The following is a 71,265-nucleotide window of genomic DNA, read 5'->3' as shown; positions in this document are numbered from 1 at the left end:
CAGAGGACCATGTCAGAGGAACCATATCTTTAAAGAGACAGATGCTCTCACCCTTCAAATATAGCATTTTCGATTGTACAGGAACACATGGATCCTTCAGTGTGACAGTGGTTGCATTAATATTTGTGTTTTAAGTATTTCACTGGTGCATGACGGTAGTAAGTGGAGAGGGTGATGTTATACAGCGTTGACAGTGAAAGAATAGCTGAATCGAGGTCACTCAAATGAGGGTGCTTCCTGTAAGGAGACCACATGTATAGGCGCTGGGTGCCTGTGCATAATGATGTGCTGTGCTGAGTAACATGGACATCCTAATGTCTGTCTGCACATAAGGGTGCTGTGTGTTGTTGTTCTTTGACATTTTAATTTAGTTTGCGCTGTATGTGTGTGTACTGATAGTGAGGAAGGTAATGGTTGTGTTTGTCTGCTTCTGTGCACTATCGATACATCTGTGTATAGATGATTTCTGAGGGCAGTTGGCCATCTGTTTGTTGCGTATAATATACTGTATGTGTATTCCACAGTGGTCTGCAACTGTGTATTTATAGATTGGATCAATTCCATTTGAACTCAGTCGATATGAGAAGCAAATCAACGGTCGAAAAAAGTCAGCCAAGAAAAACAAAAGTCAATTTTCAGTAACAGTACGCTGTCTGGATTGAAATGGAATTGACCCAAACCTTGATAGTGGGACACTTGCTAGGACTCCTGTCTGCCGTGATGAATGACTGTGCCACTGACCCCATCCCTCTGCCCTGCTGCGCAGTGCGTAGAGCCGCCGCCGTGTCACTCAGGATGTACAGCTTCATGGGAGGGGGCCTGTTCTGCGCCATCGTGGGGAACATCCTCCTGGTGGTCTCCACAGCGACAGACTACTGGATGCAATACCGTCTTTCAGGCAGCTTCGCCCACCAGGGCCTGTGGAGGTACTGCATGTCGGGCAAATGTTACATGCAGACGGACAGCATCGGTGAGTGGGGACCTGTGGGGACCGCCAAGGGCACTGTCTGCTCTAGGCTTGGTCGTGGAGAATTGAATGAACATATACATCTGGAATGGAATAGGACTAATGCACTTATGACCATGGAACATTCGTACTCATATTTAATCTTTAATTGAAATGCTTTTGGGTCAATTTTGAGCTCCATGATAAGTTAGTCAAAATATCGGTGGGTGATAACTATTTGGAATGGTGTCTTTACTCTCCCTTCCCCTCTCTCTCTCCATCTCATCTCTCTCTCCCTCCTCAGCCTACTGGAATGCCACCCGGGCCTTCATGATCCTCTCGGCCATGTCATGCTTTGCCGGCATCATAGCAGGGATTCTCTCCTTCGCCCACTTCTCCGCCTTTGAGAGGTTCAACCGCTCCTTCGCTGCAGGGATCATGTTCTTCGTCTCCAGTGAGTCGCACGAGCAAAGACCTAGACACAATACACAAATACACACAGCACACAAATACACACACAATACACAAATACACACAGCACACAAATACACACACAATACACAAATACACACAGCCTCGAATCGACACAAACATGTAAACTCAAAACAAAGTCCCGCAGGATGGAAAAAACTAAGGGCACAGCCCTTATGTTACCCTCTGCTAAATGTATTCTGACTCGTCCTAAATTTGACGTGTGCTCCGTCTTTTCCTGCCAGCGCTCTTTGTTCTGCTTGCGATGGCCATTTACACTGGGGTGACGGTGAACTTCCTGGGGAAGCGCTTCGGTGACTGGCGCTTCTCCTGGTCCTATATACTGGGCTGGGTGGCACTGCTCATGACCTTCTTTGCAGGTAAGTCAGAGGGACAGAACCAGGGCCTGATTGGTCACAGACGGCGGCCATATTTTTCTTATGTCCCCAGTCCCAAGAGATTATTTTGAAGTCCCAAATGCTTGTGGTACAAAGGAAGATCAAATACTTGCTGCAAATCCCGACTAGGTACACTGATATTTACTGTGTGCAGAGAACATTCAATATTGATTCTAGAATCTCACCAGATTCTGTCCAGCCAGGCATGAGGACAACAGAACCACTCAAACGGTTCCATTTGGCTCTCCCTTGTTTCTATGGAAAGGCAATCCAAAGACAACACACATCTTCAGTTGATCTCCATTTTGTTTTGCAGGTATATTTTACATGTGTGCCTACAGAATGCATGAGTGCAGGAGAGTTGCTGGCCCACGCTAAAAGACTGAGGGGAGCCAAAAGGTCGCAAGACTGGGGCATTTTCATCCCCAAGACTGGGGCATTTTCATCCCCAAGACTGGGGCATTTTCATCCCCAGCAAGTCCATCATGATGGGAGAATCAAGCTCATAATGGGATACCTGTTAACTAAATGAAAGATTGAGAACCAAACATTAATAAAGAATGATATGTTCTGCATTAGCAGTGTACTTTTCATTCGACATTGACATGCTTTAGTCACCTGAACACTGTATGTGCAGTTGTGGAGGAATACTCCTTTCTCCCTAATAAATTCGGTTGGGTATCAAACTCCAAAATTCAGGGAATGAAGACATGTACAAATCTAATAACAATGATCAATAATACATTTTAATACAAGCTTGCAGGAGTACTATAGTGGCTCTCTCTAAGAGATAACCAGAGTAAGTCAGGGGATACAGAGAAAAGGGTGCAGTTCTTATAGGAGAGAAAGCTTCCTGTACATTCCATAGTACAGCCAGGCCATATAAGTCTCTTTCTTGGTTCATCTTCCAGTTTCCCAACATTCTGATCCCATGACTTAACTGGAAGGTAGGTACCTGTCCCTTCATCTCTCCCCCCAGCCCCCAACCACACGTGAATGTCTCACAGACTAACCTTGATTTACATACATATTACTTTGCATTGTGTTCTTTAATATATGCAACTATAGTAATGCAAAATGATTCATAAATGCAACTATAGTTATGCAAAATGATTCATAAATGCAATTATAGTTATACAAAATGATTTGCCTTCCACACAGTAATGTCTTTGCACACACAGTGGAGTGGTAGGAAGGGAGGGAAAAGAATGAGCTGATATACAATACTTGACATGTTAGGCAGTGCTCTTTATTGAAGTCCCAAAGAAATGGATGTAATTCAGGGGTAATGTTTCTTAGCTGGAATAACACATTTTTGGCAAACAATTCTGGCAGAGGTTTTTGGTAAGCATAACAGCATTTCTCATTTATTAAATTCATTATACAATTAATTATACAATGCTGTAAGATTCACAGTTTCATAGGCCAGTGGATTTCCCTGATTGACATTTGGGTATTCATATCATAGTCTGCACAACAACGGTTTCCATGATGTCTTTATTCAAATTGTTGCACAGAACATCAAATATATGACGTGTTTACTGTTGTGAATGGAATGTCATCAAGTGTATTCATGATTTGCATCTGAGTCACTGTTTTGTTGTGGCCTTATTGACTCCCGAATTGCCCACTCACAACCCGGTTCTAAAGTGGCGAGTGGACATACTTCTGGAGAGCCAACTTAAAGTCTTAATGCAACCAGATCTACAGCCTTTCTAAGTAAACTCAACTTTTGGGACAAGGAAGTTCATCTAACCTTAATTTCTGAGTCAACTGAGTTAATGTTTTCAAAGCATTTTCAGTTTATTACATTTTTGTTCCGTCAACATTCCTTCAGGGCTAGGTAAATGTGTTGTTGAAGTTGATTGAACTATGTAGGGAACTATTTAAGGTAATTTATTTTCTTGACATTGAAGTGAATTGTCCATGGACTTTGAGTCTAAACTGATTCTTTGATTTGTGTCAGTCATGGTCCTATTTCAGCGATAATTAAATTTTGCCACAAATCAAATAAACCAACAATCTCATGAATGCTTTTTTAGCTTTCTGATACAAGGCTTCAGATTTTAGCCTCTGAAGATTATATTTGAACTGTACACAGTCCCTGACAATTAAGTGTCATAAAATTAAATAAAACAAACCAAAGGACACTCAGAAATATGTTGGAGACACCAACACAATATTTTAAGTTGCCACAATGTTAAGGTTCTTAAATAGTTCTATCAACTCAGGTATATACGTATATTGCAAAGGAAAAATTCAATATCCAAGTGCATCCAATATAATTTTTTAAAATTCTGCCCACAGCAAACAAAGGACATTGAGTTTTCAATGGCGGCTCATATTACCAGTCCAGCCAACTTGGACATTTAAGATGTATTTTTTTACAGTATTGTATATTGTCCTGCCTACTGTTTATACCACTGAAAGGTCAATCAACTGAACTATTGTTTTGTTGCTTCACACCACTACATGTAATATAGCTAATTACAAAATGCCTCAAAGTAGTCAGTTAGCACACGTGAGCATGAGGAAGATGACATTACCTCCACCATGTTGTAAGGTATTGCGTTGGACAAGCGGACCCAGGTGCGGTGCGTATAATGAGGCAGACGAAAGGCAGTGATTCGAAAATAAAAGTTTCTTTAATTTAAAGGTAGGTTCTGGTTAACACAGGACACAAAACACAAACTTTACACGAAAATCAAATGGGAGAAAGCAAAACAGAAATCTCCGAAACAGAAATAGTAGGTAACGAAAGGCAGTGGACTAAACGCGAAAACAAATAAAGAAAAGGGAACAACATCTCATCACTCAAACTCGAAATATCACAGGCTTACTTCTCTTGGGTGAACGTACAAATGGTGCACACACTGAAGACCGAGCGGGGAGTGAAGGGGAGTGAGGGCATTAAGAGGCACAGGTCACCATCAAACACAGGTGCAAGTAATAAGTCCATAGTGAGTAAATGAGTGAATGAGCGAGTGAGAGGGTGAGAGGGTGAGGCGGCACAGTGAGTGGCCGAGGGGGACACCTAGGGCTCGCAATGGGAATAGCGACCCCATCCGTAACACCATGTAGGCCAGGGCTAAACTACTAGCTAGCTAATGTGATGTTTTTTGTTAATATGTTTTTAAGGCATTTCTGCTTTATTGGGATAGAGATGGTAGAGATTGGCAGGAAGGAGGGATGACATGCAGGATATGTCGATGGCCGGAATCGAACCAGGGACCTTGCGATGATGTTTTGGAAAATTCTGTAATGTGTAGAATTTTATCCCGACAATTGTGACTCTTGGACCATGTTTATGCCACCGCTTTGTAGTGCAGACCGCCATCCAATTAACTTTAAAAATGTATTCTTAGTAGTCACACGGATGGCGGAGGAGGAGAAGAAGAAGATGATGGGGTCCAGGCATGTGTTGAAGGTGCTGAGCAGCAGGGTGTAGTGTCTCCACAGGGGGCTGGACTCCTGGATGTAGCCCACCACATGGGAGACATTATAGGGTAATACACACACCAGGAACACCACCATTGTGCCCACCGCCATCCCGATGGCCTTCCGCGTCTTCTCCCGGTTGATCCTGGGTTGTGTGTAGAGGATCCAGATGCAATTCACATAGCAGAAAATGCAAACCAGCAGAGGCAAAACGCAGAGGACAATGAAAAACTCCAACCGTACTGGGAGGAGGATGGCCAGTTGTGCTGTGGTGAAGTTCTCGTAACAGAAAGGGGAGTCACTGTTGGAGAGAGTGGGATAGTCCGAGATGACAATGGTGATAGTGCAGTGCCCTAAGGAGATGACCCATATGACGGCACTAACCACTACGGCATGGATAGGCTTTTGCAGCCTACGGTAGGTGATAGGGAAGGCCACGCAAATGTAGCGGACCACGCTGACCGCCATCAGAAGGAGAGAGCTGGTGTAGATGGTAGAGAAGAAGATGAAGGAGGTGATGGAGCAGAAAATGCTGGGCAGGTTCCACAGCATGCCGGACGCAGCCTCGTGCATCTTGAGGGGTAGGAAGAAAAGGAAGAGGAGGTCCGATATGGTGAGGTTGAGCAGGAGGATATCTGTGAGAGTGGGCTTGTTGTGGATCTTGATGCTGAAGACACAGAGGGCCAGGATGTTGTTAGGCAGGCCAATCAGGAAGCTGACGATGTTGATAGACAGAATCGCCTCACTACTCACTCCCACGTCCGGCATGGCTCTGTGGAGAGGAAGCAGATACAGCCAAAACTAAATTAGCACAAAAGGGTTCATAGGGTTTCAAATGAACAGACATTTTTGTTGTTTTGAACAAAACCTTTATAAAGATCGATCTTGAGATCTTTACAATATCTCAAATATCTCTATAACAATATCTATCCCTATAATGAATGCAAGGGAACAGCCCCTCCCTGTTTGCAAGCAATGGTTAGCCCCCAAACCCCTGCAAGATCACTCCGCTCGTCCACCTCGGCTGCCCGCCTGGCACCGCCACTTCTATGTGGATGCAGTGGCCACGCTACTCGGTCACGGTTTTCATTGTCCTGGCGCTCCGCTGGTGGAATGAGCTTCCCACTACTGTCAGGACTGCAGAGTCACTTCCGATCTTCTGCCGTAGATTGAAAACCCATCTCTTCAGGCTACATCTTAACAGTCCCTCCTAAAGACCGCTTCACCCTCACTACCCCCCCTATACTAATCCTAACCCCAACCCTAGAGACCTCTTCATCCCCGCTACCCCCCCTGTACAAATTCTCTCCTGCTAATAAAAATAAATAAAATAGCCTACTGGCATTACGACTGCCTATGGCCCCTGTTGTGAGCATTGATTACTTTGTCTTATGATGACAGTTGGATAGATGATTCACTTGTAATGTAACTTTGTATTTGCATGCCTTCCCCATACTTTTCGAGGAGAAGATATAAAACATAGAGATTAGGATAATAAAAACGGTACCGCACATCATACCTGGTTACAGATGAGTATCCTTTAAGAGCCCAACCAAGCCTCTAAAGGAAGTTATGGATTGGTATTCAGTCAGTGTAAAGATGTCTAGTCCAGCTGACCTGCTTGAGGACTGATGTCTGAGGACACAATGATCTCCCCACACACCTCTGGCATGAGAGCATTAGGTAATGGTTAACAAAAATGCAAAATCATGGTGCCATGCTATAGCTTCCATCTGATACATAGATCACTGTCTGTAATCTTCAGCACTATTATATCACCTGCATCTGCTTGTGATTAAAAGGTGCCATCCTCATTCTAATGGGTACAGTAGTCTATTGGTATTAGCGAACATGAACAATACAGATCTGTAGGGTCATTTGTGCCTCATACTGAGCCCCTGCACATGAGTGATGTTGGAGATCACAAGGAATGTAAGGGTCCCTCCTTTTCTCTGGACAATAGTGGGAGGCCCTACTGAGGACGAGGGTTAACTTCAGGTGACAGAACGCACAGACCATCAATGACACAATGTACAGAACCACACACAGAGTTCCAAGGGTATAACACCTCAAATTGCCCTGGATAAAGCTGTCATTCTCAGCATCAGACATACGTCAGATGGATTCAGGCACATACAGTGGGGGAAATAATTATTTGATCCCCTGCTGATTTTGTTAGTTTGCCCGATTACAAAGAAATGAGTGGTCTATAATTTTTATGGTACTTTTATTTTAACAAATAGAGACAGAATATCAACAAAGAAGTCCAGAAAAAACACATTATATAAAGTTATAAATTAATTTGCATTTGATCGAAGGAAATAAGTATTTGATCCCCAAGCAAAACAAATGCAAATTAATTTATGTATGTATGTACTGTATGTCACTTACTGAACCAATGGGATTTCAGTTTTGCATATTCAAACTAGAGCCATGGGGTACACCCTTTGTCGTAATCTAGGGATCAAAGTGCTACTGTTGCTATCGTTGCTGTTGCTAGGGATGCCAGTTATGGATGTTCTGTGAAGCTACAAAGGCTGTTTATTCAATTCACAATTCACACAATCAATCAATATACACAATTTACAATTATACATCATACACAATTACAACAATATTAGGTCTAGCCAACCTTTTGATAAACGATGCAATGATAAGTATTAAAACTCTAATTAAATCACCTGTGATAAAGTGAAGGGAGCTTTGGTACTGTAGATCCATCCAAAGGTTTAAGCGTAGTGGCTTCTGCATTCTGGTATCACCATAATCAAGCACTGGCATGAACGTTGATTGCCCAATCCTACCTTAAATCTTAGCTTTTGGCACCTCTGTATGTTTTCTAAATGTAAACCAAATGCCCGGGTATACACTCACTTAACACTTCATTAGGAACACCTGTACACCTTCTCATGGTGGAGGTGGTGTAATGGTGTGGGGAATGTTTTCTTGGCACACTTCAATCATCGCAAGCCTGTTTTGAGAGCAAAGGGAGGCCCTACCCAGTGTTAGTGTAGTGTTCCTACTAAAGTGTTCGGGGAGTGTATATAAGTGGGGACATGCTCAATGGGGGCACCACCAAGTATCAATTTCAGTTCAACAAATGCTTTCTGCAGGACAATAAATGCAGACTGCTGCTCAGAAAGAACTTGGTCAATCGTGGGGGCAATAGCACACAACAGTGTTGTCTGTAATACTGTACTTCGAATAGACGGGAGGGACATATTCCATTAGGAGACTCAAATACTGCAGTGAGCCATTTGGAGTGCAATATATTCTCACATTGTTTACTTAAACTCTGTTTATTGTGAATAATCACTTGTTTCTCAAAAACATAAAAATCATGCTTTAGATTATCATGAGCTTTTAGGTATAACCTAAAAATAACAGTAAGTGTAATTAATATGCAATGATCAAGGAATTTAAGCAAGTACTTTTTTAAGCAAGTAGCTGCTTAATACAGGGCTGTAAAATAAAGGGTTACCAATATTTGGGGGCCTATTTGAACAAGCACATTCATTACTTGACTTCCATATCCCTTCAGCGAGTGTACAAGCAAAAAATACTGCTGTAGGTTATAATACACTTTTAACAGAACATTATTCAATTGACAGACAAAACCAACTGGTAAACAGTCTCATCATTGTTGCGGTGCTATTTAGTTTTCATAAAGGTCACCCATGTCTGCACACATAGCCTAAAAAAAACAGAAAGAGTATATTAAGGTCTATTTCTACATGCTTGAGAAACAAACAGCAAAGCACCACATTTAGGTCATCCCACCAAATAAGTGGTTGTGGTTGTCACTACATCTGGGGTGCCCTACTTACAAACATTTTAAGTGTCATTTGTAATATGTACTGTACTGTGCCGTACTGTGAATCAGCCATATTGTGCTTTCAGTGACTTATTATGCAATAAGTTCTCTCATATGTTTACCATTGTGTGGTGTGCTTTGACCCTTCTTTTGGGGGGCACTGGAGCAGTCTCGTTTGGTTTTGGGGTATTTTGAGTTTGCTTCTTTGGCACAAAGGAATTTTCATAGACTACGGACTTGTAGTCTGCTGCCAGGGGCCTGGTGTCACGCCTGTTCCTCTTTTCCCTCTGCTGTGGTCTGAGAAAGAAAGGACAGTGAAGAAACTGATCATGGCCCATGGCCATTTAATATAATATAATATAATATATGCCATTTAGCTGATGCTTTTATCCAAAGCGACTTACATTGCACTGAGTGCATACATTTTTCAGTATATATGGTGTGAATGAAACCCACAACCTAAGTGTTGTTAGCACCATGCTCTACTGACTAAGCCACAGAGGACTATGCTGAATCTCTCTAACCAATCGAAAGCCATTGCCCCAGATGACTGTCACTGCCTGGATTGGTCTCATGATAAGGGAATACAGTCAGTAAATTATAGTTGTTTTTCTTATTGCTGTACCTTAGGTTCTCTGATATGTTAAGTTGTCTTGAAATAAATAGAAACAGGAGAAACACACATCTTGAACACTGACTATCCTAATATCAATAGTGTAAATACAGTAATGTGATCATGATCATGCAGGTATAATTCAAAATGTAAAGTACCTCAATGGGATATCAGAGGTGGATGGATTGGGGCAGGGCTTGGGTTCAAGGCTAATGGAAAGTAGAGATGAAACACTCAAAATAACACACCAAAATGTGATTTATTCATGTGATGTCATGGGCAGGCAGTCTACAAACCTCTTTCTGTGAGATCTCCTGCAAATGAATATTGCAAATCCACACAGAAAGGCACTTCCAAATGCTATTGAAGTCAACACCCATGGAAGAACTAGATGCACTGGGTCAGGAGGAGAAAAACAGCTGTCACTGTGTGCAGGTCAGGCTAGAATGATTTAGAATGATTTAGAATGATTTAGAATGATTTATAACAAAATCAGGTTTAAGCTTACCCTCTCCAGACAAGGTGTAGGGCAGCCACTGGGTGTTATTGCCCAGTGAGTTACTAGCTATGCAGGACACATTGGGCTGTTTCTCCACTGGCCCACTGAGCTCTGTTGACACAATATTTTCCAAATGTGTGGTGATGGAAGTCAGAGTTGATGGGAGGGTATACGTCCCGTTGATCATCCAGAGCAAGGTGGCCTTAGGGCGGGCCTCTGCCCAACACACACACCTCAGAGCCCCGTCCCTCAGGGAGCAGGCAGAGTCAGAGAGGATAACTGGGGGGACTGAAGTGAGTGTAGGACACAGAAATACAGGGACCACAATGACATAATAACAAGATATGGTGGATAGAGAAATGCTTTTCAGTTCTACATACAGTATTTAATGTACTAGTTACATGTATATTGGTGAACTCCATAAGGGCTGCACAGGTATAAGGAGAAATACAATGTTTAAAGATACACTATAGACGGTCAATTGCTAAGTAACCCTAACCCTAACCCTAACCCTAACCCTAACCCTATTAAACCTCACAATCCTTATTTTTAGGTTTACAGACTTTGGCAAAATAAGCTTATACTTATTGCATTGGGAGGTGTATCACCTTTTGACCAATGAGATCATTTTTGGGCAAAATCCTCCATAATGTAACTGAAAGGTAACACATTAGTTCCCACTTTGTGAATCTGTGAAGTGGAGCTGTTGTAAATAAAGTAGGAAATGGACATGGAACGTGATACTTACAGATGACATCCACATACAGCCAATCAGATCTCCCGACTCCAATGATATTGTGGACACTGCAGAAGAAGGAGGTGTTTCGTACAATGTTGGAAAAGGACATATTATCTTGGCTTGAATTCATCTGGATGCTTTGGCCTCCCTGTTGTCTGATCCACATATAACTGTTTGACTTGGGGTTGCTGTCAGCAAGACACTTCAAGTTGACACTGTGGCCTTCAGTGACTGGGTGTTCCTCCATTGTCAAGTTCACACCTACAGGGCCATCTGTATAAAAGAGGGTTAACATAACATTGTTTATGAGCGGGTTAACATAACATGTACGTATATATTAACGTAACATGGGTGAGTTCTACTTCTGTGGCATCACTACAGGACAAGACCAAACTAGGCACTTACACAAGACGTTCAAGGTGATCGGTTGACTTTCGGTCGAGACCGTGCCAAACTGAGCGGTGCATTTCATCTTTTTGTTGTGCAGTTGACGTGTTGCCCTGCCTTGCATTCTCTCCGTGAGCACCCACAGTTCTCCCATTTTCTCCATGAACGTCTCAAACACGGGGTTGTCAGGCACATGGTTCCAGCGAAGGGAGGGCGGGGAGGATGGGCAGGAATGCCATACAGTACATTTGGCCTGGAAAGTGGTCCCTTCCGATAATGCCCCATGCATTGTTATAACAGGATCTCTTCCACCTGAGTTTTAAGGCGGTAAACATACAATGAATATGCTGTGATCTCTCTTTTCATGCCAATCTAAAGCCATCGGAATTAGCTACCGACCGCTTTCACTCATAAATGCAGACACAACACTCAAAACTGCAGTTGGAATCTGACATATTCTTACTTATATGTAGGATGTAAGATGAAACTTGATTTATCAAGGGCAAACTGTACATTCTTCAGAAAACAATTGATTACTTTTCACTGTATTATAGAAACATAGTACTATTCCAAAGCATCAATTGTAATAGGTAAACATGACGATGTTGAATTTACCATTAGCATATCAGGACGCATGCACATTTTACTCACCAATCACCTTAATAGTCACAATCTGATGATGAAATTTCTGGGACTGGGACTGATCTGGGTTGATCCACACATAAATCTGGAGATTGTTGTTGGACCGCCTCACATTCTGAATCCTCAGGGTGCAGTTTCCCTCTGTGGCATTGCCCAGCACTGATGTACGCCCTCTGAACTGGGACTCCACACTGGCGGGCTCCTTGCCATCATAGACCTTAGGATAATGGATACCATGGTACTGGTACCAGATGACCCGCTGGTGGGGCTCGGTATAACAGGGCACCACCACACAGTTTCCCTCCATCGCAAGCACAGACTTGGGCACACTCACCGTCCAGCAATGGCCAGAAGTGATGAGAATGATTCCTGAAGGAGAAAGTGAAACCAGTCAAATTATGCTCTATGGGTTCTCTTTTATTCACTTTGCGAAAGTCAGGTTGAGATGAAACATTTCTGAATATAGGAACTGACTATTTAGAATTATTTTCATTGCCGGCTGAATATAATTATGACACTGTCAATGCATCAGACCCAGATTAGCAGCCTGCAAGCCTGCAAGTACGTAGCTCACTTGCTGTGACCACAAAACATATAGATAGGTACTGTATATTTGGCAAGCACCTTTGTGTTAAAAAGCAACATTTTACAACTAACAATATAGCTAGAGTGGTCAGAGTGATTATCATATCATTGCGCTACCCATAGATTCAGCTCAAAATTGAATTTATAAAATAAAATGTTATAAATTCAATTTAATTTTAATTGAATTTATATTTGAGCAAATGGAGCTGTAGTTATAATCAACCGATGTAATCACCTGAAGCAAATACTAGATGATGATGAAATGTGTTAATGAAATTCAATGCAATATGATAAAAGTTGCATGTTGTACCAGTGAGGAAGCTGAAGAGTCCAAAAAGCCTCGGGGGTTCCATCAGGAGAGTTTCTGGTACTGGCATGGGGGACCAGAGTCCAGTAATGGACACCGATGTTGAAATTCTGTCTCTGCAACAAACAGACACTAATTAAGTACTGCATTGCTTTTCTGTTGTATAATTCACATTCCCAACCACAATGCATTTTCACAATCACAATAGATTCAAGTCAAACCTTATTTGTATAGCACATTTCATACACCATTTTCAATGACTATATCAAGACCCAGCCTATTTTAAAGGGATATTTTACTATGTTACACCTTGTAGTCAGAAGGTACCTCGACTCAACATTCAACATTTGTGTCTAAATTACCTCAAAGTAAGTTAAGGTTATATGGCTGCATATGTTGAATATTAGTTTTGTTCCCCTATCATCCCCATAGGTTTTTTTTGTTAGTGTGGCTAAAGTTAGCTGGAGTTAGTAGTGGCTATTTCAACAACTCTGAACCATGGATTACAGTTTCTCCTGGCCCATAAACTACTACTACTAAGGAACTCTCTGACTGTACAGTACATCATAGAATAGTGAGCTATCCATTTAAGAGGTTGACTTCTGATGCAAAGAGAACTGAAATTGTCATGCTCAGAAAGACTTCCTAGCCTGATGACGTCACTTCTGCTTATTTAATTTGGGTCTTAGACATTTGAATATTATGCAGAAATACATTATAGATTGATACGATAGCAGATCATATGATAGGACAATGGAGGAGTTCACTTGAAATGCATTATTAGTGAACCTGATGTCTATGTGATATTATGAATAGTCACCAGGCAGAACCATGCCTGAGTCAAGGAAAACTGTGAAACACATTGGTAACATTGCAATGTAGCTCTAGTTAAATTGCACACAGTACATGCGTCATGCGAGAATGGCAGTCCCGTAATCATCAAGAAGAACAGTCAGCAATGCTGCTAATATTTAACTTGAGTATAAAAAACAAATCAGATGCCACTTGTCTTATACTGTAAACTGTCAAAACAATATAAGCAAAAGTCTATATTTGTCGAAGGAGCAACTGGATGTTAAGGGCATTTTGTGCAACCATTTGTCAGTGTGTCAGTCGATTACAGTGCTACTATATATCCAATCAAAACCTTTCAGCAGTGTTTAACTTAGAGGAGCAGCAAGACTTACCTTCGTCTGAGGTGGTGATGTGTGTGTCTGTGTTTGCCTTCTGTTTTCTCTCACAAGGAAGCCCACCATGTGGTCCTCCCTCTGTTCTTGAGAGTCTCAAACAGGAAACTCAATGAGTCTAAAATTAAAGCATGTCAGTACATGCGATTTAAAAAAAGGCAGAAAAGTTTTCAGCATATGAATCTACTATGTGAACCATATATCTATTTTGAGATGAGGACATTTTAACATGTAGATCTACTCAATTGGATTTCATGGAATAAGACCTTGAATTTGTGTGTATTCACTGTGATCTATAACATAAAAAGTAACATTTTACTTACAAAAATACTTTTTTTCTTTTCATTTCTGCTTTATTGGGAAAGAGACAGTAGAGATTGACAGGAAGCGCCCCCACAACTTTAGCTTTTAAAGGGATAGTTCACAGTCAGATGGAGCCTTACCTTGACAGTACTCAATGGGCCAGGATAAACAGTACGGTTTAGAGTTGCTTAAATAGCCATGTACAGTATGCCCCTGTCCCTACCAAATCTGTATCCTTTTGATTTAATAATTTCCTAGACCTAGAGCTATTCATAGATAATCAAGAGAGGTTGACAGAGTATAAACAGTAAGAATAGCTGATACAATGATATTGCACATGTTGACACAAACCACGACCTGACCTCCCAGTTTCACAATGCTGGATGAACGAATGGTGAAATACCTAAAGAGGAGTCTGAGACATCATAATGGCAACAATTGCAAGATGCACTGGGGGGCAGCACTGTATATCAATGTTGAGCACAACTAACAACATAGAAATTCTCTCTCTCTCTCTCTCTCTCTCTCTTTCTCTCTCTCTCTCTCTCTCCCTCTCTCTCTCTCTCTCTCTCGCTTGTTCTCTCTATCTTGCTTGCTCTTTCTCTCCCTCTCTCTCTGCTTGCTCTCTCTGCTTGCTCTCTCTCTCTCTCTGCTTGCTCTCTCTCTCTCTCTCTGCTTGCTCTCTCTCTCTCTATCTTGCTCTCTCTCTCTCTATCTTGCTCTCTCTCTCTCTATCTTGCTCTCTCTCTCTCTCTATCTTGCTTGCTCTTTCTCTCCCTCTCTCTCTGCTTGCTCTCTCTGCTTGCTCTCTCTCTCTCTCTGCTTGCTCTCTCTGCTTGCTCTCTCTCTCTCTCTCTGCTTGCTCTCTCTCTCTCTCTGCTTGCTCTCTCTCTCTCTCTCTCTCTCTCTATCTTGCTCTCTCTCTATCTTGCTTGCTCTCTCTCTCTCTTCTCTCTCTCTCATCTCTCTCTCTTTACAGCATCAACCACAGAGTAGGTGTTAATAACTGCATGTGTAAAAAGAATTCTCTATCGTGCGTCAACACTCTAGCAACATTTTTATTTTGATGAGTAACGGAAGAATATTGAAGCCAGTCAAGTTGGTAAACTCAGCATGGAAGGGCTTCTAAACAACTGGCAAAAAGACAGATATAGACAGACAGTTGTTCATACCACTTGATGATTATACTGTAGCAATAGTGGACACTTTGAGGCCTCTTGTGTATCTATATAATTGTATGCCATTCTTAGACCAACTGGCGTTGGTTACACTTTTAGTAAATATGGAAATAGCTGAAAAACCTTCCACACCATGTGTATGTGACATGCTGTAGGCTTCTATAATTAAGACTTATTATACACACAAGAAATTGCCAATTGTAGACAAAACCTAATGAGTTACGTAATCTAACCCTATCATAACAGGTGGAATATGGCACAATAAATCAATGTATCCAATACAATTGTTCTGACTTATCCATTTGTAAATATCTTCACACACAACAATATCCTAGGTAAGTGTAAAAACAGAAATGTAGCTGGTTGGATTCCAAGCTCTGATGAGGGATGAGAGCTGGAAATAGGAGGGGTTGCTGGCATCACATCTAAAATGCTCCCAATAATTTCCATCTTCTTCACTCTACAGCCTGGGCATTATTTTGTATCACTGTTTTTTTTAAATATTTTTTTTATTGTAGCATAGATGTTATTCAAATTCAATATTTTTCTCTAACTCAATGCAAGGAAGCAAGAAAAAAGACCTAATAGATTTGAACAACATTTTCTGATTAATTTACTGTAGGGCTTGTCCTAGAGCTCTACCCAACAGGAGAAAGAAAATCAGGGTAATTCACAGGAAATATGATAATCAAAACATGAATAGTCAATATCATTACACAGTATACAATCCAAAGTTATGACTCTTCACATCTCAACTCCATCTCACATGAGAGCTAAGCAGTCATCTCCCTCCAGCCAGCGCTTTGGGGGAGTTCAGCAGCCCCAGAATCTTGGTCTCCAGCTCCTGGGCTTTGACTGCATTCTTTTCTACCCCACCCTCCCCCCCTTCGTTTCCCACCCTGAGTCCCTTCAGGACAGACTGCAAGGCGTCTGCGTTCTTCACAGAGTCCATTTGGTCCGGGTCAGCCTGGATCTCATCCACCCAGTCCAGGTAGGCCTGCAACAGCTCCAGGTCGTCCACAAAGTTCCCAATGATCCGGAGTCCTGGCCGATTGCACTCCAGCTCCCTCAGTCTCCTCTTCCCCACCTCCCCAATGTCATTCCCCACAATGCTGGGATGGAGAAATAACCAAGAAGATATTGTCAGATATTTTCATTGCAACAAATGTATATCACACTAGAGGGCAGTGTGACCATATGTAGAGCAAAATTGTCAACGTTAAAATAAGTTGTTCTCTCTCTTACGTTAATGTCTTCAGGGAGGTGTTCTTGCTAAGGCAGTTGACAATGTTCTCCGTTCCTCTCTCTGTGATACCAGTGATGTCCAGGTAGAGTTCTTCCACTGTGGTGTTCTGTTCCAAAGCATTCCACAGCTCCAAAACCCCTTCAGGTCCCAAATTGTTACCACACATACTGAGATAGGGCACAAGAGAGTAAATCAAGAGTATGGGATGAGAGGGATATAGAACCTAAAACATACAGTTTCAACATGTTAACATTTTCCTATGATAACTTAAAAAGCAATTCAAAATGCACTCCTTTTTGTAATTGTTTTAGGGCAGAGGCAGATCATTGAACTGATAATTAACAAAGTTAAAACTTAGCTTAACTTAGTTAGATATTCAAACATATTGGGATACTATTATTAGAGTCACTTACAACAGCTTCTTCACCTGACACTCATTCGATTTCAAAACAGCAGATTCCAAGATGGCTGCCTCCCAGTCCAGGCAGTTGTATCGCAAACTGAAAGTGGAAAAGCATTTATTTTCAGTGTATGGATCAATGAGTTGTGCAATCTCTGTCATATATATCTTGTGAGTAGTCTATTTATTAGTTTAACAATGAATGTACAGTGTACACAAGTCTTTTGTAGAAATCTCTTCCTACAATCGTTATTGCTTTACCCTCATTTTACATACTTGTCAAAGTAAAATCTCATCTTATACTACCACAGTGGTCTGAATTCGCTAAAGCAAATAGATTATGTGTCAGTTAATTTCAAGTTGGTAAAGAGTTGAGCATTATGCATGAAATATAAGTAAGATGAGAAATGCTCACAAGAGAGATTCACAACGGTGCAGTATTGGGCCCAGCCTGCGCAGTCCTCGGTTCCCAATGTTCGAATAGCCTAGGTTGAGCTCCTCTAGTTTGTGAGGGGAAAACTGCAGCACATAGTGCAGGGCTTCACAGTCCACCACACTCAGCTTCATCTTAAACAGATTCAGTCTCTTGATCTCCGGCGCTGCCCTTCTGGTGGCCTCCTCCATGTGCAGCTCCATCAGACAGTGGAGCAGGTTCAGTGCTCTCTGGTTGGCTAGCTCCCTGCCCTTGAGCTGGGCCTGGAACCAGATACCCAGCCTGGTGGGGATGTCCTCCCGTTCCTCACCGACCTCCAGAGGGGCCAGGACCAGTCCATCCAACTGGCCGCCTAGTCTGGCCCGGAGAAGCCCCATGAAGAACCGGGTGAACATTTGCAGTTCCTCCACTCTGGTCTGGTCCAGGTGGAGGTCTTGGCTCAGTAGCGGTGTGGAGGTGGAGAGAGGTGGCAGTTCCCCAAAGCACCAGAAGTCCAGAGCCTGGATGATGTCTCCTTGTTTGTAGAGGTTGATCACACAATACAGGGCGGCCAGATGCTCCTGGACGGTCAAATGGAAGAAGGAAAACATCTCCACCGTCTCCTCTTTTACAGGCACCAGTATCTGACTGAGGAAGGTGCTCTGGATATCCACCGGTGTGAGACCATAGCTCTCCAGGTCCTGTCTGTCGAACATGATCTTGCTTTTAAGGAGGTTTTCGTAAGCTAACCTCCCCAGATTTGTCAGCTGCTCCCTAACTAGAGAAAGTATCTCCGATCTGGGGGTGCTCCTCTCAGCCTTCCCTTTCAGTGCATGGTGCTTGACAGCTGTAAACAGATAGCAGAAGTAAACCTCACTGACTGTCTTGGGTGGGGTTAACTCTAGAGACTGTGAGTTGCCACCATCCTGATTCCCTTTGGAGAAGAACTCAGCCAAGGCAGTGCAGATGATGTAGCAATAGAGAGGGATAAAGGACAGCACAAAGAGGCTGTCATTGCGCTGGATGTAGTTGTACACATTTTCAGCCACTTTGGCATCCTTATAGAACTTGGAGGTGTACTCTTTCACCTGGTCCTCTTCGAATCCCAGCACCACACAGCATCGCTGGAAGAACCGCTTCGGGGCTTCGGTGGATGGCCTGGAAGTCAGAATGACCGAAGACTCTGGAAGTAGACTCCCCTTGATCAACGCCACCATCAGCTCTGATACCGGCACCTTAGACTGCACATTAATGTCTTTGTCTGGAGCGTTCCAGTCCAAGTGGTACTTAAACTCATCCAGCCCATCCAGGATGAAGAGCAAAGAGCCCGGCGAGGCCAAGAGGTCTGGTAGAACAGGCTCTAGGTAGAGGAATCGGTTTCCAAGCAGGTCTAGTAGGCTCAGCGGGGCTTCGATCAGATTGAGCTCACGGAAGCGGAGGTCGAACAGACAGTTGAACTTTCGCATATTCTTCCCCAGTGCCCACTCGTAGACTAACCTCTGCACTGCCACGCTCTTCCCTATGCCAGCAATGCCCTTCACTTTCACCCGTTTTGGGGGGCGGCCTGTTACGCCCTGGGGACTCAGTAGGTGGCTAGGGCGAATGTGCTGGCAGGCCTGGTGGGCATAGATGCGCGCCCGTCGACTGGCCAGGGTGAAGTACTCATGTTGGCTGCTGTCAAACGATTCGTTGTCCTCTGTCATGAAGAGGTCGGTATAGCGGATCTCAATGTGAGAAGCAGAGTTGGAAGCCTCACCGCCCCCCTCTGCATAACATTTAAGTTGCTCTGTGCGTTTCAGAAGGGTTGTTTTGTGGGCTGAAAGAGGAACTGCAAAAGAAGATAGGCAGGCATATTACCTGTAGCATGAGCATATGCACAAACACACTCGATGAAATAATGATAATTAACAATTGACTAAATGTCAGCAGTACACAGTTTTGCTCAACTGTTGAATCGATCTACCTACCTCTGAGATTAGCCGACTTGACACTCTTTCGAGGCTTCAACTCTTCCTCAACTGAATTATAAAGGTAGAGATGTGAATGTGTTATAACTGTTACGTGTCAGTTAAGTGCACTAAATCAGGTTAGGGAGCAGTAGTGATGAAAATGCATTTGTACCTTTGAACTCAGGGGTCACAGTGAATCCTTTGCTCTTGCTCTTGAACAGTTTTGCAATGGGGCTTTTTGGCTTCTTCTTCTCTGTGGATATTAGAGGATTAGACATGCACCATTGTAAACAAGAAAAAAGCAACCCAGAGTCAGACAGACGTTACCCTAGACTGTGTTGATACAATGACTACAAGTATTGGTCTTTGACACTGCATGTCTTGTCAACAGATTGAAAGAGTATTTTATAGACTACTGTATACAATGAATGAATTCACTTTTGCTGACCCAGAGCAAGGAGAGGCACGCACACATATCTGCTTGTAGAGGAGAGCTTGGCAGGACATGAAGGCTTTTGCCGCACAATTGCTTACATCAATTGGACTCTGTTAATAATTTTCCCATAACTTTCTAGTCAGGTTCCATGTATCATTTTCGTCAGCGCCACCCGTCTGCATTTGGTCACTCTACAACCATGAATTAACCAGTTTTCCTCTAACAGTGTGACGAAATGCCAAGTTTGTGCTGTTGAGTCAAACCTCACCAGACACTGCTACTTTTTGCTGAACCAGAACATCTACATAACAACCAATAATCAGTGCAACCAGCCTTGCAGCCTTACCCTCCACTCTGACAGGTGTGGGCTCCTGTCTCCGGGCTGTTCCGTCCCTGCAGTGTCTCTCCGCCCAGGCCTGCAGCTCATCGCAGTAGTAGTCCTGCACGTCGCTCAACACCTGCAGGAACCCGCGGCTGCTCTCCTCGCTGGCGCACACTGTCTCCAGGGCCTGGGCCACGGCGTTGGAGGGCGAGCGCTCCAGCAGGGAGAGGTAGAGGGCATGGGTGAGCACCCCGGCATCGCACAGCCAGCGCAGAAGGGGTGCCGGGTGGACACGGGTCCACTCCAGGAGCACGTCCCGCTGGGACCGGAGGAGCTGCTGGGCCGAGCTCATTGGCTATAGCAGTGTGGTAACTCTGCTGCTGAATGACATGTTATAATGATGAAGTAATGATGGTATGGTACGGCATAAAAAGAACACTAGAAGGCCTAATGGTATGTTTGATTTGCCGATTTACAGTATAGCATTCACTAGATATTATAACACTTCACACTGTACAGATACATCGACTAATAAGCAGGTATCGTACATACTGTAGATAATTACTTACTACAGTATGCACAACGAGAGAACCGAAAGCTGATGTAGATCTGCATTACACACTGTACAAGCACATTCATTATCAAACCCATATGTGGTACAATAGGCTGTCTCATAAAAGTATTCACTCTACCTGAGCAAAACACTCACACCCAATGTGCAAACCCAAAACCCATATGAATAAAGCAGGAAGCTTGGTACAAATACCCTTGTCAAGTATGCCATAAGAACACTTACCTTAATAGATGATATCTCACATTCCCTTATGCCTGTTTGTGATCTTGCAGTCTGTTTGGTCGATATACTCTCACCTGTGTGGAGGTTGACTCTGTTTCACCTGTATGAGGCAGGTGTGGGAGGGACGTGACACTCAACAAAGGAGCTCACGGAGACCATAGTCCAATGAGTTCAATCTTATGTCTGCGAACTTGTTTTTATCACTGTTTTACTGGGTCAGAGACATATGGCTTTGATAACAGAAAGCAAAGACGGTGGTGTAAGCAATACAACAATAAACTCTGGTGTGAAAATTTACAATCATGACAGACGTTTAGCAATTGAAAGTACACAGCTATGGGAGATATCCATGAGTAAGTAAAATTCAGTAAAAATTAGTAAAATTCAGTAAAATTCAGTGTATATTCCACCACCCACAAGCACAGTGTTGTCAGTGATCACGTGTTCCAGTGTACTGCACTGTATTTCTCACACACACTCTGCCTCATAATCTTCAAGAGTCACTCCTCTACTGAAAAACAAAACACATTTAATCAGTCTTCTTTGATTTGTCTACGTATGGCACCTTTTCAAGTCAATGTTAAAATGTTTTCTCATGTGTTTTCCTAAAAAGCTGCTTTGTCTGCCTATCTCTTTGTCTTAACCGATGAATAACACTTGGTCCTCAGACACTATTCAGTCTGCAGTCAGGACGAGCACTGGCCACGTTATTGGATTGAATTTAAAAAATCCTTTAATTAACTTCTAAAAAAATCAGTGGATAGAAGTCAAATCGTTTTTTATTTTTTTTATCATTTAATAACTTGTTATTGAACCTTGTAATCAAGATTATGAATAAGTGTTTTGTCTTATCTAAGATTGGCTCCCTTGCATGAGTACCATCCATACAGCTCATAACGGTTGGGAGTCCATGAGGGGGAATTTAGTGGTTAAAGCCTTGCAGGAAATGGCTAACAGCATGAGAGTGAATCACCCGTATCATCGTCATGCTTCTAACACAGATATCTGCTGATGTGTCTCTTTCCTTTGTCTGTCAGTTAGGCAATGGAATCTACAGTCTTAGAGATGATTTGCCGTTTTTAATATAGTTAACTGAATCCAAGTTATTATAGCCTTGTGACTGTATCATCACACATTAGTTTACCTCGGTCTGTGCAAAGACACAATGTCCCATAATCCAGTAGTGTGTGTGCCAAGGTCTGCACTATTGGCCTATGTAGCATATGTCACAATGATGCATGAACAATTTGGATAATCCAGTGGATGTGTTTAAAAAGTGTCAAATTAGTAAGTCTAAGCCTTTAATGAACGGTCTAAAAAAAGAAATACATGGTACCAGGGCGTTATGAAACCAATCCAACTTCCCCCTACTCCTCCATCACCCCTTCATTCCCTCTACTGTCTGTTGAGCATGGTTGAAGTCATGCGTCTGGACAAGATGTTTCTCGTGTGCAGCGTGATCTTCGGTGAGTAGCCTACCCATTATTAGATGTTTACATGCTAATAACCTTAATATTAATTTCAAGATGCATAGCCTTATCACTGACACAGGTCTACAGTAGAAGATAACAATAGTTAAAATCTTAAATTTGTACTATTATTAGCCTTCAACTTTTGTAAACCCTAACCCTAACCCAATTACTCAATAATATTCAATGCAACATAGACTTTCCACCAAATAAAAATCTTAGAATGTAGGATTTATACTGATCCGTAAATTAGGTTTAAAACAATACAACAATGACCATGAGTTGCAGGACAGTGTGCCCTGCGTCAGGCAACACAAACTGACATACTGCATGGGGAAAATGGAATGCAAATATTTTCTATCATCCATTAGTTTAAAGCAAACAAATAAGTCGTGACGAAGTACAATATAACATGGGGGTTAAGGAAAAATGTGCAGGAAAATCACAGAGACCATGTTGGTACAGTATGATGAACAAACACAGCATCCTCATTCTCTTTTTTCTAAATTTAACTCTATTGTGAAATCTTGTCTCTTTGACACATTGCATCACGCCAAGCACAAACAGTTAGACGGGCAAAAAATATTTGCAGAGATATTTGCACTTGCAGAGATATTTGAACAGTTCAACATCTGTCGGTTGGAAACATTTAATTTCTTGGTAATTTCCTGCATTGTGAGAATGTGCGTTATGAAGGAAGGTTATATCTTCTCTACAACAACGTTTTAAGAGTGGGCCGACGTGGGTTGTGTGTTTACTACAGTAAAGCTGTTCTTTGTTTGTTGTTACTTAATGTGTCTTTACCTTGACCCGAACAGAAACACTCAGTTATACTGTATACTGTTGTATGCTCAGGAGCTTCAGCGTTTGATACAAGCTCTGTTTGCTCCACTACAGCAGCAGGCTTGTGGAGGGACGCCCACGCTCTCACCCCTGTTCCCTCCATCCCTGCCCGCGTCCCAGTCCTACTGGGCTCCTGTGTGGTCATCCCCTGTTCCTTCACTCCTCCAGCCTATCCCATCCACAGGGGGAAGCGAGTGAGGATGGAGGTCAGGCTGCGCTACAGGGATGGGCCCTTCTTTCTCCGGACCACAGCCTTCAACAGTGAAGACAAGAGTGGAGAGTTTCGCGGGCGCACAGTCCTATGGGGCAATATGGCAAATGGAGACTGCTCGGTGAAGATTGACAGGGTCCACCAAGGAGACTCACGTATCTATGAGCTGGCCCTGAAGGACGTTGGAGACAAGGATAGGTGGAATGACAGGGAGTGGGGGAAGGCAAAGAGCATCCATCTTATTGTATCAGGTGAGAGGGATTTCTTTTCAATGCTCATTTGTCCCTATTCCACTTGTGGAGGCAAACAAAAACATTAAACGACATTATTATGTAATTACAAAGCAGTGAATTAATTACTGTGGAACAACATGTTGTTGTTGTTGTTGTTTTGTTTTTTTATATTTAAATATACTTTTTTTATACTTATTTTCATTTTATAACTTCAAAATGATATACCACCAAGCAGAAACAACAGCACAAACTTAGAAAACCCCCCACAACAAACAGAGAAAAGAAAACTGTAGAAAAAAAAAAAAACACCTACTGTACAGACCTTCAGTCGTGCACTCTTGCATCAACACATATTACTCTCTAGTCTTTCTCTGGAGCACTACTCCTACTAATGTTGTTAGTAGTACACAGGTACTTCATGTAAGGTGTGACGGTCTCCCTCATTGACAGACTCCCCCGAGCCCCCAGTGATCAGCAGTGTGGGCTCAGTGACAGAGGGACAGGTGGTGACACTGAACTGCACCATCAGCTACTCCTGCCCCTACATGCCCCCCACGCTCACGTGGCACTGGGAGAGAGGAGCCCAGGAGAACAGCAGTGAGTACGGGGAGGTGAAGGTACTACAGCCCCAGGCTCAGAGGCCTACCCTACAGGCCTCTCTCACCTTTACTGCGTCATACCGCATTAAACCCAGGGTGAGGTGCGAGGCTGTGTATCCAGGAGACAGACAAGCATCAGATGTGAAAGAGCTCCATGTGATATGTAAGTCCTTTTTTTTTTTCGGGTATTCTCCTTGTTCTGTGATGCCTGAAAAAACGTTTTACGTTCTGTGGTTGGTGTTTGTTCACAATAGTGAACTGTGTTGATTGTGTACAACACTGAGACATCATCACCAAGACACAACACTGAACCCTCATTGCTGCTATTTCTTATCTCTAGTTCCTCCAAAAGATGTAACAGTCCAGATCCATACCTCGAATGTCCAGGAAGGGGCGAATGCCTTGTTGGCTTGCTCCTGTAAAGCTGACCCGCCTGTGTCAGTGTACCGCTGGTCCTACACCAAAAATGGACGCACTGTCAACCTCCACCAGCGCACACACACGGTCCGGGTGTACAACGTCACCCGAGACATGAGGGTTCGCTGCTCGGTGCAAAACCTGATTGGTCAAGCAGAGTCCAAGCCTACCTCCTTGAACATTCAATGTGAGCCTTTTCTGCACCCTCCATGTTTGGACAAATCATGGGTTTAAATGCCTGCTATTTGTGCAGCTCTACATACTGCTTTGCAACAGTAGTTCATGTTGAATTAGGATATTACATTGTTGTAATTGTTGTGACGAATCACATCCTGGGAATGACTGTTGAACTGGTACACTGGTACACTATATCTTTGCACCTTCTGGGCAGGTGCTATAATGCTATCAACTAAGTACAGTATTGCTGCTCAACCCACTTCTCATGCTCTCCCTCTCATCCTCCCTTTTTCTCTCCTCCAGATAAACCGCTCATCCTCCATCTCTCCTCCTCCTGTGTTGTGGAGGGGGTTGAGGTGCTGTGTCGCTGTGCGGTGGACTCCAACCCCAGGCCTGCGGTCACCTGGAGCGTCAATGGGAGCACTCCCCCTAGTGGTTACAACACGTCGGTGATCTCAAAAAACAGTACCCTCACAGCCATACTGAGGGGGCACATGGCCACACCACTGACGGTGGTCTGCCTCGCCATCAATGCGTTGGGCAATGACTCACATACACTACTGCGTAGAGGAGAAAGTAAGTAGTGGGACTTTCAATCATGAAAAACACACCAGGGAAGTGTACCATTGACAGGTCTTCTGGTGTGACAGTAGTATGAAGATTAAATACGACTGAGTCTGCCTGCTTTCGTGTTGTAAAATGTCTAGAAGACTTCAGTCTGGTGGATCACTTTGTTAATGTCTGTGTTATCTTCCTGGACCAACAGCTTCTCTGCTGTGGACAGTGATACCTGCAGCGTCCATCTCACTGACTGTCTTCCTCCTCTCACTCCTACTCCTGTGCTGCTGTCGGAAGAGGACCGGAAGGTAAGAAACTGATGCAACAGCCAACTTAAACACCTCAAACGTCTATTGTTGAATGGAAATTTGGACAGAAATTTGGAAGAGAATGCACCCACATTAAACTGCTCGGAAAGAAATTTCCCAGAATCACAAACAGTCATTTCAATATTAATCAGTTAATCTGATTAATCGGATTAATAGTCATTTCAAATTAACACTTGGCCCTTGTTCTTCATAGACATGCCCTGAACTGTAGGCCTGCCTTGTATCCTGATGATATGGGGATCTACCAAGACCAGATGCCCCTCTATATCAACTGCACAGAAGTAACCCATATCTACACCAATGGCAGCTACCAGCTTGTATACCAGAACTGTACTCCTCTCTTTGTCCGCACCAAACAGGTACAGTACTCTACCATAGACAGAAAGTTACTCGAGAAATACTCGAACATGGTGTCTAAGTGAATTGCTAATAACCCACAACTCTCTCTGTACCAGACAGGTCAAATGGGGAGGAGAAGAGGGGAGAGGCGAGTGGGGGAGAGAAGAGGGGGAGAAAGGGGAGGAGGAGAGAGGCGAGGGGGAGAGAGAAGAGGAGGACAGAGACAAGGAGGCTTGGAGAACAGAGCTGCAAGAGAAAGACAGAGCCCTGCCTCCACTGACACTGAGACTGCCATCTACCTGGAGATCATTTGAGTTCACTCAACTGATCCATGAAGTGCAAGAGCATTAAAAGACATGATGTAACTTAATCAGCACACACATACTTCATGTCTGATGATGAGGATAATGATGGCACAATGATGATATGCTATAGTACACAGTATATGTTACCCATTTAATGCAATTTTGCTTCATTATACATGGTTTACCATACATGTGTAATGGTGTAAAAATTACACCAAATGGGATGAGTGATGACATGACGTGATTATGTGGATGATGACAATGTACATGTGTTGCATGTAATACAACTGTACATTTTAATTATCCTGTTACTTACAAGGGCTACATCTCACTTTTAGGTCGACCACGTGGATATTACATTTTAACTAACAACTATATGCTGGACATGGATCACATTCTGGGATTCGTCGTTGAGGAAATAACGTCTGCCCCGCCACTTGTACAGTTGTGTTATGGGGCTGCACTTCACACCCTGTATATGGCTTTGTAAACAATAACCACCCTGAAGGGGTGATATACAGTGCCTTCGTGAAGTATTCAGACCCCTTCACTTTTTCCATTTTCCATTTTGTTGTGTTATAGACTCAATTTAAAATCGATTAAATTAAAAAGAATTTGAGAATCAATCCACAGATACCCCAGAATGACAAAGCGAAAATACGTTTTTTGAAATTTCAGTAAATTTATTAAAATTGAAATACAGAACATTTTGTAGCTTTACATTTTTTGTATTGATAAGCAATGGAGTAGTAATACAACCTTATAATTTGAGTTATGATAGGATGAAGTTGTTCACGCTCAAGATTCATTTAGTATGTTATTCAATACTATGAATTGAAATGACCATTGCAATTTTCCCAGATCCCCAAAAGAACGTAATCTGTATGCTGTCGTTATGTTGTAGAACATTTATGATTCTATTATTTTGGTAAAATAAATCGTTTTCATGAGCTTTTACTCCCGCTGAGTTCATTTTTGTTTCACAACCAGGACCCACTAGGTGACCGATGCGCCACCGGGCTAGTTGCTACACGCAACATCCACCACCAAAGAAGAAGCCTTGCCAGTAGTAGCGATTTTGATTGGCTAGAAATATTGACAGTCGGGTCTGATGTCAGAGGTTGTGAAATGAGAGGGATTTTGGTGCGAAATTGAGTTTGGATACATATCTAGACGGTTGTTTTTGTGCTGGTGTCAGTCTTTGTATTAGCAACTTTATAGGGAAGTAAAATACAAAGCAGCAAACACAAAACATTACAAAAAAGTGCACTCATATGGACGATGTAGACGCAGGTCCCACTGCCATCTGCAGACAGTAGCGAGGCTAGCTAGCTAGCTAGCGTGCTCCATTGTTTGACAGCAACTAACTAGCATTAGCTTGCTCGCTAAGTAGCTAGCTAATCATATATTTACTTTTAGTTACTTAATCAATGACGATTACGTGTCCTTTGTATTTTTTTTAATTAATGTTTTTGTTACATGGAATAGCTGACAAGCCATAATTCATCTGTAAGAAATTGGTGTTACTTTGCTGCACTTTTTCAAAACAAGTCAAGTGTGGCCAACTCGACATGCCTGAGATACAACTCAAGCACGTCGTGTCTTGCAGCAGCGAAGACAATGTAAGTTCACTTCTTAACTCCCAATGATTTAAGATCGATCAATGTGCTATATGGCTGAGGATTTTCATAGCCGCTAAGAACACGCAGTCATTATTTGAACACTTTGCATGATAGTGTATTTATTTAGCCAGCACCCCTGATCCCCAAGAGCCCCTGGTTATACATAACAGCAGTAACCGTTGTACGTTACTTATGATACAGTCCTAACTGTTTTGCTGCAGACGCACAAAGCTGACAACCTGCTGAGCTCTGACACCTACAGAAAATGGAAAGCAGCGAGGGCTGGGGAGAAACAAACGTCAGTCATTCTCCAGGTAACTATTCAACCTACACATGAACTGTCATTGTTGGACGTTTTGGAGAGAAAAAAGTGTGTGTGTGTGTATATATATATATATATATATATATCCTCTATTCCTCAGTTCTTTCCAAGTCTGCAACTCATGTCATTTTCTGGTTGTTTCAGTTTGAGAAAGAAGAGCAGGTGCACAGCATAGACATAGGAAATGAAGGATCTGCCTTCATAGAGGTGCTGGTGGGGCACTCAACGTCTGTCAAAGACCAGGACTATGAGGTAGGCTATGCTATGCCATCCGCTAGTGACTCACCGTGTGTCCATCACTTCGATGATGTCTACTTTGCAGACTGAATGAGAAATATGCTCTCTCTCTCTCTCTCTCTCTCTCTCTCTCTCTCTCTCTCTCTCTCTCTCTCTCTTGAATAGCTATGCAGAGTAGCAACTTCCCTGTCTTCCCCATCTTCCCTACCTTAACCCGCTAATTTTGTCTCATACAGGTTCTGCTAGTTACATCTTCCTTTATGTCCCCTACGGAGAGCCGTAATGGCACCAACACCAACCGGGTGCGTTTCTTTGGGCCCAACCAGCTGGTGAAGGCTGCAGCCCAGGAGAAGTGGGACCGGGTGAAGATTGTCTGCAGCCAGCCGTACAGCAAGGTGAGTGGCACTCTGGGAGAGTCGGCTTTTGTGTAGGCCAATGTGATGCTACATAAATCAAAGCAAAATGGGTGATTTGTTAGAAAGTTATGTGAAAAGTAGTACATCTATTTATCTTCACAAAACAGTATTTTTTGGTAAGCAAAATAGGGTCCCTAACTTTCCAACCAGCAGGGGGAACACAAACACAAGATCTAGTTGAGTTTTTCAGTTTCGCAGTTATTCACCCGTATGAGAACTGAACAACCCTCTTGTATATTGTGCTCTACACAAATCAATCAATACCGATGATGGAAAGAAATGACAATCAGTTAAATATTCTCCTTGTTCTCCCACCTCAAGAGCATAGCATATGGAGTGGCCTTTGTGAAGTTCCATTCAACGCCAGACAAAAACGATCCTCCAACCACAACACCGCCGGTAAGAAGAGCTCAGCCTTGGCCTTCGGCCTCTTTCTCTTCTCACATGTTATGTTACTCTTAAGACCAGAAAGCCGGGTAACTAATAGAATGGGAAATAAAGGCACAGTCTGATTTAGTTATTTTTAAAGATTTATTTCATACTGAGGCTTGCAGCTGATAGCAGATGGTGTGGGATGGAGACTCGTCTCAAGATAAGGCAACGTTAGTTTAAAGTCTGGAAACAATTGCCAAAAATACAGTACTTTGATTTTGGAGTAATATGCTTATGGACACTGTCCTGTACTTTTCTAACATCCCTCTCTCTCGACTCAAATTCTCTCTTACCCCCCCCCGACAGAAGTTGACTAAACTGGGCCAGTTTCGTGTAAAGGATGAGCCCCCCTCGACCAGCCCCAATCTACAGCCTGGCAGCCTCTTCTTCAGCAGGGAGAGCACATCTAAAATTAGTCCTGGTCTCAAGGGTAGGTCTGCTTAACCATAGTCCTACTCTGAGATTCAGCAACAGCTCAAGTCAGATTGCTGGCCTCTCATTTGCATTGGTGTGTTGAATGAATGAATTAAATGGAATGTCCTTTGGAATAACAACAGGTATTCTTTGAAACGCTATTTCCATATTCTGTGCGAGTGTATTTTGTTATGTTTCTGTAACCTCCATCCTCTCTCCTCCTCCCCCAGTCTCTCCACAGAGTGAGAAGCTGAGCTATGCAGCTGCTGCCCTGCAGTCTGGGTCAGGGTCTGGGTCTGGGTCCAGCCAACCCTCCTCCTCCAGCTCTAACTCACCACAGGTAAGGGCAACGGCTTCACCTTGACCAGCCAAGATGGATACTACCTTACGCTATTAGATGATGTACTCCCAAGGGAATGCAGCCAACTTGGCCATAATACAGTACAGACTACAGACTACAGACTACATAATACAGTACAGACTACAGACTACATAATACAGTACAGACTACAGACTACATAATACAGTACAGACTACAGACTACATATGGTTGTTGTTTTTGTCGTCTGCCACCCTTGGCAGACCCTCATATCTAATGCTGTGTAGATCTTTGCACAATGATGACCCTCATCTTACTCTGCACAATGACAATAAAGTTGAATCTAATCTAATCTAATCTAATCTTTGTAAAAACATTGTAAATCGTAGATCGTTATGAGAGGAGACGACGACAGGGCAATATTTCCCGAAACAGTGTCTTATCTTGTGCTACCATACGCATCGTTCCAGTGGCTCGGAGATGGATAACTTGTTTATGCCAGAGGAATGGCGGGATCACAGGATGGATTTATGTGTTATTGTATTTCTTTACCGACCAAAGACCTGCGTTGCCTGTGTTGGTTGAAGCGGGCGGCCTTTATGTCTTCCAGGATGTTTTGGACTAGTCCTTTATTTTGGAATTTATTTTTGGGTAAACTTTGAAAAAAAAAGTTTCTAAAATAACAACATTTCAATAAAAAAATATATTAGTCAGATATGATTTGATCTACAGGACAGAAAATAAGTTGTTTACCTCCCATCCCTCCCTCTTCCTCTGTCTCAGGCAGCAGTTAAGAGGAAGTTTGAGTTCAGCAAAGAGCGCCAGTCCGCCCCCGCTCCTCCCCTCTCTAAGAAACCCAGTCCCATGGGCTCCCCTGAGGGAAACGCAGCCACCCCCAAACCTAAAGCCAAACCCAGCGCAGCCAGCACCCCCAGCCCCAGCACTGCCAAAGGTGAGGAAGACCCTGCTGACACACACACTCACCCTCACACTCACATACACACACACATACTCACCCTCACACTCACCCTCACACTCACATACACACACACTCACACTCACATACACACACACTCACCCTCACACTCACATACACACACCTGCCCATTCATTAGCACACTCTCTCACCTTTGTCCATCTATGCGTGTCTGAATAAAGTCCAAGATATTAAAAATAACTTTGTAGTAAATGCATCATTTCCCACACCACCTTTCAGCCCCCCCAGCCCAGAAGACCCATGATAAGAAGAAGGAAAGCCAGACCAAACCAGAGCCCAAACCCAGACCCACACCCAAAGCCCAGAAAGCCCAGAGCTCTGAGTCGCTCCCTCTCAACAAGATCATGGAGGGCGTGGTGTTTGTACTGAGCGGCTTCCAGAACCCCTTCAGAGGGGACCTGAGGGACAAGGCTTTGGCCATGGGGGGCAAGTACCGCCCAGACTGGACCCCTGACGCTACACATCTCATGTGAGTGACATGTGAGACAGAGATCGGGCCGTGTCATCATCATAATCTGAATAGTCAGTAGCGCTGAAATAAACATGGAATGGAAATGGAGCCTAATGGTGATGTTGAATAGGGAAACCGGTTAATATACGCCATTTAGCTGACGCTTTTATCCAACGCGACTTACATTGCAGTGAGTGCATACATTTCAGTATATATGGTCCCAGCAGGAATCAAACTCACAACCCAAGCGTTGTTAGCACTATGCTCTACCAACTGAGCCACAGAGGTTAACTAGAAACTGCACAGCATGTAGCTTTGCCGACTTTGAGAGCCAACATATGCTCAGCGCCGTCTGTTGTAAAAGCAACACTAGTGTAACTAGCTATAAGAGTTCCCTAAAGTCCCTAATCCACGTCTTTTCATCGTGCCAAGTGATCTGCCTTCCCTTTAGTATGGTCACTGACTGTGTGTGTGTGTTTTGTAATTCTTCCTTCTTCTAGCATTGTGACTGTCAATAGCCCCTGGTCCAAGCATAGATTACTTTTTCTTACGATGACCTGATGGATAGGTGATTCACCTACTTAAGACAAATGTATTTGTTGTAAGTTGCTTTGGATAAAGGCGTCTGCTAAAAATGCCATGAATGTAAATGTGTGTCTTTTCCTCCTACAGTTGTGCCTTTTCCAACACACCAAAGTACAGCCAAGTGAAGGCAGCAGGTGGCATCATTGTCCGGAAGGAGTGGGTACTGGACTGTCATAAGAGGAGGCAGAAGATCCCCTTCAAACGGTGAGAGAGGGAGAGAGAGAGGGAGAAGGAGAGAGTATAAGAGGGAGAAAAGAGGGAGAAAAGAGACTCGTGTCCCAATTCTCTCTCCTCTTCTTCCTGGAGTGTACCCTTATGCACTCTCCCAATTACAAGGATTACAAAAACATGGGATTGGTGTAAGCACAGGCTTGAAGGAGTTTCACCCGAGGCTCTTACACTAGTCTGTTCCTTTTGATGTGGGGGAGTGACAAGTCCACACTTCAGGGAAAAGGCATAGAGAATTAGGATGCAGCAGGAGAGAATCGGAGGGCCTTTCAATGACTACTGTATATGAAAGGCGATACAGACTATATATTTATACACACACATGCATATGTAATTTTATTTTTAGTCTTTTATATGCACACATACATACTGTATATCATTTTATTTTGTAGTCTTTTCTTTCCATTGTAGTTCAATTCAAGTAATTGTTCTTACAACAGACGTCTTCGACAGACCAGGCAATACAACTTGACTGAGGGTAATGTTAATACATGGAATTGATATAGTGCTTCTCTAAGACCCAGACGTTTTGAGGTGCTTGAGTGCGTTGTTGAAAGGGAATCTGCTTTAGATTAATGGGTTATCTGTGTGCAGGGCAGGCTTACACACTGTCAGAAACCTGCCATCACAACTAGCTTTTATTCCAAGCTTTAAAGCCAAGCTGCAACTCTACTATTTTATCCATTGATCCTGATACTGTCTGACAGGCGCTTCTAAACCTCGTCTTGCCATGACTCTGCCGGTGCTTTACACTGAGGACTGTAACCTTGGATGAGTTGATGCCTCCCTGCTGTGATCACGTATTCAGCCTGATCCACCTCCACCACTCTAATCATTCCTGCTCATTACAGCCTGCTTTTCAATGACGACAGCAAACGAAGGCCCCTCTCTTCAGTCCAAATGACTCTATGTGTGTATTGAATAATGGATGGTTGAAGAACAAGTTCGTAAAAGCAAGGCCTGAAATAATTGGAGGGTTACTTGGTGTTTTTCCACATTGAGTGAACATCTTTCAGTTATTATTTTTATTGCGTTATTCACTGTCGCACTTTGACACTACTGCACTGTTCCATACTCCCGTTCAGGGTGATAATGAGTGGTTTTGTAGTGTTGCTTCAGCTAAATGTGTCTCACGGACAAATGTATATATTCACCCATCAAATATCGACATATGAGATCATCAAGTAGGTGTGCTGTATTGTTATGGAAGCTCTGCTGAAAGCTATCGATTGTGCTTTGCTCGAAGGTTATACAGCTATTCACACACCGATATTAATGGGATATTTAGCGTTATATCACATATCTGGTCTATCACAATTTAGCTGTAGTTTGTGGTAGATTGTGTGCACTGACCCCCCTCTCTACTGGAGACTATTATGTCGTCATTCTCTCTCTCCATCTCCCCTCACAATCACTGCTTTTGTACTGACCTCCTCTCTCTCCCTCCTCTCTCCCTCAGTCCTCTTTCGCTTGTTCCTGGTTCCCGGCCTAACTACGGCCCCCCCGCGGCCCCCTCTCTATTGTGCAGCTCTGTTGAGTGCATGGCTCTGATTATGTATTCCTTATTTAAAAGCTGCATCTGCTATGGGTAATTAAAAGGTCCACTTCCTTTGAAGATGACAAGTGCCCAAACAAACACACACACACTCGTGCACACACAGGAACAAGGTCATCGGCGCACTCGTACGCTAATGCCCAGGGCTGCACAAAGACTATTATGCATCCATATGTTCGCTCATATACCTTTAAAGGGGCAATCTGTAATTGGTACATTCATTTTTTGTACTTTCAAATGAATGATATGTATCCATTGATTCTTTATAAATGCCTCCATGAGCTTCAATTTTCTTACCCCATCAGAAACCAAAATATAAGCTTGTTTTACTCCATTGTTTGTAAACAATTAAATTGTAAACAAACATTGTATAGCTTGTTAACTTATAAATAAGCCAGACTAGTTATGGTCGAACATGGGAATGGAGACGTGTTTGTCTGTGCTGTGTTATAGGAAGCGTGTTTTATTATAATATTCTTTATTATATAATATTATAATAATATAATATTATATAATAATATAATATTATATAATAAATATAATAATATATAATAAATTATTATAATATTTATTTATTCATGATGTGTTCATTGTGGAAGACCATCCATCTGCCACCTCAAATACCCCCACATCCTTGGTGAAGAAAGCTTCTTTTGCTTATACTTTGCGTTCTTAATGCAGAGGGAAGTAGACTCCTCCCGCACTTCCCTGTGGAGGTTAGACGAGGCATCCATTAGCTACCCTTAATTAAATGTCTTGGACAATTCCATCTGAACTCAATCCACGATATTGGATTGATTTCCATAAGAACTGTGGAAGCGACAAATGAGGGTATAAGTCCTGTACCCTCTCCTCTGTAGCTGTGTGTGTGTGTGTGTGTGTGTGTGTGTGTGTGTGTGTGTGTGTGTACATGAGCTCCCCTACTCCTTTTTCATATTCCAATTTCACCAGTGCTGTGGGATACATGAGAAATGGAGCTAAGCACTGGATCTCAGTTACAGTGTGAGGAGTGATGATGATTACCCTTAACGGTGGTATTTCACCGCAGCTGCCCTCAGCTCTCCCATGCTGATAATCTCAAAGTAACTTAAGGGGGCTGGAGGGCGTCTGGAGGGCGTCTGGAGGGCGTCTATGTGGAAAAAAGGTCTTACGTCTGTGTGTGTTTATGGCTTTTCATTTCTACATGTGTCGGTGTAGGTTGGTAGCCTGTATCTGTCTGGATTTGAGATCTACCTTTTTGTTCACTCTTCACTTCTCATTGAAGTTTTTCCCTTTCAACGATTACATAACCTAAGAATTGCTGGCAGTGTCATCATCTGCTTTTTAACTAGATGCCTGCCTCTGCCCATGTTGTTTACCACAATTCATTTCTTTTCAGATTTGTTGCTTCATTTTTAAACTTTTTCAAAAAAAAATTTCACTCTTTGTTTGTGTTTGTGTTCAACTGCCTCCCTCCCTGTTGTCTTTCCCTAAACTCTCTCCATCGGATCTGCCAGGTACCTGATGGATGGAGCAGACTCCAGCTCGGAGAGCGAGGTAGAGGAGGATGACGAGAGCGAGGAAGAAAAGGAGAGAAGGGTAAGGGCCCTCTTAAGCCTCTGTTTGACCCTATCACATCCCACCAAAGTAATGTGACACACAATGACATGGCTAACTTAGACAATTATTGACATCAAATGATTTTTTTTTACCCTATCTCTTATTTTATTTCTGTTTACTCTCCTTCTGTCCTCCATCCACTCCTCAATCTCTATCCTTGAAAGACCCCACAGAAGGCTGAGAGGCAAGTCACCCCTAAAAAGCTGGCCATAAAGAAAGAGGAAGAAGAGGATGAGTATGGTGGCTCAACAGAAGCAGATGGACCAGGTTTGGACACACGCCACACACACACACGCCACACACACACACACACACACACACACACACACACACACACACCTTAGTTCCGCCAGAAATAGAACGTACACATCACTACTACATCTCAAATAATCACTCCAGACCGTTTTCTCCCTGTACTTCCTGGGCTTGATATGGCCCTTAATTTGAGGTCAATTGTACTTGTCACAGGAAATGAGGTGGAGGTGTATATTATCCACAGCAAGGGCAATCCGTCTGAAGTGCAGTTACAGGGCAACAGCCGATGGGCCTCAAGTCTCATTTCTCAATTAAAAGAAGGCCCGGGTCCACCTGAGACAGAGAGTTGAGAGGAGGGATGAGAAGATTGGCGAGAGGGTGAAGTGGACAGCCTGCCCCTAGAAGAGTGGGATGGAGAAAATAGACAGATGAGGGAGAGAGGAGAATTGAGAGGAAATTGCGGGGTTCATACTGAGAGACATACATAACAAGAGTGGAGACAGATATAACACAACACTTTTGTCAAAGACTCGGGGCAGCCGAAGAGGTAAAACGAACAACAGACACTCGTTCGCATGGCATGCGTTGTGCATCGCCATTGTAATGACTTTTAAACCAAATGAGCCAACAATGCGTTTTCTGTTCATAACAGTTGACTAAACTAAAGCATGTGTTTCAAAATTGAAGGGCCATGGGACAGTGTGTTCATAAAGGAGGACAAAGGGACCTGCTTGTAGTCCTCTCTCTTCCCGGAACTCCCTCAGAAATGTTCCACTCAGAAGCATTGTTGTTCACAGAAGTTGTTTTGGTAAACATGTCGGTGTGCTATTGGTGTTTTTTCTATAGCAGTGGAAGTGAGCCTTATATATATATAAATTGCGCGATAGCTCAAATCACAGAAAGGGAGGGAAAGCACAGCACTAAAACCGAAGAGGATGCAGTGAATTGAGAGAAGTGAAGGAACAGTCGAGCCGAGGGAAGAGAGGAGGAGAGAAGAAAAGCTTACTAAAAGCTTAAGATACTGCTGTTTAATGGCGTGTGCGGAGGTAGAAGGATTGACGACGACGACGCCACAGAAAGGAAAGGAAGAGAGGGGACGCACGCGGCTCTAGGATCAAGGAAAAGGGAAGAAGTACTTCCACGGAAGGAATCTCTGTAAAAGGACTTGTGCATGATTCTCATTTCTATGTTAATGCAAGGCCAGGAGTAGAGTGCTGGGGTGCGTTGGTGAGGGAGCACGACTGAGGCACACACAGGACGGGTTCACCTCCACATCCCGTCGAGGAGGAATGGTGAAGGAGAAACGAATTACAGATGTTAATCTCAATAGTCTGAAGTAGCTTCCTCTTCCAGTCTCCTCTCCTCCATCTATATACCAATCAGAAAATACACACAAGGTGCTTAGCTACAGCAGGGAAAAGCAATTGGGCTGAAGCATACCCATTAATTTAGCTTTGGCCCGTCCAGTTCATTCAGATCAATGCATACTGAGACAAGGAGAAGAATAATTTAAACTATGGAGATGCACCTAGATATCAGCCCTGAAGTGGTTTGTTCACCAGCCTGTTTGCTGTAGTTTAATTAACTGTTTAATTAGAACCGAAGTTCCCTGCCGTGAGTTATTCTCCCGTAGGCCATCTGTGGAAAACTGATATTCCAAAACTAGTTAGGCATGGAGACTTCTGGTCTACTGTAGTCCATAAGTGAGCTGAAATATTATGCCTAGATTGGCTAAAATCCTAGGAAGTGTCCAGTGCGAGCCCAAGTTGCTGCTGACAAATAACTCTTCGCTCCCTTCTCCCCCCACAGAGGACGACGAGTCAGGCATGGACACAGAGGACGAGCTGAAAAGGTAACGATCTTTAATTATCGTTAATGCCGTGTCACTCATATCAGGTTGCGGTGCGTTTGAACCCCATGTCCCGGAGTGCCTCTGGGTCGACGGGCCCTCCTGTGTCTGCTGCCCTCTCACAGCTCAGACGGTATAATCACACAGATTTGTTATTTCACCATCGTAGTGTTGCTCTCTATCATTTCCCCATCACTGCGTACCGAAGCAGCAGGAAGCTGGCGCTAGACAGAGGGAGAGAGATTGCTCTCATTGACTTTAATTAGCGGTGGCGACGGCGGCGGCGGTCGGATTTGCGTGTTGCGTTGCATGTCAATGAACGGCGTCGCTCGTCAGCGGACGGGGCGGTCTGTTCGTAATCGCTCCCGTGCAGCAGCGCCTTTTATAGAAGTCTGAAATTACATTAAACGAAACCAAACAAAACGAAAGACCACTCTGAAATGGGCTTCCGCCGTTTCCGTCTATTTCTTCCATCTAAAGCCTTGGGTGGATGTGTGATTGTGGGCACTTAACGGACATTTCTGGGTCTGTAAGTTGCCTTTTTGTTGTGGTGTTGTATGCTTGGCTTTTTAGGCCGGATGGATAGATTCGTTCAAAACACTCCAGCCAGAGGGTTGATTTAAAATTCTTGATTTTTTTCGTCCTTTCACCTACAGGGTTGAGAGCACGAGTTTGCAGAAGAAGGGAGAGAAGGAGAGGAAAGGAGCGGTAAAGGGAGAGAAGGAGAGGAAAGGAGCGGTAAAGGATGAGGACCTGTACGGCGGCTCAACGGATGAGAATACAGACGCAGAGGCCGAAGAGGACAAGCCCATCCCTGAGCTACCAGGTCTGTCTGTCCTTCTACCTGTCTGTCTCTGTCTGTCTGTCTGTCCATCAGCTTGCCTGTCTATCCTTACTTCTAGGGATGAACTATTTATTTATTTATTTATTTGCTTTCGACAATCCGACCCACATTAACTGGTTAATAACCGAATAAAAAGTTCCAAAATGTAAAAGACGTGACCCACAAAATAGAAATGCGTGGTCTGGTAGGCGGGTGAGTAATCAGCTGGCTTTAGGACCATGCAGAGGCACCACTATACTGTCCGTTTACCTCATTGCTCAAGCTGAGTTGAAATCTTGCCCCATGCAGTACATCTTTCTTAATATTTCAAAGATTGTCTGTATGATTCGCTCAAACTTTTCTGCGTGTCTGGGCTAATCGTATTACCATATTGGCAAACATATCAACAATGTTTTCAATCCAGGTGGCTTGGCAAGCATTGCGACATTGTGTCATAGTGGCATCTCCTCAAACTTTGCCCAGTTTGTCTATGATTACACCCACAGCCCACATCCACAACAGTAAAGCTAACAAATGTGGAGGACAGAACTGTTAAACATTTTCAAATTGATCTCATAAAAATGTTGTGTGAGAGAGAAATTTGAATTGCACAAAATGCACTTATAGAAGGGAAAATCTTTTATCAACCTCTTTTGCTCTACCCTGTAAAAAAAGACAAAGAAGCCAATGTGATTCCACAAAATCTACCGATAAGCATAACCGGTTAAAGTTCTAGTTGGCGGTTAACCGATTAATGGTTAGTCATTAACATCCTTACTTCCTTCTGTTCCACCATCAGAATGTCGGTCCCTCTTACTGTCTGTCTGTGCTTCTGTCTGTCTTTATGCACTGTATGTCCTGTCCTTCTGTCTGTCTTTATGCACTGTATGTCCTGTCCTTCTGTCTGTCTTTATGCACTGTATGTCCTGTCCTTCTGTTTGTCTGGACTACTATCAGGCTGCCCATTCCTCTCTTATTTCTGTAATTCTGACTGTCTTCATGTGCTGTCTGTGTGTCAAACTGTTATTTCTGTGTCTCATTGAACGTCTAAAATTACTGCTGTCCCTCTGTCACTCTCAGACGTTAAGGTGTCAAATTGCATACAATTCCCTTCATCCTTTATGTACGAACCGTAGTGGTTCCTCTGCTGCTGTGCAGTGGGTCTCTGTCTCTCTCCCTGCTCATCTGTCACACTCTCCATCTCATTTTCTCATTACCTTCAGAGTTCTTGACTGGGAAGAGATTCTTCCTCTATGGCAAGTTCCCCAACAATGACAGACGCCTACTTCTGCGGTACATTGTCGCCTTCAACGGGTAAGGAGTTATAAAATGCACCAAAGGATGAATCGTTTTGCGTCATTGAACCGTGGTAAAACATTTTGCATCTGGATCTCAAGTTGGCCTTGAAAGATGTACAAAAAGAATATTACAAGATTTTTAACTCACCTTGCCTAAAATGACTCCCTCACTGTTCTTTTCCCCCTCCCTCGTTGTGTCTCTCCTCCAGGGCCATTGAGGACTACATGAGTGAGAAGGTGCAGTTTGTGGTGACAAGCGAGGGCTGGCATGACTCCTTTGAGGACGTGAGTGGGACCTCGCTCATCTGTCCCCCTGGCTGACGTTCAACACATTCACAAACACACTCATGTTTATATATATATATATATATATATATATATATATATATATATATATATACGCACACACACGCAAATGTTTTTTCAAGGCTCTGATGTCATTGTGAAGTGGGAAAGCTGTTGCTTTTAGTGAGGTACAATAAAGCCCATCACTGGTCTATGTATGCGTGCTGTGTGTGTGTGTATGCGTATGTGTGTGTGTGTGTGTGTGTGTATGTGTGTATGTGTGTGTATGTGTGTATGTGTGTATGTGTGTATGTGTGTATGTGTGTATGTGTGTGTGTGTGTGTGTGTGTGTGTGTGTGTGTGTGTGTGTGTGTGTGTGTGTAAAGCCTGCTTAGTCGTCCGTGCTCAGCGCTCGCTCTATAATTTACCCTAAAAGAGAGACAGAAATGCATGAATAACAAATGTTCGCCAAAAGGCTCAGAATTAAATCATACTGCTTTATTTTCCACTCAAGCTACCAAACAATTATCTTAAGTGGAATAAGTGATCCATTTTACCTGGATAGGTATAATTTAAAAAAATACAAAACAAATACAAAAAAAACATTTGAGCAAAGTGGTGTTTTTCCAACGTTGCTGGTGCAGGCAGGTTGGCTGCTTTCGATGTAATGTATTTTTTCCAAGTACATCTGTATTCGCTGTATTCCACACTGACTAATTTGCAATGCAAAGTGCCTTCACTAAATATTGAGCTGTTTAAATATATATGTCGTTGACCCACATGTTGTCCCATTTTTTAATTTGGGCTGACAGCAAACCCTCATTCGCTCTGAGGAGGGGCTGGTCACTCCCCGCTTCATTATGAAACCGACTCCCTCCCCCTGACATTCATTCATTTATTCATCTCTCTCTCTCCCCCTCCCTCCCTCCCTCCCACCCTCCCCCACAGGCGCTCTTGGAGAATGGCAACCTGAGCTTTGTCAAGCCCACATGGATTTTTGCCATTAACAATCGACAGAAGATGCTGCCATATCAGCCCTACACTGTTGTCCCTTGAACTCTTAACACAAGGCTGTGTTTGCCAGCCCACCTACACACACACACACACACACACACACACACACACACACACACACACACACACACACACACACACACACACACACACACTCGGAACTGAGAAGTCAATCAAAGCCATAGAAACCAGCTCTTCTCCCTCACCACAAGCCACTTATCCCAGGTGAATTCAACAATTTTTTCCACCTTGCCTTTCGGTACAAATGACTTGATCTTAGTACATGAACGAACAGGTTCCATCTCTGTTTGGGGAGTCTCCACACCTGACCAGGCATGTTCATATAGACAGGTGAATGTTGTGCAATGATGGTGGTAACACTAGGGCTATCTTTAAGGGCTTGATAAACTTAAAGGCTCCACTGTCATATTGATTACCTCCAATACCTCAGGGGCTGTGTGGAACCTGGAATTATCATCCCTGTCTGGTGGGTCAGTGGTGTTGATGGAGCTCTCTATGTTTGTATTGAAAGCAATATGATATGAGACCTACAGAGAGCTACTTTAAGTAAAAGTGTTGGTTAGGGTTAAGGTCACTGAGTGTCACTGAAGGTTGAGGACCACCGTAGATTTAGAAATCCTTGTCACCAGGTAGGAATTGGAAATTGGGATCAGGGAATGGTTGGTGTTTCTGTTGTCATAGCTTGAACAAATAAATGACACTGCAGGATAGTCTTTGATGTTTGTTTTTTTGTGTAGTTTGTAGACTAATTGAATTACGTTCAGCTTTTTTGTTTTATTTATGTTGTTTGCTGTCTTAATTGGAACACGGGGACTTGTGTGTGAGGATCGAAGAAGTCCTGTGACCACGTCTTTGTTTGTGCTTTCCTCGTTTGGAAAATGTCTTCTCATCAGCTTTTTTTTCCTGCCCTGTGGATGTGGTTCGTTGTATTGTAGCCTTGCTTTCAGATGATACTTAATTGTTTTGGGTTTCTCATTAAAATAATGGAATTTAAATTGATTGTGCCCCTCATGTTTTTATTTATCAATCATTGCCCTTAATAACCCTTATCCTCATACAGTATCTCTCCATTCCTGTTTTTACCCCCAGAGCCATTTCCATCTATGCTTTAATTCTCTCCATCTCTCATCTCTGGCCCACTTTCCCTCTCTAATTTAGCTCTCCTTTCCCTGTTTTTCTCCCTCGAGCGACTTGGTCCTCTGCTCTTCAGTCAAGGGGATTAGAGTGATGGAATAAGTGTAGGAGAGAGGTTACAGGGGGGAAGAGGATAAGGGTTGGCATTGAAGATTGTTTTTGATTTTTTTTTTAAGAATATTCGGCAAATTCATTTAATTTAGGCGTATTTCTTCTGTTATGTGAGGTGAATGCATACACACACAGGGGAATGTTATTCATACAGTACCTGTCAGACGGTACTCAGCATTGACAGTCTTACAGTGCTGCTTGAAAGTATGTGAACCCCTTCTTTTTTTAGTTTTTACCATGAAATCTTTATTTAATCAGAACAAGTATTTTTTTTATCTGACATAACAGTTTTATATTTACCAATTCCATATGTTTTTTGGAAATCATGCGTGTAGTAAAAAAACTAAATAATAAAGAAATTAGTGCAGGTGCAAAAATAAGTGAACCCCAAGTTGCATTGGTTAAATCAAGTAGGTAAGTAGAATCGGGACTGACAAATAGAGATAAGAAACCTTGTGTTACCCATACAAGTGAATGTTACCCATACAGGTGAATGCAAAACACACCATGCCGAGAGGAAAGGGGATCTCAGGGGACATCAGGAAGAGGGTAGTGAGAGCACATCAGTCTGGGGAAGGCTATAAAATCATCTCAACAAGATTTGAGCTCCATCAGTCCACTGTGAGGCAAATAATTTACAAATGGAGAGCATTTAACATGACAGCAACTCGGCCTAGAAGTGGACGCCCTTCCGAAATATCCCACAAGAAAAATAATAAATTAGGTAAAAGCCAACCCAAACATAACATTTGCAGACCTCCCTTGCTGCATCTCAGGTAACTGCATGCTTCATCAATAAGAACACTGAATCGAAATGGCATTCATGGCCTCTACTGTCAAAAAAGGACCAAACTGCCCGTTTTAACTTTGCCAGAGACCACCTGGACAAGCCTGAAGGTTTCTGGAAGTCCGTTCTCTGAACAGATGAGTCCAAAATTGACCTTTTTGGTCACAATCAAAACCACTACGTTTGGCCCAACACTGCCTACCACCAAAAGAACCTTATCCCAACAGTCAAGCATGGTGGTGGGAATGTCAAGATCTGGGGCTGCTTTTCCTCCTCTGGACCTGGATGACTCCACATCATTAAGGGAACCATGAATTCTGAGGTATACCAGGAGATTCTTGAACAGAACATCAAGCCATCAGTCAAGGAGCTAAAGCTGGGCTGAAAATGGGTCTTAAGTATTCAAGCAAATCTACTATAGAATGGCTCAGGAGAAAGAAGATTTGTGTTTTGGATTGACCAAGTCAAAGTTCTGACCTAAATCCAATCAAGATGATGTGGCAGGACCTGAAGCAGTTCATGCCAGACACCCCTCAAATCTCACTCAATTGGCTGAGTTGTGTAAGGAGGAGTGGGCAAAAATCCCTCAAAACAGATGTCAGAGACTGATTAGTGGCTATACAGTACATGACGTTTACTGTTAACGCTGCAAATGGAGGTGCCACAAGCTATTGACTGAAGACGTTCACATATTTTTGCACACATGGAATCTGAGTTTTTGTTACCTAAACCACTTTAATTAAATAAACAATACAAATATATATATTTTTGTGTACTTTCTTTGCAATGTCTTTCTTACGAATTGGGGTTTAGATACAGATTTTATAAATGTATTTTTATATTTTGTACACAAATAATGACGATCCCTGTAGGGTTGTACATCTATTAGCAGCTTTTTAGAAAATAGTGCTTTCTTCTATTTCAAAGGATCGGTCTTGGTCTTAATCTATTTCTTTGAAATACTTTTTTGTCCTTGAGAGAGAACGAGAGAGAGTTACAGAAGGTCAGAGTTTTGCATTCGTCGAGAAATACATCTTTTTCTGTGTCACCTTGATTCTTTTGACAATTTCTAAGGGAAAAAGATTGGCTTCTTTGTCTTTATCATATGTGATGACTACATGATTATGGTACATTGTGAGACCCTGTTACGGCTATAGAAACTTGATTAATTGTTTAACGGATGCCCCGCTTCACTTCAAAAAAGATCATACATTATTATTATGTTGGTTATTGCGTCGTTTTCTGATCGGGCCGGCCCGAAGAATGAGTGAAGTATAAGATTGCATATGGCCTTGAAATGAAATTATACTTTAAATACTGTTATTTGTATGTTTTTTCGCTCATTCGCCTCACTTTTCTGAAAATGAAGCTGACAATATATATTTTAACCTCATATTAACTGTTTGATTTCAAATCTAAACTTTTGGAGTATAGAGCCGTAAGAAGACATGCTTCACTGTCCACATACTTAAATCTTTTTTTATTTTATTCAAAGTGTATCCCTTTTTATGATGAAGAATAAAATTAAACTGAATTGAATTCATACTTGGACACTAACCAAGTTCCCTAAAATATCGACTCACTCTCAGTGCCGTGTTGTGCCAGTTAGATAAAACTGTCCATCTCTCAACCTCGTCCATTGCTATGGCTTTTCATTCTACAATATTAAAATATATGGATTTTAATTTCTAATTCCATGCTCTTTTATGAGGCTCTCCCCCTTCACTCATTTTTCTCACTCACAAGGATTTCCTCTAACTGCTTCTGCTCACTGACAAATCTATATAGATGGCTTAATTTGCATGCAATTAACGAGCTTTTAACCACGCAGTTAATTCATTTGTGTCTTTGTCTGCCTCTCTCTCTCTGTCTGTCTCTCTCTGTCTGTGTGTCAGTGTGTTTTCAAATGGGTATAATCAAGACAAGTGTGTATTGCTGACATTCCACCCCCCTCTTCCCTCCCCTTCATATCCGCTGTACCACTGCTGCGGCACATCTCTTGTTAGACGGCTGCACAACAGCTCTCTCTGACCCCAAGCAGAAAAGGGGGGAGAGAGAGGCGACAGCTCAATTGCTGGGAGGGATAGACAGAGCGTGAAAGAGGTAGAGAGAGAGAGAGAGAGAGAGAGAGCAGGGAGTGGGAAAAGAGGTTCCTTCTTCAGCACTCTCACTGAGGTGGAGGTGGAGGGGGAGTGAGTTGTGCTCCATGTTACAGAGGTCCAGGTGTGAGGGCTGAAACAGAGTCAATCGCCGTTGACTGTGATTGATTTCTCAAGGCAGTTGTTATCAGGTTCACCACTGCAGTGCTGGAGGGAATGGGACAGAACACCACCACAGCTGTGTGAGGGTGAGTGGCATTTGGAACGATTTAGAATCTAGTATTTCTCTACTAATTCTCAAGTTGTGGCTTGCATGGTTCTGCTACTGTATTTGACGACCTGTGTGTGTGTGTGTGTGTGTGCGTGCCTAAGATCTTATCATCAGGAAATTAAATGATTTTTGTTATGATAATTTTTTGTGCCCTGAAATAGGGTGACTGTGTAAAAAGGGTTGCCATTTCAAAATGGTGAAAACCAACATGTACACTTATACGATTAAATAAAAGCTGAGAATCTATATTTTAACCTCATAGTAATTGCTTGATTTCAAATCCAAACTTGGAGTATAGAGCCAAAAGAAGAAAACAAGCTTCACTGCCCCATTAATTATGCAGAACATTGTATTGTAAAGGGGCCATTTGTAATTGGTACATCCATTTTTTTACTTTTAAATTAATGATATCCATTGACTCTTGAAGAATGTAACTTATACTGTAGTTTAACTGTCTTACATCAGAACCCAAAATATGAGCTTGTTTTACTCCATTGTTTGTAAACAGTTCAACTGTAAACACTTAAAACTATCATTATAATCTCATGAATGGTCAGTCCTTTCGTCCGTAGCTCTGTCTGTGAAATTGAGAGTGGTTACACTTCTCTAGCCCCAGCTGTTTACCAAAAAAGGTGGCGGGGAGCCCGCTTTGTTGTTGTTTGAATCACAGATTGCACCTTTAAATCATGCATAAGTTAGTGCCTACGTATTTGATAAATGTTTAGACCAGTAAGGGGTTGAATATTCTCTCAGAAACACAATGATTATGATTGGAGACGATTGGAATAATGATGCTCGGTATTCAGGAATCAGTTTGCGAGCGTTTGGGCGGGATATTATATATCTTATATCTTATATTCAATATTCAGGAGTGCAGGGAGAGCAGGTGGTACTGTACACTACACCCCAAACCAACGAGCCATTAATTACAGTACATTCTTTATAATATATAATTTTTTATAATATAATATATTTCGCTTTTAACTTTTAAGACCGGAGATTAATTGACTACTTCATTCCTCCAGAGACGGTTCAAGGTCAGGATTCACTCAGAGAACAGAACTTTGGAGGGGCTGTTAAAGAAGCGAGAGACACAGAAAGAATGTTCCTCCCCAAATGTACTGTAGGCACTGTGCTAATTACGCTGCAGCACTGCCGCTACAGTGCTACAGCAAGCGCACGTCTCTCCCAGCAGTACCGATGTATTCAAGCTGCTCAGTTGTATCCAGTACCCTCCATTGGTTGGCACCCAATGAAAGATTTATTGGAGGGTAGCTCAGTCACGCCTTGAGCCAAGGTTGGGCACAGACTTTTTACAACTGACAAGGCCGAGGCTGTATAAGACATAACTAGAGCCCAATCTTTTGAAGAGATTGACAGAGGGGGTGAAAAGAGGCTGGGTAGGAAAGATAGAATTGATTAAATCAATTGTTAGTTGTTGTTATCACACGTTGGTTGAGAACTGTGTTTCTTGCCGCTGTTTGCATAAGTGACGCATGCACATTACGGAATGTGATTGACATTTACATTTACTTATTTAATGGAAACCACACAAGATTCCACATTGATGTCGGACCCAGACTTCCAAGCAGAGGGTTGTTGTGCTCTTTGGGAGAGAGGGGGCTTTGACAAAGCTTTTCATTTTCTCTTTTATTAAGTCCAGTAGACTATCCGCTTCTGCTCCCCGTTTTTGAGTCTTCATCTGCATAACTCGTTTTTTATTAAGTAGGGCTCAAAGAAGCACTGACACGCACAGATTAACACAATAGGGTCAATTCAATTCCCCTCTTTCTCATTGTCTCATTTCAAGCTTGGAATGTTTTTTTTTGTCTAAGAAGTCATCCACCCCAATTTGTATCCATGAAAGCATAGAATGGTTCCCAACAAGCCCAACTTATGATGAACATTACCAAAGATATTGCTTCATTGTTTGATGTTGTGTTTTCCCGTCAGTGACTAATTTGATCACTCATCATGATCCTGTTCATTGAAAACTTAATAAGCATTTCCCAAGAACCTATAATCTCATCTCTCTATTGAGATTCTGGGGGCATAGGAAATAAACACATAATGGGAAGTTGTCTACAAGTCTCCACCCCCCTAAACCTTTAAATCTGCTCACAATGCAATTCCCGTTCCCCCCTGCTCTCTGTTTACAACTCGACCTACATGCATTGCGTGAATTGAAAACATGGAGTTAGCTCGAGATGTTTTTCGCAGGTGAGCAGTGTGCATTCAATTCCCCGTTTTAAAGATAATTCAGGTAAAAATCCATGCCTCCATTTCAAGCACCTCCTCAACCCCTCTCTATTTGACGACAGAATCCGTGGCAATGGTAAACTTCACCGGATTGTTACTCTCCCCTGGCCCCCACATATAATTGACCCTTTAAAGTGCTTTTCGTGACTCGAGTCCTACCTTTTAGAGTTTAAAAACGGAGATACTGAGAACCACAAGGAATAGTTCTATGAACATTTTGGTAACACTTTACATTAGGATACATTAATAAACATGAATTAATGTCATAGTAAACATGACTTCATGCATTCACAACGCCTTGTTCATGCTTAATAAATGCACTAACAAATGGTTTATTAGCGTAGTTATTCATGTTAATAAAGGGGTGAAATCTCAAGTCATTATTAATAGCCATCTGTATTTATACATTTTGCAAAAACAGCCACAGATCATTCTGGGGATTGCAAAAGATGTTTTTCAAGGTTTTACCACTGAGGCAATACTATTTGGTGGTTAGATTGTATAGTTGAGTTACACAAAAGGTGTTCAAAATTCATGTCAGGTATACTTTATGAGGGAGTAACCTTTGCTATAAGAGTGGATCACCTCGAAATGAGGTGGAATTCATATACCACCATCCATACCACTCTATGATTGACAGTTTGCAATTTGGCGACTGCTGACACGTTCAAAGGAAAGTGGTTGCTGTCCTGGTGCCTATGAATGTTTAATCAAAAAGATGGTCTATCAATTCAACATCAGGACACACTACAATCTATATGAGATTGTGGTGTACTGGTGTACAATACACTCTGAGATATTAAAGCTATCGCCTCAGGTTACCTCGATTGGTGGCTCCACCTCACCAATTGTTGAACTGGAAAAATACTTTTAATAATGGCCCTGTACACATGAGGATGTATCTCACGCTGGATTCAACCCTTAACCAATACATTTTTAACATGAAGTAATGTTTGACATACATTTGTGAGTCATCATGTATGACTGGTATATGGCAAAGGACTGATTCTTGGCAGCATGGATACATGTTCAGTAAGACATTATTGCACACTTCTGGCATTTGTATTCACACAGAACCCTGTAATGAATGTCGTATAAAATATTGCTATAACCTGTAATAATAAATATTTGCTACAGGTAGTTTTGATTTGCCTGCTTTCTGTAACGAACTACGATTTTCAATCACTGTGGCTTACAATCAATACTCCCTGTGGCTTACCATCAATACTCCACTATCAATGAGCAACACGTTGTTGCTGTCCTTTTAATATCTGTATGGTGTCTATGAATGTTGAATCAAATTGTTTATCAATTCAACATTTGGACACACTACAGCCTAGATGAGATCCAGTTGTATCAGTATACAATACACACTGAAATACTGTCACTATCTCCTAACAGAGGTCATGTCTAGCCCTGCTTGCCATAAGTTGTCATCCATCAACATCTACAAGGGGAAGTCAACATGCCTGTGATAGGCTACTGGTAATTCACTGGTGGATTCATGTGGTGATATTTTTTACATTTATGGCATTTATAGCATTTAGCAAAGGCCTTTATCCAAAGCAACAAATACATTTGTTTAAGCAAGTGAATCATCTGTCTGTATGATCAGTCATCATAAGATAAAGTAATCAATGCTCAGACCAGGGGCCATAGGCAGTCACAATGCTAGAAGAAGGATTTTTATTTTATTTTATTAACAGGAGAGAAACTTGTAGAGGGGGGTGAAGAGGTCATCAGGAGGGAAATAAATTAAATCTCCTTCATGAAGCCCGAATGGATTATTTATATTAATTTATTATTCTGCAAAGCCTTTTCACATTGGCCCCTACACAGATGACCCCAACTCTGAAACACAACAATACACAGTGGTCTTCATCGATCCCAGCCAAGGCAAAAGCCTTAATTGATCATTCAGATCAAGAATTCCCCTGAGCCTATCAATATGCCAGCCTCTCAAAAGGTGAGGTCAGCCAATGTGATTTAGGTCAATGGGAACTCGATTATTGATCTCTGAGAGGCTGGCATTTCCTCTCCATTCCATCAGGTGGTTTATCAATTTATTTCTGGAAGGATTATGGTCGAAACTTTACACAGTGTTGCCAATAGGGAAGAGGTCTGTGAGGGGGGTTGAGATTATGATGAGGTAAACCATTTTTCAATATAATCAGTGGAGGGCAGAGGTGATCTGCAGGTATTAGAGAGGTGGGTCGATAATGAAAAAAAACCGACCCATATATTATGCCTACATTTATCCGGAGAGCAGAGCATGCTGACTGGCTGGACGTGGTAATACAATTAATGTATCCACTTAACATTCAGCGTGAACGTAACGTTACCAAACACACGATAGGCTATCGCAGTACTGCAAGACTTCTGCATATAAACCGTTCAAAACAAAGTAGGGTAGCTATCACATTACCTCTCTAGCTTTACCTCTACCTCTATGTGAACAAAATGCTTGCTAGCTTTATACCTAGCTAACGTTAGCTAGCACTGTAGCTGCACTTTGCAAAAACGTCATGCTTCTCTCCTCAAATCGACCATTGATGAGGATTGCCAGCTGCTATCAATTTCCATGAATCCAACTTTGATGCAGTTTTCTGCTGAAGCACCAATCAATTTCGATTGCTTATTTTTTAATCCACAGATGGCAAATTTCTGATTGTTTATATGGGCCTGACTAATCCCTGGAGTGGAAACATTCATTCATGCCAACCAGTAACTAATTAAACTGACCCGGGATGCAAACTAATGATGAAATGATAACATCACAATTTTACTTATTACATGGATATATGCTTCTTTTCAAAGCTGCTTCTTTACTTAGTGGGAATTTAACCTGAGTGGGAATTTTGAGTGTATATCTCATGTAGTTTACAAGTAGCTAGTGTAGCAAAGTTGTGTTGATCCATCCTCAACGCATTATTGGCAAATGTTCATGAGCGATGACGATGTGACTCAGGTCACACTCGGCTAAACAAAATTGACAGATTCAGACAGATCCTTCTACTTTCAGATAATGCTCACCGGACACAACAATAATATAGATTTTTCATACTTTGGTGATGCTAATTTCATCTGCCTTGGTCCAAATGTGATTAAAATTCTATATAAATCACAGTTTTCACCGGACTTCTCCTTTAAGAGAGGGGAGAAGAGAAGGATGCATGTATTGGAAAAGGCTGTGATGTATTTTGTCTTCTTTGCTATTTGCCTTCCAGACTCAGTCCAGAGGAGCATGACAATGTCATTCTCCAATGAGACAGATGAGGCCTTCCTCTTCTCCTCCCTCTCTTCATCACCCTCCTCCTCCTCTCCCTCCCTCTCCTTCTCCCCCGACCTCGTCCTCTCTGTCTCCCTCACCCCCGACCCTTCCTCCTACTCCACCTCCTCACCCCTCTCTGCATCCAACTGCTCAAGTTATCCGTCACCCTCCTCTCCTCCGTATAACTTCTACGCGGTGCTGCTGGTGCTGTTGATCTTCTGCGTGGTGTTTGGCAACGTGCTGGTGTGCGTGGCAGTGTCGCGGGAGCGCGCCCTCCAGACCACCACCAACTACCTCATCGTCTCCCTGGCCGTCGCTGACCTGCTGCTGGCCACCCTGGTTATGCCCTGGGGAGTCTACATAGAGGTGTGTGTGTGTGTGTGTGTGTGTGTGTGTGCGCACCTCTTTCCATCAGTAACAATACATGATCATCTCCAACACCTCACCACACATAGTACAGAATGCTCTCTCCCATACAGTGTTATCATGCACAGGATGTTCATGCTGTATGTGCATGTTTTTCTAGGTGGTTGGGGAGTGGCGCTTCAGTCTCATCCACTGTGACATCCTCCTGACCCTGGACGTCATGATGTGCACCGCCAGTATCCTCAACCTCTGTGCCATCAGCATCGACAGGTCTGGTCCACAGCAACATCAAACATGGACTGATTTCACACCAAATTATGGGCTGATTTTCAAAGAACACTTTTCTGCTCAGGTCGATGATCAATGGTTTCCTCATGGGAAATGTACTTCTTTATGCCAGACAATAACAAGGATGGCAATAAGTCAATGTGAGTTATATTGCGGTATGATTGATCTTGAGTGCTCCTCCTTTATCCTTGATGATGTCTTCATGGTGCATCGGCCCTCTTCTTTTGCTGAGAATCTGTGGGTAATCACTGGTCTGTAATGGAGAAGTACCTCTTGAAAACACACACACACACACACACACTCTACATCTTTTCCCCCTTTGCCTCTCTCTGTAGAAGGATGTGGCCTAGTTAGACTGACACATTGAGCATCCACCCAATGTATACAACTCAAGGGCATTCTAGATTACCTTGAATAGGTATACTTGAGTGAAATGTTACCGATTTCCTCTCTGTAGTTAATTTCCCTTTCTGTGCAATCTGTCAGGGGACCAATCCATACATAGTGTTTCAATATCTTTAGTCAAGTTTATTTTGAAAGCCGGACGCCTACATGTTGGCTGGGAATATTTAAAACATCAACAAAGGCAGCCTGAGTGCCTGTGCTGTGGATGAATGTACTGTATGAACCTTCCTCATCAACAAGCCATTGCACAGTCTCAGGGCCTTGTGTGAATGCTACTCTTTGTTGGCTGCTGTCCTTAACCACCTAGGATTGGCATTGTTTCTGTCCCTACCTGGGAATTCAGTGGAGGATGCTTTGATTGGTTTGTTGGCCCTGCGGTGAAACTAACCTTGACAGCCTGTCTCTAGGTTTGCTTGGTGTCTATGCCTCTGTGCCTCTGTCTGTCTGTCTGTCTGTCTGTGTGTGTGTGTGTGTGTGTGTGTGTGTGTGTGTGTGTGTGTGTGTGTGTAAAGCCCAAGCCTGCTTAGTCGTCCGTGCTCAGCGCTCGCTCTATAATTTGTGTTTCCTCTAAATCTATTACTACTAACTACTACTAACTGGCATGTGTGTGTGCAGATACACTGCGGTGGCGATGCCCATGCTGTACAACACCAGATACAGCTCCAGGAGGAGAGTGGCTCTGATGATTGCTGCCGTGTGGTTCCTCTCCTTCGCCATCTCATGCCCTCTGCTGTTTGGACTCAACAACACAGGTAACAACATCCCCTCTCAAGCAACACACAGCATACACAATGTAATCCTTGGGCGTTCGGATTCTGTACTGTAGGTGGTAGACCTGTACCTGCAGCCTCCAAACACTAGTTCTGAATACTATCATTCAGCAGAAGGAGAGCCTAGAACCTTGGCATGCAAGGCCACATCTGCACTCACACGCACTCGCGCACACACACACGCGCACACACACACACACACACACTATTAGCCATCTGGTCTTCGGTGGCCGTATGAATCATCAATTAGATACGTCTGTTTAATCACGATGCTTAGCTTTGTAACAAATAAGCACAAAGGACACAGACGCATTGACTGCTTAGTCGCATGTCTCAGCTCCACATACTTCAGACAACATGATTCAATGAAACTGAAAGTGCTCGTTGGTGTCGGAGAGGTGAGTTGTGCGGAATGACATTGAAAAATGCTGACATTTTTGCCGTCATAAACTCTAAAACCCTAACCTTGAAGAACAATGCTGAGGAGGGACCCACAATGCTGACATGAGCGTTGTCTGAAAGGAACTGAATGGCATCCGCTTGAGCTGGAAGTTAAGATTCAGTAACTTTCGTGAGGCTTTGAACACACAGAGGAAAACAAGAGACAATGGGCATTCAGTAATACTGAGTCATACGCATCACCTAATGTGGTACGTCTGGAAGTAATTAGTGATGGGCACTGATATGTAAAGTCCATATCGATATCAGTTGAATTCATTCGATGCAATATCGATATATATTGGTCGGAAAAACTTCAATGAAGGAGAGTTACCGTATAAACTGCGCCACCGCAAGTAGAATAAAATAAAAAATACCCTGTGTCCTACAGCTGCGAGAATCACCTCTCTGTTGACTTTCACTCACTAAAACCTTAATCAAATTAGTAAAGCACTCAGCTTCATTGATAGATACTGAATGCAATAGGCCTAACTTAACAACAGATGAAAAGCGTGAAAGCGCGCTCTCACACACACACACACACGTGTGCCCAGAAGAATTAAATTATTCGCTAACAAGAACGCTCACCAGCACAGCAGCGTCTCATAGGATTCTGAGTCCAACAGTTAAGTTGTAGCTAGCTACGAAAAAACACTACGCTACGCTTTGGAAATCAGCAAGTGAAGAGTGGAAAGGATAAAATGGCCGTGCTTGCTAGGTCGAACCGAGTCAATTGAAAGAGAACCTTGCTTGTGTTGGAATACCGGTAAACTCAATTCGGTTTATTTTTCCACTCCATTAATGCATGCCCTTGAGTCAGACATCTTTGACATATTTGAAAATTTGACATCTCTTAAACATCATTACTTAAATTCAGTGTAATCTCTTTTCCTCTCTTCCCCCTCTCTCTTCCTCTTCTCCTCATCCCTCATCCGTCTCTTATCTCTTTTTCCTCATCCCTCTCTCCGTCCCTCCATCAGCCAGCCGGGAGGGATTAGAGTGAAGCTTCTCTCTGGTTTTAATGCCAATCTTTTCCCTTTTACAACCACTCCCAAACATCATTACTTGAATTCAATGTAATCTCTTTTCCTCTCTCCCCCTCCCTCTTCCTCCTCTCCTCATCCCTTTCTTATCTCTTTTCCGAATACCTCTCTCTTTCCCGCCATCAGCCAGCCGGGAGGGGACTAAGTGCAGCTTCGCTGACCCGGCCTTTGTGGTCTACTCGTCAGTGGCGTCCTTCTACGTTCCCTTCATCGTGACGCTGCTGGTGTATGCTCAGATCTGCGTGGTGCTGCGCAGACGTGGCCGACGCACAGCCCCGCCCCGCAGACATGGCCTGCAGACCCGGGGAGGGGCCGAGACAGGGGAGGGGCAGAGACACAGGAAGGTAGCTGTCAATGAATCAATAAATTAACTACAATCCAGCAAGTAGCGATTAAGTTAGCCAGTCATTCAATCAGGCAAAACTTCAGTGGTTCAATCAATAATGGACCAGTCTGCATTTATCACAAAATCACTTTACCTCAAAGGACCTGGCTCCCCGCACCGCCCTTCAGTAGCAGACAGCCCTTCTCTGAGGGTTATCCTCTTTGTGAATCACCATTCATCCCTCTTCTCCGTCCCTTCATCCCCCTTACCAGAATAAATGTACTCATCCAGAGGACGTGAAGCTGTGCACTCTGATCTTGAGGCCCCCTGCCGATGCCCCCCAACGCAAGAAAGTGGTGAGTCACCAGAATACAGGAAGCACTGCCTCTACTGCACTTTCAAGTTGGATGGCAAAACCATGTCTCATGCGAGGCTCTCATATTGGAACTAAATCTCTCGTCTCTCTCTTCTATTCTGTCTTGTCTGCCTCCCGTCTACTTTCCGCTCCTTCTGATCCCCTATCTCCCCCCCCCCCCCACACCTTTTCTCTCTCTCTCCCCCTCATCTATTCCCCCTCCCTCCCCTCTCTATCAGACGTTAGTGAAGGAGGCGGTGGTGCATCCCCTAGAAGTAGAGCCGGGGCGTTTCCTGTCCCAGACGGAGCAGAGCCTTCCTCCACCTCACCCCGGACGAGCCAAGATCTCCCTCTCTGTCTCGGTGGCACCGGCCCCTTCGGTGCCGCGCTCCGCCCTCACCCCCCGCCGGGCCACCATCGAGGATGGCATGAGGGGCCGCGAGGGATGGAGGGAGCACAACGGAGACCGGGGGAAAGGCGGGATGACCAAGGAGAGGGTGAGAGGGAGGCTGTCCCAGCAGAAGGAGAGGAAGGCTACACAGATGCTGGCTATCGTTCTAGGTGAGATAAAGGAATGTGGGGAGAGAGAGAGTTAGGGCTCTGGGGGGGGGGGGGGGGGGGGGTTTAGAAATAATAACAATTTGTTTTCTATACATGTTTTTTTTACTGTTCAATACTGTTGCTTTGACCCCAGAGAGTGGCTGAACTGAATAGCGTGGAGAAGTGAAAATGTAAGTGTCAGGGAGCTTACAGTGGAGTAATGTCCATACACCTTGGCATTTGGTGTAATTTGATTTATTCCTTGACCGATCCAGGTCGGGAGAACGGAACAGCCATTAAAGGTGTGTCTTTAACCTGCTCACACTATGGGAGTACTGATGTCCCGGTCCTAGTCAGAGTTGTTAAGAATTCACCCAGATCATGAACATTTGACTGGGACAGCAAAAACTTGGCGAAACCGTTTAGTGTATGCCCTGCATAACACATACACGGTGCTTCAGCTCTCTCTCTCTCTCTCTCCTCCCCCACCAGGCGTGTTCATCATCTGCTGGCTGCCCTTCTTCCTGACCCATGTGCTGAAGGCCCACTGTGGCAGCTGCTGCATCTCCCCTGTGCTGTACAGTGCAGTCACCTGGCTGGGCTACCTCAACAGTGCCGTCAACCCTGTCATCTACACCACCTTCAACATTGAGTTCCGCAAAGCCTTCATCAAGATCCTGCACTGCTGAGAGGAGAGAGAGAGAGGTGGGGGGGCAGAGAGAGAGAGAGAGAGGGAGAGAGATAAAGAGGAGAGAGAGGTAGATTTCAGGGATCATGTCTTAAAGGGTTAGTTCAATATTTTTCAACTTATCAGTTGGTCCCTTATCTTGTAGTCTATGGACCAGGATAAACTGTAAACCATGTTTCAGAGTTGTTTAAATAGCCACTACTAACAAATGTTGTTGTTTTTGTTCCCCAATCACTCCCTTTTTTGTTAGGGTGGCGAAAGTTAGCTAGTGGCTATTCAAACAACTCTGAACCGTAGGTTACAATTTCTCCTGACCGCTTTCAACATAAGGAACCATCTGACTATAAGTTTAAAAATATCGAACTAACCCTTTAATTTGCCCTGTCGGTAGCCTATGTTTGAGTGAGAGGAGAGAGAGAGAGAGACAGTACGGGTAGAGCAAGGTGATAAGAGGGCAAGGCAGACAGCATTGAGGTACGAGACAAAGACAGTAATGAGGGAAGAGAGAGTGGGGGGAAGAAGTGGAGAGAACTGAGACAGTTTAGAGTGAAGGGGGGGGAAGAGATAAAGGGACAGACACAGTGAGAGAGAGAGACACAGGATGAAAAAGAGAATCCAAAAGGAGAGCGTCAGACTGAAGAAAATCTGAAGCAAGAAAGAAATACCAAAACAAAAACAAGGTGGGGGAATAGAATAAAAAGAGATATGTACTGCTGTAGATATAGCAGAGGGAGAGAACATTTTGTGCCTGTGAAATGCAAAGACTGCAGACATTTGCCCAGTTATGTCCCAACTATTTCTCACTGATTTATGAAACAATCTGACCAGTCATGAGATACTTGGTTTTATGGTTGCACATTAAATACAGACATTTAATTGTTGATAGAGCTTGTCTTAATTAGATATTTAATGAGATACTGTAGATGTGGGAATGACTGGACACACCTCCATCTCTGAGTCTTGCATATCCATCGTTTCTGTGGAGTCTTAAGGCAAGACCGGACCTCTTACCACTAATTAATTGTCTTGGCATGTCGTTATACTGTACGCAAGCCTTGAAGGCGAGATGATATATTGTAATAGTTATACAATTTGATGATATGATGCCAGAAATAATCGGAGCAGCTAATGAGAGAGCTAACAGATAGCGGCTTTATTTACAGATTATTGGTACATATATTGATACTCAGTGGCGGCTCGTCTCTGTAGGCACAACCTTACCAATGAGCGATAGCGGGGGCCAACACTGAGAGAGATTCAAGATCGCAAGTTTGAAAGATGTCCTGATATCAAGGCGATCGGACGATTTAAATTGTTTTAATGCGCACATTTTAAACATAGCCTATACCCCTTCGAAATTGGCATGTGCTTTACAATGTGCTTTAAGTAAATTTACGTGAGCTCTTCTGTAAATAGCTGTATTACTGATTTTTGAAAACCAAGCACTGTTATTGTACAAATGAATGTAATAAAGAACCAACCATATTGTACTCATGTGTTCTATTTCAGTCGATGGTTCGATTCACTATGATGCACGTTCTCTTGCTGCACTCATTGCGTTAAGCTAGGCCCCGGGGTTCAGTAGCGGAGAGCGAAGTACATGCAGAGTATTGCCCAGGTCTCTCTCTTGCTCGAGGTGGAGTCCCAGAGGAAGCAGCTACTCAGCCATATTCCTCCAACCCCTGAATTCCTGTCATTGGTGAATTCTGTGTCCATCTTGCACACCAATATTAATTGTACGGGATCACGTGAATGCGAATGTTTTTTTTTCCGGCTGGCCATCTTTCAGAATGGTGACTGAAATCGGGAAATAAGATCATTCTTTCCAGGTTACTAAGACTGGTCAAACAGAACAGGCCCATCACTGTTGAATTTTTTTCATACCTTTATTCCACTTCATGCTCTCGGAATTTATCTTTGATTTGTACAGTACCAGTCAAAAGTTTGGACACACCTTGCCAAGAGTGTGCAAAGCTGTCATCAAAGCAAAAGGTGGCTACTTTGAAGAATATAAAATATAAAACATATTCTGGTTTGTTTAACACTTTTTTGTTTACTACATAATTCCATATGTGTTCCTTCATAGTTTTGATGTCTTCAATATTAATCTACAATGTAGAAAATAATAATTAAAAATAATAATAATAAAGAAAAACCATTGAATGAGAAGGTGTGTCCAAACTTTTGACTGGTACTGTATGTCACCACCACTGTAACCCCACACTGGTGATATATACCAGTGACATGAGGTTCCTGAACCGGCGCCCTGAACTCCTGCCTCCTGCCTCCCATGGTGTCTGCCAGCACCTAACACTACACACTGATACAGTAACGTGAGAGGCTGAACAAATACCCCTGCTGATGTGAAATAGGACTCACAGGCACACCTGCACATACACACATAACACAGTATACACACACACAGCACACACAACATGTGTTTATCTCACAATTTGAAAAGAGAATACAAATATATTTATTGTACATTTTTAACTATACAGTTGCGTGTGTGAGTGTGCAAGTGCGTACCTCAGTACCTGTGAGCAGGAGTGACTCAGCGGTAAAGTATACGTTACCCTCTGTTGTTAAACTCTGACCCTGGCTCACAATTATTACCATGCATATTTCATGACCCACGATGGCAGGAACGCACATATCCGTTACTGCCCTGACTGCTACCACCTACCCACCTACAGAGGATAAGAGAAAGATTAATTGAAGGTAAAAGGGTGGGACTCGACAGAGGAATGAAGGGGGGATGAGAAGATAATGAGAGGATTAAGGGGGGTGGAGTAAGGAGGGGGTGCAAGTGAGGAGTTACGGGTGGAGTAGAGAGGGGCCGGCGTGTACGAAACAGCTGAGAAAGAAAAAGAGGTGAAATGGACGTCTTTTGATAAAAGATGCATCAGGGCAAGAGTCTTCCCGTAACTCCTTGTCATGGGCGTTTGTGATGTCATCGTTGCCGCTTCTGATTTTGCGACTCGAGCCTGGTGAGGAGTGATACGACACTCGGGCGAATAACCTCCCAATGAAGTAGAGGCACACCGTGCTATGGCACTCCCTCAGGTAAGATCGGCTCAGTTTCGTAGACTAGAGTCTAGGACAAAGAAAAGCTACATCTGTATTGCTACAGTAAGGTGTTGCACTTTGCCTGATCTACAATCAGTGGTATTTGATTGATTTCCATCCATTTTCTTATTTGTATTGTAATCATTTAGCAGACGCTCCTATCCAGAGCAACTTACAATAAGTACAACTTACAATTTTTCTGAAGTAAGTGAATCAACTGTACATCACAGTTATGGCAAGTAAGAATTTCTCTAAGAATAAGTGCCAAAAGCAGTCACAGTGCTCGAGAAAGGGAAGAAAACAATGTTTTTTTTTTTAGTATTTTTATTGTGTAAAAGTTCAGGTACCGTACAAGTGGGTATATTGGGATGTGCTAGGAGGAGGGGACTAGGTGTAATCTAAAGCGATGGGTCTTTAGTGTATGGCGGAAGATAGGCACTGACTCCAAGCCTCACATTTCCAATTCTTATCTATCTACATAGCTCTAGAAATGCTGTTCTTTATCATCATTTGTATCTCCCCCCCCCAAAAAAAACACTGTGTGTTTAAAGGTGCCATGTAGTTTTATAGATTATTTGCACACACTATGAGGATGAAATAACACAAATTGTGAAAAGTATTATTACCGCCCTTATGTACGACAGCAGTTTTAAAAGTGCGCCTTGAATATAGATTGTTTTCCTTGGGTGTGGTACTGGCTCCTCGCACTATATCACCCGATGACCTAATTTGAATACACCAATGACAACTCAATCAAATAAACCAATAATATAATTTGTTTACATTTTACATCTCTCAAGTTGAAGCCAGCACTAGCAGTGCACACAGTGACAGCCCCCGGCAGGTAGAGATAACAGCGAGACTAGATTGCACTGGCCATTTAAAATGTTGTGGTAAAATCCTGCAAGTTCTGAATACAAAACAGTAAGAAAATGTTGTTTAAGTTGTCATGTGGTTTGAGCTAGCACAGTGTTGTTTTTTGCAAGCTAGAAAAACAACCAGTAAGCTTACTTACATTAGTGGAATTGCTAACAATTATACAAAGATAGTTTCAAAGTCACTCACCAAAAATGTAGTAGCATGCAACTGCAAACAGAAATGCTCCATACATCCACACGACTGTATGCTACTAACAACATTGTCTGAAAGAAAGGACTCACAAGATGAACTGCACCAACACACCTGGCTATTAGAGGTCATTGTTGATACTGGCTTTTTGTGTCTCTAACATCACCTAATGTTAAGCCTTGTACATGCACTCTCTGCTTGCGAACAAGGCTTAAGATTAGCTGCAGTCAGACGTTAAGAAGAGACACAAAAGTCGGTCTTAACAGTGACCTCCAACTCGCCCACACCGGCAGATCTTGCATTTCAATGACACGTGGAGGCACTTTACTTACAAAAAAACACACACAGTGACTTTTAAGATACCCAGGGATGTTTGGAAATTATAATGGTATCAAGGTGACATGCAACAATGTCAAGTACATTCCCACTAACATCTCACTATGACGTGCTTATGTTTTTCGACATTTCTGCTGAAGGGCTCCTCTGGAAGCAGTTCAGCTGGGGTGTCATGCCCAGAGCCTCCCTTTCTGACCTGCTCCTCTACCCAGCCTTCCACCTCTTCTACTGGATACCCCCAGACTCCTCCCAGCCAAATGGATCAACCACCTGATACCCTCCTCCAGCCACTGGAACACTGGTCTGTGACTATCTATACCCAACCAATACTTACACTACCCCATGAGAAAAAACTTTTCCCCGAAAGTGTAGATATGCTGGCCCCAACTTTGACCCCTTCTCTTCAACAACCACTTAACGGGCCCCTCTACCCATCCCTTGGAACATGCCCGTCTGTCTCCCACCAATTTTCCTCCGGTCCTCAGACAGTGGGAGTATCTCAGTTAGCGCCCCCCGCCCTCTTATTGCCCATGCCCCATTTGGGAATGGGCATACTACCTCCACCAACAGATGCCCACGGGACAAGCTCAAGCCTAACCCCTCCCTCCTCTGAGGTAGCCCTCTGGGTCCAAGAGCCCCAAATGCTCCAAACTCAGGCTCAAATGACAGAAACGGACCCTTCACCCCTCACCTCTGCTGACTTGCCCACAGAGGGCCGCAATACAGAAACGCCCCCATTGCTCCTCCCCCCCTGTGATGCTCCCATGGATGTCCTGCCAATGAAGTCATTAGATGGGGGTCCAGTGGTGGAGGAGGGCTCTGTTGGGCTCACACTGCCCAAAGACCTCCCTGATGAGGAACCAGGTACTGTGCTATAACTTGTGTTCATGTGAGAGAGTGGTTTAGGTCAACTATGCAACCAGTACAATATGCCCATTATTTCCTAGGGTAATAGAACTAAATCATGGGCTGCTGTGGGCCCCTACATACTATTTTCAGGTAACCATTCTAAAATATGATGTGGGCATTTAATATTTGGTGGACTGCGTGTTTGGGCTTTTACATGTCTATTGTACGTTTGCTCTGCCATGGACCGTTGTTGGAGAGATTTGTAATTGACCAATATAACAATAAAGATAATTTACCAAAATGCTGATTGCATAAGTGTTCTAAACTATGACTGGGCAACAATGACAGCTTGCAAACAAAACCATACAGAGCTTGGAATTGCATGTATTGGAACTATTATGTATGGAGGTTGAGCATATACTTCTCAATACTCGCATGTTCAAAGTATCTGCAGGCACATAGTCCTTTTACACCTTGGAAAACAGTTTTTCATTCAATTCAATTCTTTGTTTACATGTTTCATTCAGTGGCAATGTCATTAATTCTTATTGCCATGTGACATCTTGTAGGTCTTGAGTCCCCAAGGCCCGCCTGTCCCTCACGTGTGACACTAATGACAGTCTTCATTCCTGTCTCCATCACTCTGGTCATCTCCATTGCCATCTTAGGTAACCTCAGTGACTCTCCACACCTACAGGCTTTTGGGTTTCCGTGAACCGTCGAAGTGAGCCCCTGAAGCCGTATAACGTTTCTCAATCCAGATTTTTAAAGTTTTGGGATTCACTGTATTTATCCTAGTGCCACCTGGCAAGTTCAATTATCAGAAATATGTCACGTTTTTTTAAATAAACTTCTTAATCTGTGTCTATGCTAGTTAGCTTTAGCCACGGCAGCCCATGACAGTGAATGATCTCTTCATGCATAGCGTCTGCTTGCCGCACCTGAAAATAACCAAAATATCATTGGCTGCCGTGGCTAAATGAAATTTAAAAACCGTTGACATCTTGGCCTCCATTTGAAGCACTCCTCTCTATTCATTGGTAGAATCTGCATGTCACTGGTGAAATTCACAGGATGCACCACCTCCAATCAGCACCTTTCGATGGGTGCGCCATCAGAGTCCCCATTTAAATATACTCCACACCTAATGTGTTGTTCGGCTTCCTGAACATGCACTGCCATATCTTATATTTATCACCAAGACATTTGAACATAAATATGGCATTTTCCTTTTACCTCAAATTTAGCTAACATTTTTCTTTTCTTCCCGTGTCTCTTTCCGAATCCTGCTTGTCTCCTTGTTAGCGAAGTTCTTGAGCCTGTCCAAGTCGAGAGATATGGCTCCGCCGTCTGGCTGCAAGGTGAACTGCAGTGTCCCAACGTCGCCTCCAATGCTGCCCAAGAACCCAATCAACCAGACAGGGAACGTCAGTGCAGGTAGCTGCATCAGAGCTACTGGTTATTCAGTCTCCTGTGTCTCCTGGATGCTCTTAATTGGACTGCTTATCTATTATATTATATCTATTATAGGCACCCATACAAGTCATGTCAATATAGTAAATCAAACAACACCACAAGCTTGCTTAAGTGATGTCAGTCTTCGTAGTGGATATGGTTATGTAGATTAAGAAGCTGGCATTTCAGGTCAAGCTGGCATTTCAATTACTCCTTCAACTATCTTTCAACTTGATTAATAAGTATTGACCGGAATGAATCAATGGATGAGCCCATTACTAAAGGTTAGCCAATGGGCTTCCCCTCCCCCTGTCTCTCTCCCTTTGTCTCTCAGGTTGCCCAGATCCAGTCAGTGGTGGTCGGGGGGGTTGGCGGATCGTCGGGGGGACCCTGGCGGTTGAGGACAAGTGGGGCTGGCAGTGCAGCTTACACTGGCAAGGGAGGCACGTGTGTGGAGGGGCCATCATGTCCCCACGCTGGGTCATCACTGCAGCACACTGCTTCATAGAGTAAGACAGAATGAGAGATTATAGAGAGAGCATAGAGAGCAAGAAAGAGACAGTCCTCTGTGGCTCAGTTGGTAGAGCATGGCGCTAACAACGCTTAGGTTGTGGGTTTGATTCCTGCGAGGACCATATATACTGAAATGTATGCACTCATGTATGTATGCACTCACTGCAATGTAAGTCGCTTTGGATAAAAATGTCAGCTAAATGGCATATATTATTATTATTATTATTGTTATAGATACAGTTAGGTGGTGGTGAGATAAGATACACTCAAGGCTTATGCATAAATAAACATCAATGCCTATTAAAGTAAACTCAAGATGCGTATGAAAAAATAATAATTAGCAGCGTAGTGAATGGCTTATTTACACGATGATGTCGCTTTCATTAATGGCTCCCATTATCAACGCCGTCTCCCCCTTTCCCTGCATTCCACCCACAGGAACAACATGCTGCAGGAGTCAGACTGGCAGGTGGTGGTAGATACGGTCAGGGTGAAGGATGCTTCCTTGGGCAGACGCTATAAGGCACTGCAGATACTCTATCACCCCCGCTACTCCAAAGCCAGCAATGACTATGACCTGGGGCTCCTGCGCACTGTGACTGACATAGAAATGGGAGGTGAGAGAGAACGGGAGGTGGTTTAGAGGTGGTTTAGAGGTGGTGGTGGTGGTGCTGCTTCTTTATCAGTTTGCTGGCTGGAAAGGTTTATAGTCTCCCATATGATGTTGCTCAGTTAAGCTTAATTTACAGCGCCATTTCACATTAAATAACCATGCAAATATTTCATACCTAAAACCTACAGTAGTATGTTGGTCATCAGGTTACACAAGGAATGCCACCATTTCGAAACTTGAATTCAACAAATTCATAAATAACCATCGCAAGCCCATACCTTAAGTGCATTAAGTGCATATATACAGTATGGTTGTCACTTCACTTCTTGTATGACATTACAGTGTACGGCTCTTTTGTGTGTTGTATCAGGTGGGGTTCGACCGGTATGTTTGCCCAGTCCTGGAGATTCCTTCTCCCCTGGATCTCCCTGCTGGGTCACTGGCTGGGGTTACACTCAAGAGGGGGGTGCGTCACAAATGCCCCCCCACACCACTTATTTCATACTGTATGATTTTATTTTCCTCTTTTACTGCATGACGCCATCTCCTTGATGATCCTTAAAGTCGCTCTGAAATGAAAATCACCCCAAGTCTTTTTAAATTGTAATTCTTGGGTACGTTTCATATCTAAGTTGACTACGGGCCCCCAGGACGGCCTAGGGCCCCCAGGACGCTAGGACTGGCCCTGGATAGATGTATACGCTAGTGCAGTGCTTATGGATGTAAACAAACCAGGCAGTAGCTAATTCTGCAATGGTAAGCTCACTCCTCCCAAAAGCTCCTTGTAGTTTTCAAAACCTTGTGATTCCCCCCAAATACGTCACTCAGAGTAAAATCCTCAACCTAACCTACCTGATACCTGGGCCGTTTTCACATGCCCACACGTTTGTAAGGTGATCTGGACAACGGTTTTGAGGTACACAATCTGTGAAGTGTTCCTTTAACTTCACTTCATCATCCTCTCGATTTTTTCATGCCATCCTTTAATCACATCAACAACTGACATTTGTCACTGCGTTCATGAATGGACTCACATTGTCAACTGTCAAATTGTTGCTCCCACTCTCCTCCAGTGTAATGCTCCTTCTACTCTTACTCAATCTCCTGCTCTCCCTTTCTCTCCCTCCCTCCCTCTCTCTTTCTCTCCCTCCCTCCCTCCCTCCCTCTCTCTCTCTTTCCCTCCTCCCTCTCTAAGGCTCTGTATCATCTGAGCTCAGGGAAGCCCAGGTGCAGGTGATATCTCAGTCCAGGTGTTCCCACCCAACCGTTTACGGCTCCCAGCTCACTCCCAGGATGCTTTGTGCTGGCATCATGGAGGGAGGGGTGGACTCCTGCCAGGTAATTAAAGAGGAGCAATAACCTAACCCAGAGTGAAAATACTCATAAAATATGTTGTGCTATGGGAAAGGAAACAGTTGTGTTACTCTAGATATGTTGTCGGCTGTATTTAGTTGTCTCCTAGTGCACAGCATATTCTATTTTCCTGTATATTGTAGATAGCATAGAAATATAATTAGAACACTCTATGTTAGATAGATACAGTATGTTGTTGCAGTCATCAGAGTAAGTCAACATCAACACTGGTTGCACTCAGCACTGAAAATGCAATCTTGATGATTATTGATTGATTAGCTGAATGAAAGATATGTTTCCCTGGTGTGTGTGTGTGTGTGTGTGTGTGTGTGTGTGTGTGTGTGTGTGTGTGTGTGTGTGTGTGTGTGTGTGTGTGTGACTCTAAGGGAGACAGTGGAGGCCCCTTGGTGTGTGAGACAGAGGAGGGGGACTGGAGGCTGGCTGGGGTGGTGAGCTGGGGACAGGGGTGTGGTCGGCCCAACAAACCAGGAGTCTACACTCGAGTCACGCAACTGCTCTACTGGATCAACAGAAGCATAGAGGTACCTGACATACACAGTATCTAGTAGGACCTAAAGAAAAAACTACAGTAGGATACAAGAGTGTTACTTTGACAGTGTAAGTGCACTCTGTCTGATTGCACTCTGTCTGTTCATATCATATCTGGTATTTTGGTTTTGACTTGTTGTATGTTTTATTTTGCAGATGGATAACAACGAAGAATCTGAACCCCCAACAACCACGAATAATACCAATTACATTTAGTTTTTTTTAACATGTTAACATGTTTTATTTTTATTTTTTTTAACATGTGTCATATGTAAGCACATTGGCAAATAAATATCAAAGTAGTGGAATTTCCCTGCTTGGTTTCCATCTAACATAATTTGACACATGCTGTATATGCCTACAGTATTGTTGAAATACAAAACAATTATTTATTGATTGATCCAACCGGGACTGAGGTTTATATTAAAACCAACCCATCTGGAGTTGCTGACAATAGTCACGTAGGGTAAATACCAGTGTATACTTGCCCAGTTATATAAATATGCACAGTGACACACCTGACCGTGTGTGAGTGTGTGAGAGAGAGAGTATGAGTGTGTGTGTGTGTGTGAGAGAGAGAGAGAGAGAGAGAGAGAGAGAGAGAGTATGAGTGTGTGTGTGTGTGTGTGAGAGAGAGAGAGAGAGAGAGAGAGAGAGAGAGAGAGAGAGAGAGAGAGAGAGAGAGAGAGAGAGAGAGAGAGAGAGAGAGAGAGAGAGAAAGTTGACCTTCAGCATTATTGTCTGCGGGATGTTACATGATAAAAGCTATAAAACACAATTATACAATAAAAGATGAGCAACTTTATATCGCACGTTAAGATGTGTGTGGTAGCCTAAGCAGGTTTCTATTGCGATATACGGAATGACAGGAGCATTTTCTGGAGCGGAGGCGGTGTAGTTTTGGATCACACAACAGCAAATTATTGTTGCGAAAACAACTTCTGTGGAGACGCATTGTACCTGCCGTGTGAATAACGATCTGTTACGTTAGTCATTCCTTAAAGTCCAAGTTCAAAAGAGCAGCTGCCTGTACAAAGCGGATCTTGCTATTGCGCGTCGGTTTGCAATAGTTGTAACAACCTCATTTTCCCTGTGCTGTGAATCTACCCAGTCCGTCGAAGCAGGCACAGTGGTAATTTAAATAACAGTAGAGAGAAAATGTGTTCAGTTGTAAACAGAGTAAATGCGGTACAGCAGGTTCTGGCCTACACGCTATGCCTTCGAACAACAACCGGCCACTCGCGTAAGGCTCCAGCCCACTTCAAGCACATCGACCCAGGCTTGCGCACCACTGTGCAGCCCCTGAAATCGGTGGTACGGCATTACAGTTCGGGGATGGAGTTCGGAAAAGGGCTGTTCGTCAGGCAGGTGAGTGTGTCTGGTGAATGTGACATTTTCACATTTCGCACGCTGTTTCGACTAGCTTGTTCATTGTTTATTGCAATACTGTTCCTGTTTATAAGTTTAGTATTGAGGGGGCGTGTTCTAATTACTGGTTCACAAATACAATACAGTACAGTACAGTGAAATGCAGAACCGTTTACACTTATACTGAACCTGGCTCAAAATCCACCTAGATTTGTAAGGCGGTACCTGGTTCAAACCAAGAAAACTTTCCCCCCCAAAAATCTGACAAGCCAACCAGAAGTTGCACACAACCATATCATGTCATCATCATGACTGACGTACTTTAGGACGTGTGTTAGTCAGTCGTATTGTACCCTTTCACCTACTTTAAATTATTCTTACTCACTCACCTAATTATTTAATTAATTGCTTGGATTTATATGCCATGTCAAATTAAACCTATGAGATACTTCATTGTCCTCACATGTTTGCTCCTGTGCAGTTGTTCGAGTCCGTGAGCAGCACTTATACATATCTGTTGGCTGATGCCGAGCGCAAGGAGGCAGTCCTCATCGACCCGGTACTGGAGACCGTTGACCGGGACCTGAAGCTCATAGAAGAACTTGGGTTTAACCTGAAATTCGCCGGTAACTGTTTAGATGTCATTCCCCCCTCGTACAGCAGAGGTCTTCTCATGCACATGTCCACACCAATGTTATGTTAGCATTTAATCTAAACTTCATTCCATGTTAAGAGCTGAGGTGCTTATGGGACTAAATCCTGTTCCTACCTTGTATTTGGCCCATCAGTGAACACTCACTGCCATGCAGACCACATCACGGGCACAGGGCTGCTGAAGAAGAGGCTGTCTGGGCTGAAGAGCGCCATCTCCCGGCACAGTGGAGCCACTGCAGACATCCTGCTGTCAGATGGGGACCAGATCAACTTTGGAAAACATGTGAGGAAGACATTCTCTAAATCCTGGAGGGCTACAGTGTGTGCAGTGCTTTATTGCCTTAATTTGTTAGCGATGGGCTGGGAGGGAACCCTGTTGCATTCCAAGGCCAGGTTTGCTGACAACTGCCCTAAATTATTCTGTTGCAATCCTTCTCCCTTAGTATCTAACAGTGAGGGAGACTCCAGGACACACAGATGGGTGTGTGACATTCGTGACAGGGGACCAGAACATGGCCTTTACTGGGGACTCTCTCCTCATCAGGGGCTGTGGCAGGACGGACTTCCAGCAGGGTAGCCTGTTTCCTCTTGCTCACTCTGATCATTGATGGTGACTCAGATATATTTGTCCACAGAGTTCTAGAAAGGCCACATGTAATCCACGTTCATTTCTATACCACATTGTTTCCCAAATAATGGGCCAGGACCAGCAGTAAAGTTTGGTAATCACTTGTGTTTGTTTTTGTAGTAATGCTAGACGACCACATGGTGGCAGTGTTATAGTTTTTCCTCAGTTCGAAGTCTACTTGGTTGTCCAGTAGTTACATGAAGCACCCCTGAGTTGTCTTTTCCTGTAATTCCCCAGGCTGCTCCAAGACCCTCTACGACTCAGTCCATCAGAAGATCTTCACACTGCCGGCACAGTGCCTCATCTACCCTGCACATGACTACAAAGGTTCACAATAAACTCCACACCTATTAGAGAAATAAAGTTGTATACAGTACGCCCGCTAACCCCTGACCTGGAACCTTTCCTCTCAAGCTTTTATATGTATCACATGTTCCTCTTAGTATTGCTACATTTGTAATGAAAAGTGCTGTAAGTTTAAAGGTCTATGCCCTCGGCTATTATCTTACCAACCAATTTGTACTGTACAAGTACGCTCATTGGCTTATAGTTCTGTGCTCTCACATATGACCACCCTTTAAATGCCAGTTCTATCCACAGTATTTAGATCATTCACGTTTATCTGTCCAGTTGCGTCCAACTTGAGTCCAACAACCACGTGTCTGCTTTCGTTTTCAACTTTTTGATCTTGTTCCAAGACGAGGACCGGCTGTCTGTCCTAAAAGGGAGTGTATGACGCTGAAAGGTCACTGAACCCATTTGTCCCTGCGCCGCAGGTCAGACAGTGTCCACCGTAGACGAGGAGAGGAGGCTTAACCCCCGCCTGACCAAGAGCCTGGAGGAGTTTGTGGACATCATGAACAACCTAAACCTCCCCAAGCCTGCGAAGATAGGTATCAGACACCCTACCTCTCCCCCCACTATGCTACAATAGACTTATTATCAACAGTCCTTCACTTCACTTGAGTCTTATCCCTCAGGACTTACTCACTGTAATCATGTGAACGAGCATGACAAAGGTATATTTAGGAACAATGTAATACTAATGTTAACTGTTTGCCTATTGGGTTGGCATCGTCTCCAACTCGCATACACTCGCACGCATTGATTGATTTAATCACTTGGGAGTGTAAACACTTAACTAACTCATTGATAGAAACAAGATGTCTGCCTTTTCCCTGTTTGTTCTTTTCTGTTAGATATGGCGGTGCCTGCAAACCTGGTGTGTGGACTCCATGAGGTTTGAATGATAACAAAATGCAGGATTTCACTGGAAGCGATACGATGATGTAAGGGGAAATACAGATGTTTTACATGCAATATTTTGTTTCCAGGATTTAACCAAAATGAAAGATTTTATTGTGCTGTACATCAGAATGTAATATAAGAATGTAAATATTAGAACAGAAATGTCCTCATCCTTTGGCTGTTTAATAACAAGGCAATAGTCATCATCTGATGGATGTACAGATACTGAACACATACAAAAAGATTCCTGAAATGTTTCATTTAATAAATAATCATGAATACATGCACATTGTAATACAATAACAATTTATCCTCGGAAAATATGAAAATACAAGGACATTAAGAGGACTTATTTTTATATTAAATCAAAATGTTTAAATTTAAAATTCAGAGTCAACTCTTTATTTGAATACACCTCTATATGAATTGAATTGCAGAGTTGCGATTGACGTTATAGCAATGTTCAAATAGAAATGTTCCATTCACCGTTTAGTATTCATGAATGCTGGACTGACACAATTGAGCTCTTCCACATGGCCTTTCCAGTGATTCCAGGGTCTTCTAGCCAAGGCAACACACACACACACACACACACACACACACACACACACACACACACACACACACACACACACACACACACACACACACACACACACACACACACACACACACACACACACACACACACACACACACACACACACACACACACTACCCTGACTGTTGCCAGTATGGCCTTTTTACATAGCAGGAAAATGAAGCTCCTATTTGCATTTGAAATCACTGTGGGCCAAGTTTCCATTACGAAAGTCCAAAACTCACTATGGGCATGCCTTTGTGTGCTTGCTTGCTTCTTTGTCTCCTATCTACTGGCCTATCTATCCGTACAGCATGTCATCATCATATCTGTTCTATTCTATCTTTCTCTCCATAGATGTTCCACTTTAGTGTGACCTGAAATATCAACATAGCCTAGCTTAGCCACAGGATTCCTCATAGACATGTAGCCATTAGTTTGAGTCTCAGGGACTGTTGACGATACCAGGTAGACAGGTTTGGGGAGATGTGGTGGGAGTGTCTGGCTGTGACTCAAACACGTCTCTGTTGAAGCTGCTTACACATTTTCATAGCGTGTATTG

At 43.1% G+C, this 71,265-nt stretch overlaps 7 protein-coding genes and 2 long non-coding RNA genes across 10 annotated transcripts; 5 read left to right on the top strand and 4 right to left on the bottom strand.

Annotated features, from left to right (window-relative positions):
* Positions 1-795: 795 nt before the first annotated feature.
* On the top strand, positions 796-2,193 carry lim2.5 (lens intrinsic membrane protein 2.5; the record flags this gene model as incomplete). The annotated part of the gene is made up of 4 exons (XM_083678240.1): positions 796-970; positions 1,251-1,400; positions 1,663-1,797; positions 2,132-2,193. 4 exons carry the CDS (start codon positions 796-798, stop codon positions 2,191-2,193), a joined length of 522 nt encoding a protein of 173 aa, XP_083534366.1.
* Positions 2,194-5,088: 2,895 nt separating this feature from the next.
* Positions 5,089-6,021, bottom strand: LOC310810747 (free fatty acid receptor 3-like; the record flags this gene model as incomplete). Its single annotated transcript, XM_083678595.1, has 1 exon — positions 5,089-6,021. The coding sequence occupies one exon, from the start codon at positions 6,019-6,021 to the stop codon at positions 5,089-5,091; it is 933 nt and encodes a 310-aa protein (XP_083534721.1).
* A 4,301-nt stretch (positions 6,022-10,322) lies between these two features.
* On the bottom strand, positions 10,323-11,565 carry LOC310810667. Its single transcript, XR_014554445.1, has 3 exons — positions 11,324-11,565; positions 10,928-11,191; positions 10,323-10,467 (listed from the first exon to the last, which is right to left on the bottom strand). It is a non-coding gene; the product is annotated as an uncharacterized lncRNA (long non-coding RNA).
* A 4,723-nt stretch (positions 11,566-16,288) lies between these two features.
* LOC310810665 (NLR family CARD domain-containing protein 3-like) lies at positions 16,289-20,624 on the bottom strand (the record flags this gene model as incomplete). Its single annotated transcript, XM_083678513.1, has 7 exons — positions 16,289-16,619; positions 16,753-16,920; positions 17,167-17,253; positions 17,569-19,393; positions 19,533-19,583; positions 19,687-19,767; positions 20,297-20,624. 7 exons carry the CDS (start codon positions 20,622-20,624, stop codon positions 16,289-16,291), a joined length of 2,871 nt encoding a protein of 956 aa, XP_083534639.1.
* Positions 20,625-22,491: 1,867 nt separating this feature from the next.
* Positions 22,492-26,557, top strand: LOC310810746 (sialic acid-binding Ig-like lectin 14; the record flags this gene model as incomplete). The annotated part of the gene is made up of 8 exons (XM_083678594.1): positions 22,492-22,534; positions 23,435-23,842; positions 24,275-24,586; positions 24,764-25,027; positions 25,321-25,593; positions 25,784-25,883; positions 26,098-26,263; positions 26,360-26,557. 8 exons carry the CDS (start codon positions 22,492-22,494, stop codon positions 26,555-26,557), a joined length of 1,764 nt encoding a protein of 587 aa, XP_083534720.1.
* A 1,112-nt stretch (positions 26,558-27,669) lies between these two features.
* On the top strand, positions 27,670-41,321 carry xrcc1 (X-ray repair complementing defective repair in Chinese hamster cells 1). 2 transcript variants are annotated; one of them, XM_083679241.1, is made up of 17 exons: positions 27,670-28,170; positions 28,392-28,484; positions 28,637-28,744; positions 28,966-29,124; positions 29,467-29,544; positions 29,884-30,007; positions 30,222-30,331; positions 31,094-31,262; positions 31,527-31,776; positions 32,431-32,547; positions 35,623-35,704; positions 35,899-35,992; positions 37,790-37,832; positions 38,486-38,655; positions 39,876-39,966; positions 40,160-40,235; positions 41,184-41,321. In XM_083679241.1, the coding sequence occupies exons 1-17, from the start codon at positions 28,120-28,122 to the stop codon at positions 41,289-41,291; spliced, it is 1,923 nt and encodes a 640-aa protein (XP_083535367.1). In that variant the 5' UTR covers positions 27,670-28,119; the 3' UTR covers positions 41,292-41,321. The 2 variants fall into 2 exon arrangements, with proteins under 2 accessions (XP_083535367.1, XP_083535366.1); XM_083679240.1 differs by having other exon boundaries at positions 35,890-35,992.
* Positions 41,239-41,495, bottom strand: LOC310811157. The gene is made up of 2 exons (XR_014554460.1): positions 41,357-41,495; positions 41,239-41,324 (listed from the first exon to the last, which is right to left on the bottom strand). It is a non-coding gene; the product is annotated as an uncharacterized lncRNA (long non-coding RNA).
* A 9,800-nt stretch (positions 41,496-51,295) lies between these two features.
* drd2l (dopamine receptor D2 like) lies at positions 51,296-56,849 on the top strand (the record flags this gene model as incomplete). The annotated part of the gene is made up of 7 exons (XM_083678593.1): positions 51,296-51,568; positions 51,729-51,838; positions 52,877-53,013; positions 54,639-54,856; positions 55,110-55,193; positions 55,432-55,753; positions 56,225-56,849. Coding segments are annotated over 7 exons (1,341 nt in total), but the record flags the coding sequence as incomplete, so codon positions are not given.
* A 10,142-nt stretch (positions 56,850-66,991) lies between these two features.
* Positions 66,992-70,501, top strand: ethe1 (ETHE1 persulfide dioxygenase). The gene is made up of 7 exons (XM_083679581.1): positions 66,992-67,593; positions 68,075-68,219; positions 68,382-68,530; positions 68,691-68,820; positions 69,113-69,202; positions 69,652-69,768; positions 70,075-70,501. Exons 1-7 carry the CDS (start codon positions 67,384-67,386, stop codon positions 70,119-70,121), a joined length of 888 nt encoding a protein of 295 aa, XP_083535707.1. The 5' UTR covers positions 66,992-67,383; the 3' UTR covers positions 70,122-70,501.
* The last annotated feature ends 764 nt before the right edge of the window (positions 70,502-71,265 follow it).

Source organism: Argentina silus, assembly GCF_951799395.1.
Source record: "Argentina silus genome assembly, chromosome: 10".
NCBI classification, from domain to species: Eukaryota; Metazoa; Chordata; class Actinopteri; order Argentiniformes; family Argentinidae; genus Argentina; species Argentina silus.
The sequence above is the reverse complement of the archived record's forward strand: the minus strand, read 5'-3'. Positions and strand labels throughout refer to the sequence as shown.

Bases quoted from the DNA above. Each gene is read 5' to 3' on its own strand.
- xrcc1 (XM_083679240.1), top strand. From the start codon at position 28,120: ATGCCTGAGATACAACTCAAGCACGTCGTGTCTTGCAGCAGCGAAGAC. The intron at 29,125-29,466 runs GTGAGTGGCACT...TCCCACCTCAAG, and splicing joins GCAGCCAGCCGTACAGCAAG to AGCATAGCATATGGAGTGGC. The intron at 31,263-31,526 runs GTGAGGAAGACC...ACCACCTTTCAG, and splicing joins CAGCCCCAGCACTGCCAAAG to CCCCCCCAGCCCAGAAGACC.
- ethe1 (XM_083679581.1), top strand. From the start codon at position 67,384: ATGTGTTCAGTTGTAAACAGAGTAAATGCGGTACAGCAGGTTCTGGCC. The intron at 68,220-68,381 runs GTAACTGTTTAG...TTGGCCCATCAG, and splicing joins GTTTAACCTGAAATTCGCCG to TGAACACTCACTGCCATGCA. The intron at 68,821-69,112 runs GTAGCCTGTTTC...GTAATTCCCCAG, and splicing joins CAGGACGGACTTCCAGCAGG to GCTGCTCCAAGACCCTCTAC.